The sequence below is a fragment of the Dermacentor silvarum genome, chromosome 8 (assembly GCF_013339745.2).
Source record: "Dermacentor silvarum isolate Dsil-2018 chromosome 8, BIME_Dsil_1.4, whole genome shotgun sequence".
Taxonomy (NCBI): domain Eukaryota; kingdom Metazoa; phylum Arthropoda; class Arachnida; order Ixodida; family Ixodidae; genus Dermacentor; species Dermacentor silvarum.
Window position 1 is genome coordinate 106,695,770 of NC_051161.1, and position 72,089 is coordinate 106,767,858.

Sequence of the window (72,089 nt, forward strand, 5' to 3'; positions counted from 1 at the left end):
TTTTACAGGAGCAATTTAAGCCGTCTTATAAAAATGTGAAGGCCCTAGGAACTATTTTTATTATTTTATTGTTCGCTGTTGCCCCAGGGCGCGCGCGTTCTACAATTTAGAAAATCTCGGTTTTCAACATTCCCCTCAATGTTGCCTAGAACCAAAGTACAGCGAAACACCATCAGAATTGGAGGGCGCTTAAGTTTCGCCTTTAAAACAGTGGAACGCGATAGCATTCAAACATCCCTGGCTGCTTATCGGGCTTTTTTCTCGTATATTCAAATTACAATCTGACGCTATCACGCCTGTGCGGTAAAGTCATACTTTACGATTTTTCTGACGGATTTTACTTTGAGAAATTGCATTTTTGTTCACTAACGCCTTGCGCCACGCGGAGGGCCTGTGTGGTCGGGGTGCTTCGGGATGATGTGGTTCGGCATGATTACACCGATGCTTAACGCAGACACTGCATGTTCTGCGACACGGGACGCTTAATGTTATCGCGTTAAAACAAACTGGTTAAATAGATCGCTACGGGCGAGCGAACATGGAGAAACTGAGCAACGTAGTCCATGACAGCAAGTAAAAAAGTCAGAAGCTGAGTTCTTACCTACAGCGCAGCGCAATCTCCCTTTATATCCCTTCCGGGGTTCTGTCTTCACAACACTGATCATAGAATAAAGAATCAACTTTATTCACTGAACCGACCCAGGAACAAACAATGTCAATGCGTCTTTATGCTTTAAGGACGCATTAGCATTATTTGTGTACTGGCGCGTGGCGCGCCGTGCATTGTTTGTGTATCTGAATGAAAAAAAAAAAAAAAAAAAGCTACTGCGCGGCGTAGCGCACGCACATAAGAAAAACGCGCCGAGCACAGGCAGGAGGAGGAGGAACAAACTTTTATTTAAACCAGCAGTTTAGCTGGCTGGGCCTAGGCCTCCCACGTGGGGACATCGAGGTCTTGCCTCTTCGCCGCCTCGCAGGCTTGCTGGGTAGCCCAGAGCACAGGCAAAAAAAATAAATAAATAAGAAACCTCTGCGCGCAACATTGGGGGCCGTAACTCAAGGGCGCCTTGGAGCCAGCGCCGAAAAGAGCGGCTGCGTTACTTCGACCAATGGGAGCCATGCGGAGATTCGCACGGCGGTCTGGAAATCGAGACACAGAGTCTGGTTCAACCAGGAACGCAGGGGCAAGATCGGACCATAAATGGGCACAAGCTTCTCGTGCGCGCTCCTGCAAGCACCCTGCGCCGACCTGTCGCGTCGGCAGACGGGGAGAAGGGGCGAGCGTCCGAAGAAAAAGTAGGCGCCGTTAGTACACACACGCACGCACACACATAGCTCGCGTGACTTCCAACGGTCATGTCTCGCCGACTCGTCGGCGCCTCCCTGAAGCCGAGCAGCCTTACGCCTCAGGCCCTTTGGCGCTATTTGGAAACGTTTTCGCACGCCTGATTTTTGATGTTTGCGCTTGGCACTCGCGCTAACGGTTGTCACACTAGCGCACCGTAACATTAGCTACGGTGGAAATGAATGGACATACCGAGCAGTTTCTGTGAACATAAAAAAAAAAACCCTGTATAGGGATTTTGGTTCAATATTCCATACCTGCCAACTCTCCCGAATTCCCCTGAGCCTCTCGAATTGTTCTCGCATCTCCCGATTGTACGGACGCGGCCTCAAAAAGCCGCCACACCACCGCGTTCTTTTCTCTCTCTTTTCTTTTTTACGCACTGTAATATAACCATGCGAGAAATTTAAGCGGCACGGTAGCAGTTAGTAACCAGCATGCACCTTGAATCGTGGTAGCGGCGGCCGGCACCACCACGATCGCGAGCAACCGAAGGGCGCTGCCTTATTGGATTTTCCGGATTGACTCGTCTGAGGCTGGGTTGCGCGTTTCTAGCAATCCAGTCGTTATATTGTCAGCCTATGTTGCAAAGAACACCGTTTTGCCAAGGTCTCGATTGCTATCTTCGTGACATTTTCTGGTGGAGGTGCTGGGTAAATGATACGATCGCCTGAGACGCAGCGTACTCCTGACTCGTCGCCAGTGCGTAGTCCGACAGAGCTCACCCCGGTACACGTCCGTACCAGCCGTCGTCTTCAGGGGCTCCAGCCACAGCACGGTCTGCTACCTGATCCTACCAGGACAATGCACCAACCGTCTACTGCTGCGCTTGCCGCGCCGACACAGGTCCTTTTGCATCAGCCGCAAACACCCAATGTGTTCCACGGAGGTGCTCTTGAAGACGTCGAAGACTGGCTCGACCATTTCGAAAGGGTAGCCGAATTCAACGATTGGTCCCAAGAGCGCAAGCTGCGTTATGTGTACTTCGCTCACGGGGATTCCGCAAAGACGTGGTTCGAAAACCACGAGACGACACTGACATCGTGGGACGAATTTCGTCGGCAGTTAGTTGCCGCCTACACCAGCGCCGACAGAAAGGAGAGAGCGGAGTTGGCGATGCAGGCAAGGATTCAAGCCCCTAATGAGAGCGTCACGACATACATTGAAGATATGGCTCGGCTCTTCAGACGTGCAGACGCTTCAATGCCCGAAGACAAAAAAGTTCGACACCTAATGCGAGGCGTAAAGCAGGAAATCTTTGCCGGCCTTATCCGCAACCCACCGACTACGCTTGCGGCCTTTCTCGCTGAAGCCACTGCAATTCACTGCCACCATTCACTGTGTTGGCTTGCCAATCTCAGGGATCCATCAGGCCGCCTCGCTCGTTGGAGTCTCCGCCTACAGGAGTATGACATAACTGTCGTCTACCGATCTGGACGAAAGCACAGCGACGCTGACTGCCTGTCACGTGCTCCGATTCCACTGACTTCATCAGATTTGGAGCAAGATTTGCCGTTTCTTGGTGTCGTTGACACGGTGCGGATGGCTGACCTACAACGTGCGGACACAGACCTGCTTGCTCTTATCCAGTATCTTCAAGGAGCTGACGTTGTTATCCCACGACCGCTATCACGAGGACTGACATCGTACTGCCTGCGGAACAATGTCCTTTATAAGAAAAACTTTGAAAACAGTCAGGAAACGTTCCTTCTCGTCGTCCCTACGGCATTGCGCCAAGAAGTCTTGCAGGCATGTCACGACGACCCCTGTGCTGGACACTTAGGCTTCACCAGAACACTAGCACGCATACGCCAGCGATACTACTGGCCACGGCTATTTTCGTCTGTTCAGCACTATGTGAAAACCTGTCGTGACTGCCAGCGGCGTAAAGTACCACCCGTCAAGCCCGCCGGTCTCCTCCAACCTCTGGACCCACCTCCAGCGCCGTTCCAACAAGTGGGCATGGATCTCCTAGGTCCATTCCCTACGTCATCTTCGGAAAACAAATGGATAATTGTCGCCACCGACTACCTAACCCGTTACGCCGAGACCAAAGCTGTACCCCGGGCAACTGCTGCTGAAGTCGCCAAGTTTTTCGTCCTCAACATTGTACTGCGCCATGGTGCACCCGCTGTCCTCATTACTGATCGCGGTGCAGCATTTACAGCTGATTTAATACAAGAGGTGGTCACGTTGACGCACAGCAACCATCGGAAAACCACGGCTTATCACCCCCAAACTAACGGATTGACAGAGCGCCTTAACAGAACACTGGCCGACATGCTCTCGATGTATGTTGATGTAGAGCACAAGACATGGGACGAAATTTTGCCATACGTGACATTTGCCTATAATACAGCTGTGCAGGAGACCACCCAGCTCACCCCATTTGAACTTGTCTATGGACGTCGCGTCACGACACCTTTAGACGCCATGCTTCCAGTAGACGACGGCACCACGGCAAGCGAGGGCGCTGATGACTTTATCCAGAAAGCAGAAGAAGCTCGCCAGCTTGCTCGGAACCGCATCCGTAGCCAGCAGAGTACCGACGCCCGTCGTTACAACCAGAGCCGACGGAATGTCCAGTACAACCCCGGTGACCACGTGTGGGTGTGGACACCTGTCCGTCACCGTGGGCTCTCGGAGAAATTGTTGCGACGATACTTCGGACCATACGAGGTTGTGCGCCGGCTTAGCGATGTGAATTACGAGATCCTGCCCCAAAGTGTTGATCCTCGCTTGAGCCGACGACGTCCCCGCCCCGAAGTTGTACACGTAGTACGGATGAAGCCGTACTACACCCGCGAGTGAAGTGCACCTTTCAAACCCTTCGCCGTCCTACGCAGTGTTGTGTGGTTATCCTCAGTTTTCTGTGACCACATTTGCCATTAGAGCTGTCTTGCCCCTTATGAACTTTATTCTACCCAGCCGACCGGGACGGTCGCTTTTGGAAAGGGAGAAATGACGCGAGATAGGCTGGCACCTGCGGCCGCCGGCCGCTGCAACGAAAACGACGAAGTGTGCTCTGAAGCGCGCGCTCTCCGAGTGTCAGCCTATGTTGCAAAGAACACCGTTTTGCCAAGGTCTCGATTGCTATCTTCGTGACAATATGACCGCGAGTGCGTTAGGCTTCAGTTGGCTTTGTCAGGTTGTCGAGTGAAGTGCGAATGCCGAACTAATTATTGTTTCCCCGAGTTTACCGTATTTTCCGGTCTATAACTCGCACTTTTTGTGTAAGACGCACCCCCCTCAAAACGGCAGTCTTTCCGAAAAAAAAATGCATATAAGACGCACATGTTCATTCGATAAGCGATAAAAAATTCACAGCATATCCACGAGGTGAATGATGATGAGTGGGCGAAGCTCCGGAGGGAATCATCGGATCTCCCGCTTAAGGGGACGCTAGCACAAACGCGTTAGAAACGTGCAGTACTCTCTAGTAAGGGGGAGCGGCCACAGCGTCTTACGCAGCCATTTACACATGCCGGAACGTGCACCGCGTTTGCCGACGCCATCACATGACTGCCGAGAGAGTATACCCCCCGTATTCATAAACGCTCCTCGACTTGAACTTGACTTGCCACCGCTTTGGGCAGCGCGTTCGAAACGCGTTGAAGGTAAGGCGGAGAGGCCACAGCGTCTTACACCAGCTTCTTACACGGGCCGTAACGCGCTAGCACAAACGCGTTAGAAACGCGCTAGAAACGCGGCCTTTCGTTAATGTTGGGTATTTATTGCCATCGTGGTGCGTGTGTCCATGTCCGCTTCGGGGCGTAGTGGGCTAACGCCGCGCGCTCGGAAGCGAGGGGTCCCTGGTTCGATTCCGCGCTACGGACACAACTTCGGAATTTTTTTCCTCATTTTTCTCAGACTGGTTACACACTACTACTACAACGACGACGACGGGGACGAACGGGTGCCGCTATAAGGAGCTTCGCCCCTAAAAAAAAAAAAATACCGTGACTTTTCACTCCGTGACTATTTCAACTCGAGGCGCATTTCTGCCGTCGTGGTTGTCGCGGTGTTGCGTATAAAGTCCAAGGGCGATAACATCGTCCCCGCGCGCCGTATGTTGTATGTGCGAGTGAAAGCGTCCGGCGGTGAGCCGAATCGCGCACAAGGGAAGAAAACTGGAAGGCAGCGCGGGAGCAGCTTGCGCAGCGGCGCGCGCCGTATCTTGATAGCGATGTGCAGATGCGACGAATTCGCGGTCGGCGGCCGCTTGCGTTGCTGATCCGTCCATCTCGCACGGCGCTCGGGAACCCGATCACGAGAAGAACGTACCCGGCACCTCGATAGCGGGCACAGAACCCGTAGCAATCAAGTCAACCAGCGCGCTTCGCGTGGCCGATTTTGACGGCAGTTTTTCCGGAAAAAAGAAAAACGTACATAAGTCGCACCGTTCTATAAGACGCACTGACAGAAAATTAAGAAAAAGAAAAAGTGCGTCTTATACACCGGGAAGTACGGTAGTTGGAACGATCGATGACACTTTCAGAAGCCAAGATTAAGTACTTGCAAGTATTTCTGAGATCATACATGACTGAGTTTCTGTGCCTTGTCGCTTCGCGGAGTCGTGACAATTATGGACTCTGTACCACGAGCGCCGTATCGCTTGGTGGCAACATTTTTTTGCCCCCACCCCCCTCCTCGCGCGGCGGGCTCCCGAATTTTCGTGTTGCTAGGTTGGCAGGTATGATAATCTGATCGCATCATCGCGCATCCTGTCATTGTATTTTTCCTGATTTCTGTTTTTTTTACTCATACCAAGCTTATTGCTACTAATAATTTCATGCATTAATTCTGCGAGTGATTTAGTGCTTTCCATGCACAAATCACTCGATTGTGCTCCTTTGTGTATGTGCATGATCTCCCTGCAACGATCTCGAGATCGGCAGTATTCATAAAAAAATATAATAAAAAATAAACACTCTACGTGACTTCCATTCGCCTGCATGAGCGCATTTAATTCGCGCTATTTTCGCTGCAGGAAAGAAAATATTTTTCTACCCTTGGCTTGCCTAACAACGAGAAGGATTCTGCGGAAGAGCCATTCGCACAATAAACGCCGAGAACACGACAAAACTGTAGTACGCGCAAGTTTAAAAGTGTAGTACGCGCAAGTGTGACATGGCTGGAGGAAGCGACCTGGCTTCAAAACACTTCCGACTTCCAGCAGACAGGATGCACAACGCGACGAAAAAAAAAAAAGCACAGATATTCTGCTGAAATGCACTAAAATGACTTGCTTCACGTGAAGCAGGTCAACAGCGCTCTCTCATTGTTTCTAAAGTACTACACAATATAAAATATAATCAACGCCAAAATCATCAGAGACCTGAAAGGTTCTTGGAAACCACTGAGTGAACGTATGCAACCTTAGCCACGGTGAAAACCCAATCGCAAACCGCAGATGTCTCAACTCGCGTAACTATATGGAAACGGCTCCACGCCTCCCGAGCAAGCGCCGAAACTGGGAGGGCGAGTGTCACGTGACGAGAGGAAGCGGGGCCGTGATGAGTTTAGGATGAGATATGTTTCTGTGCTTAGTTTCTTTTTTTTTTTTTCAGCCCCGAAGAAACTAGTGAATTGGAACATTTTGTAGATTTTATTTCACTTTGCTACCAAAGCAGTTTTGGGGGGAAGTATCACAAACATTGTGAACAGCCCAGAATACCTGTAATCCTAGAATTTACACCAGTGGACACGTTAAATTGAGCGTAATAAAATTCGCTGGCTATTGGCTTTTGTGTTTGTGCTATCTTTTGAGAGTATTCTTGAGGTTCTGCCAAGCGCCATTATACATTTGAAAAGTAGCACTGCTAGGCTAGAGGACAGGGCCGGGTTCGATCCCCGGCCGCGGCGGTCGCATTCCGATGGGGGCCGAATGCCAGAACCCTGGGGGCTCAAAGTTAATCCTGAGTCCGCCACTCCGGCGTGCCTCTTAATCATATTGTAGTTTTGGCAAGTAAAACCAAGAAAAGTAATATTATATTTGAGAAGTTCGCTGAATCATGTGTAATTCACGCACCATAAATGCCGAAATCTTAAAATTGTATTAAAGGCCATTTTTTAAAGATCACTCTGGTTAATAAAGCTATAAGGACGTGATCTTCAATTCTCTTTAAGGAATATTCCATTATTTTGATTACCTGAGCGTTCTGATTTATTGAACAGTGCAAAAAATGTCGCAGTTTCGCCCGAAAGGCGAAGCATCGATTGCGATAGCAAATTAGTAGAGAGCTATACGAAGCAAGGATAGTAGTTTATTGGGCCGTATAAGCTTTTAAACATTCGCCTACTAACTAAATAGACAAGCACTTTGTCACGTGCGCACAAGTCAACATTAACACATCTCGCTCGATGACCGCGGAAATTCGCTGTCAGAACGCTGGAGTGAGGAGGTGCGGCTATAGCCGGGAGCGAATTGACCTTCGTGCAGCCTCTCGCTTCAAAGCGAACTAAACGTCGAACACGCAGCTCATACGAAGTTACCGGCTCTTGTTGAACTGTGTGCACGTCGCAAATCGCTTGGAAGAGGAAGCCCGCACGGGCGCGCACATTTCCCACGTCGCAAATCGTCTACGAGATACGACGCCCACGTGGCCGTCGCCGGAGGAAGGACGGCCCGGTCCCATGAAAGGATCGTCAAAATCGCGACAGAAAAGTGTGGCCCTTACACGCGTCTATACGTTAGTTATAGTGGCCATATAAATTGTAGTAAACATTCACCTAAAATTAAAATATTAAGCAAAGTGGACATAGTAAGCACGGAGCATGTAAACCTGTAAATACCTCACTGGATGACCTCGAGCACTCGCTTTCACAACGCAAGCATTATGAAGAACTCCGGCAACGGAGGCGAACGGTGCGTAGAGCCGCGCGATTCACCGCAACTCGGAAAATTAGATTCATCATCATTATCTGCTTATTTTTATGTGCACTACTGACGGCTTCTGTGAGTGATCTGCGATGACCTCTGTCTCTTAACTCTGCAACACTAGGGGCGCAGAAAAACAGCCCGGCAAGGAAGACAGCCCGCATGAAGTTAGCAGCCATCCCTGGTCGCCCTTTATCATTGCACCCACCAATGATTACCAACAATTAGATATGGCACGCGGGCCCCATAAGCGTCAGCCACGCACAGTCATTCACAGCTACGGCAGGGCTAGAGGAGAAGACGCGTTCTCTCCTTCCCATTCACGTTTGATTACGTGACCTACAACTAACCCGAATATTGAGCGCGTGGGAAATAATGCTCATCAAGCCGCCATCTTGTTCGGCTCACTGTTATGTGCTTTTTCCCGCACCCACAGGGATATGGGTCTCTCATGTAAATGGCTTTTGGATTTAATGCGGAACATCACGGCCACGACAACCGCGACAATTTGCCGAAAGTGTCGATATAATGGCTTTTGCCATCAAGCTAGAAATAGAAAATTTTTAGCAGAGGGTATATGTATATACATATATATTAGTGTAGACCGCTTATAACGTAAGTCGCCGGAGTTGCGAACTATAAGCGGTACCGCATTATAACCAAAGCAACCATTTTCAAGGCCCGCACATATGCAAAACATGTGCACCGAGCCGCCACACGTATGCGACAGTTGAAGGATGCGGCTAGAACGTTTGCATTCACTTTACAGACGAATCTCGTTAATTCGAACCAAATCACGCGGCGGCGCCTCCGACCGGCATTGCTCCGGCACCGCCATAGAGTAAAAGCTTAGGAGAGACCCCTCAATGTCGCGCGTGAACATAACAGAAAAAAAAAAAAAAAAAAAACGCGGCGGAAATTTCACCCTCTTTCAAATGGCAAGGTCGCCGATTCTGCGTTGCGCCGGAACATGCGTGTATGTGCCGACGTCTCAGCCACGCTACCGTGGCCACGCGTAGAAAATGGCAGTGAACACTTCTTTGTCCTTTATGCTTCCTCTACTTTCTAGTCACGTGTTGACCTTGCAGGCTGCGGCTACGGCGCGGAGGGCCGGCTAACGAAACTGCCCACACCGGCAAACGCCGGCTTCCCGATAACGGAAGAAAACGAAACTTCGGGGAGCTGGCGCCGGGCCGGCTGGAGCGGCGGCGCCTGCACGGCGGCGGGTGCGCACGGTGACAGTCGAAAGTGAAGGGAGCTACGAGGGAGGGGGAGGGGAGCCATCGAAGCGGCGCAGTTGCCGAGGCGAAATCCGCTTCCCTGCCGCCCTCCTACCTCATATTTCACGGTCTCCGCGTGCGCCCTTCGCCGTGCTGTGCTTCAATGCATAAAGCGACGTTTAAGAATTTAACTGGAACGCCAAAGCATTTCGCCGCAAAGTTCGGGAATTCATATCTCGAAACTGGTGTCATCCCGAGAATTCGTTCCAAGTGGATCCGCCTTGCGAACTCCACGGCTACAATTTGTAAATTGCAATATGGGCCATCAGGTAATTAGTTAAACACTTAATTAGTGAATTTTGTTAATTATTCGATTATGCATTTCAGTTTCTTGTGCAAGTTATGTCCGCCTCTTCGAGTAGACCAGCTCATGAACTAGAATTGTGCTATCTGCCACAGGCAACCTTTAAGAATTTTTGAAAGTGTTCGCTGAAACACCCTGTATATGTTTCTCCTGGTTATAACAATAATAAAAAAGAAGACTAGTGATTAGAGCACCGGGCTGCTGTGCACGAAGGCAGTGGTTCGATTCCGCCATCGGTCACGCATGCTTTTCTCTTTAGTAAAGCGAGGCGCAACATGAACCAGCCTACCTACCGCACAGTGCCAAGAATGAGGCAAAGAATGCGTCGCAAAAAATTACAGCGTGTAGCAGACGCTCGCCGCCTCGCGCGTGCTGAGGGAGCGGAAGCACCTGAACTTCACGCTCGCGATGTTCTCTAAACTGCGCGTGCGCCAAAAAAAAAAAAAAAAAACTGCACATACGGATTTCTGTTCCTTGAAGTTTCGCCTGTGTTTAGGTACTACTGAGGAGTTGTCGATCCTTGAATATCTGACTTTGCCTAGGTACTACGGCGGAGAAGTTCCTTTGCTCGTTTTGTATGCGTTTGTCCCTAGGCTAGCCGGCATGTGCGTTGAGGACGCTACAAGCCTCGCTGCCGAAAAGCCGTGTCGCTCAAGTTTTCGACGACGAAAGTAGCCACGCTCACAGCGAAAAAAATTAGCAGTGGCTTAGCTCGGCTTGCCAGGATATACGTAGCGTTCGGCCGCATCGTTCAGAACGGGTAGACCTATTTGGGCGGGTGACAATACCCATTCGTAACACTAAAGAGTGGAATCTTCCGCTTAACGAGAAAGCTCTTGCACGTTGTGCAAACCCGCGCCACTGTTTCACCCCACTCAGGCGGCGCCGCTAAACTCAACGTTTCACGCATGGCACTACTTACCGGCGTCAAGTCTTTCATGTGCCACAGTCTTTCACACACGTAGTACACATATCCAAACGGATTGTTTACGAAGTCCGTATCGAAGGTCCGAGTCGCACTGGCGCTTTCGCTAAGTTTCACCGTATAGTCGGTCAATCGGCGAGCCTTGACGTCATCGACGGCGTCTTGTTGCTGCTGCTGAGATGGTTGGGCACGTCGCTCAGGCTCCTGGCGACTCCGCTTTGCTAGACGTTCCTCCCTTTGCTCCGGTGTCTCTGCAGCGCGTTTAGCCTTCTTCTGTTCGTTCTTCCTACGCTCAATTGCTAAGTGCCAGGCAACTACTCCGGGATCCGATGAGTTAAGCTTCTCCGCTCTTCTGCGCCGCTGAGCAGCAATTTCGCTCTCCATGCCTATACCACACTGGCAAACGCCCGGCGCGCCAGCTGTGCGCCGTGTGACGTCACTGCTCCTCGCGCATGCGCAGCACGGCTCTCCAGGAGCCACGCAAAACTGCTCAACCTCGACCATTGTAGCTCGCACTGCAAAAAGGGAACAAGACGGTGGGATGAAGGTGCCCGTGTGTTGAGGTGACAACAATGACGCCGACACGGTAAGTTTTTTTTGGTTGCAGTGAAAGTGCGACGATGCGAGCGTCCGCTCTTGCGCAAGCGGATACTGCTCTCGTTTGTGCCCCGGTGCCGCGGCGGAAGCCGCGGTGCCGGGCGCCGACGCGAAGCGGTGGTCGTTGGGGTGTTGCGCAGCGGAGCATAGCAACACGCCAAATAAAAAAAGCCGGCAGATCCCACGCCCTATGGGAATCGATGATATGCGAAGCACTGTGCCTGCCAAGTTAACGAAACGACCATGAGAGCACCAAGACGTAGGCGGCTCTTTGATTGCCTACATGACACACATGTCATGAGATTCATATGTCATGAATCCTCAGGTACACCTACGAGACCTTTAGCTACACCTACGAGATCTTAAGGCCAATGCCTTAGTCATGCTCATGACTATGACTTCGAACCTTTAGCCTTTTTCTTGACTTAGTATGTCCACATCCGAATGCATTCGATTGGTTTTTTTAGTGTTAATCTTTTTCACGGAGTCAATAAGTTTTGCTGAGTCATGCTCATGACTATGGCTTCTACCAGCATCCTTTAGTGTTTCCTTCACTTAGTACCCACGTCAGAACCCATTTCAGTGGCTTTTGAGCATTATTCTTTTTTCGCTGAGTCATTGTCATTTTCGCTGATTCATGCTCATGACTATGACTTCTACCAGCATCCTTTAGTGTATCCTTCATTTATTGCTCACGTTCGAACCCATTTCAGGGGTTTTTGAGTATTAATCTTTTTCACTGACTCATTGTCATTTTTTCTGTGTCATGCCCGCGATTATGACTTCTACCATCATCCTTTAGTGTTTCCTTCACTTGGTGGCCAAGTCCGAACCTATTCCAGTGGTTTTTGAGCGTTAATATTTTTTCGCCGAGTTATTGACGTTTTTGCTGAGTCATGCTCATGACTATGACTTCTACCACCATCCTTTAGTGTTTCTTTCACGTAGTACCCACGTCCGAACCCATTCCAGTGGTTTTAACACGAAAGTGTTTTATGCCGGGGTCCACCAAGACTTCACTGACGTATTTCCGTCACGGAAATACGTCATAGAACATAATACAAAGAAAGAAACCAGAAGAAAAATTTCCACAAACATGCAAAATTTGGGAATCGAACCCACGACCTCTCGGTCCGCGACGATAGATCGCCGAGCGTTTAACCCATTGCGCCACAAACGCCTTTGCAGAGAGCTACACAGACGCGCCTTATATATCTAACACTCCTCCGTGTACCCGCGCTCTTGTTCGGGGCGGTGCCGCCGCCTACGAGCAGAAAAGAGAAGTACTGCATTATGACACTAACGCGCACCGACAGTGAACGCTTCGGTGGTCTCACCACTACGACGCCTCGATGCCAGCATTCGAAGGGACGCTGGCATCAAGAAGCACTACCAACGCCACCTAGGTGGCGTTGGTAGTGGCGTTCACCGTACTCAGCACAGCGCAGCGTGGCCTCCGCAATTAGCTCTGAAAATGTTTCTGAAGTTGATCGCGGAGGCTGCAATTACGACGCGCTGTACGCGCTGATTTGACTCGGTGACGATTCAGTTACGTGCTTTGTCTTGCGCGTTGTATTAGTGTGTCAGTTACGTGCTTCGTCTTTCGCGTTGTGCTAGCGTGTGCAGCGTAGTGCAGCTTCCATATGCACGACGGTTGCTCATGGTCATCGACGTTGGTAGTCGTGATGGAGGAGACGTGCCACCAGGCGTCAGCGTGGGTGCATCAACGCCTACGGGCGCTTTAGCCACAAAACACCAATAGACATTATATATCAATGTGCAATAAACATTACACTACTTCTGTGAAGACACGTTTCACTTTCGTGTTCTATACCGATTCCTATATAAGAGGGATCAACCACATTTTTTTTTAGTATTAATCTTTTTCGCTGGGTCATTGTCATGACCTACATGAAACGCATGTCATGACATTTATGTCATGACCTGTCACTTATGTTCGTCATACACTCCTGTCATACTATGCTAATTTTGGTAACTACCAAGTTAACGAAACGACCATGAGAGCACTAATACGTAGGCGGCTGTTTCATGACCTACATGACGCGCATGCCATGTCATGACATAATTTATGTTCGTCATATACTCTTGTCATAGTATGCCAATTATGGTACATACCAAATTAACGATACGACCATGAGAGCACAAAGTCGTAGGCGGCTAGATAGATAGATAGATAGATAGATACTGTCAAAGTAGTAAATGTTCGCCAAGAAATGCTTCGCATTTGAATACACTGTTCCAGTCAGGTAGACTGCTCCTCCCTGATAGTGAGATTATATTTGAATCATCAAAACAGTGATGCATTTATTTAGGAATACCACCGATCCCTTAACAGTAGCCACAGTTGTGCCTAGTCACCACAAGCCCAGCGTGGTCTCCGTTCCAACGCCGCCGGCAAGAAGCCAGCGTCGCGTAAACAAACCTCAAGTCTCGGAAGCCAACGTTAGGGACAAACGCGTACAAAACGAGCAAAGGAAGTTCTCCGCCGTAGTACCTAGGCAAAGTCAGATATTCAAGCAGCAAAAGCCCCCAAATTTTCTCTCGTAACACGACTTCGCGCGCTGTGAGCTTCGCTACGGATGAACAGAGCAAAACAGGCAACTCGACAACTCCTCAGTAGTACCTAGACACAGGCGAACCTTGGAGAAGTCCGTATCTGCAGTTTTACTATTTTTTTTTCGCGCATGCGCAGTTTAGAGAGAATGGCGTGCGTGAAGTTCAGGTAGCGGAAGTAGAGTGTACTAGACAATGGTCGAGTGGGCCGAACGGCGCTCTGCCGCTTAGGCGCCGCATGTGGAAAAATAGTGCGAGGGCGCTGCGAGCGAACTGGCTTTAAAGCCCCTTTAACTGGATTGGGGTGGAGACGAGCTCCGCGGCATATTACCGTACTTTCGCTGCGGGCGCCGAGGCCGATTGCGCATAGTACGCTCTTAAAATAGGGCTTTATTTCAACTGCAACTTTATGTTTACACCATTTTGCCAAACATATATATTTGAGGCATAGATTATACAACGCGACGTCTTCAATTTTGCTGTGGTTGTCAAGCGCGTCGTCTGCTAGCGAGCGCGTGTTCTCTACGCGGACGCTGGCGGACGCCCAGTTTTTCTCGCAGAACCTCTGTGCAGTACAATTTTTAATGGTTTAGTTGCTTCGGTGCGCCCATGACTCTTGACGGCCGGTGCCAAATGTAGTTTTAGCCAGGTGAACTGCTGTTTTTACCACTGCCCTCTAAGAGTAATTCGTATCTCCGCACCATGAAGGCTACGTAAGAAAATTTTATGATTTATATCGTGTCATTTTACACGCGCTTCTTGTTGGTAGATATTGATCAGGGACAACGATCGAAGAAAACAATATTAGAGTGAAATAAAGCAGGTTTAATAACTGCGTCGCGCGAAGAATGACCAATGTATTTCTAGGTAATTAAATCAAAGAGTACATAGACATATATATATATATATATATATATATATATATATGTGTGTGTGTGTGTGTGTGTGTGTAAGGGAATAAATAACAAATATTCTAAATGCAATAATTGAAAAAGTGAGAACTCCCGATCGGAATAAGCGCACGTGTTTGCAGAACAAGCACACCTATTAGTGAATACTGGAAATAAAACTCTCATTCGCGGAAATAATAGTCACAGCAGGCAAAATTTCATATATATATATATATATATATATATACGTGTGTGTGTGTGTTTGTGCGAGTGTGCAAGTGTTAGTGATATAGTGTACGACGCCGAATAGTCATTTCCGTTGGAATGTAACGCATAACAGCACTATTGCAATCTCAAAGGTGAGTGACTGCATGCAAGTGCAGGACGGTTAGTCCGCATGATTTTGCTGCCGGAGAGTCGTGGCTGTTGCGCAGAGGCGCAGTTTCTGAGAGAATTAACGGACGGGTGTTAATAAGTCCTGCTTAACAAGTTCCTCGCTCTCATTCAATATAAACGCCCCGTTTTGGGGCAGCCTGTAAATCTGCTAACTTGATTCAGACAAGAATTTTTGACAGTCTCACCATGTTTGCAACCCATTAAAACTGTGTGCCCCATGTGGTACCACACTTCTTCAACGAACGCAACAGATCTGTACATATGTCTACGTCTATGTGAGACATGCCGTTCCTTTAATTGTTTCATTATGGTAGTTATGTTAGTGCACCGGATAACTGAACGCAGCCGTTTATAATATACAAGCTGCTGAGTTGAGCTGTTATACATTTGGGAACGGCATTACATTTACGCATGAAATATAGGATAAGCGTAATACGTTTTTGTCGGAAATCAGACTGGAGAATAATTTATATTGTTTGCACCCCCAGAAATAAGCCGAAGAACGCAGCCACCTGCTTTTTCCCTTTTCTTTTTTTTACTACAAGCAAATTCTTGTGTTTTACGTGGCAAAACCACGATATGATTATGAGGCACCCGGTGTAGTTTTTGCCAGCTGGGGTTCTTTAACGCGCACCTAAATAGAAGTACACGAGTCTTTTTCCATTTTGTTCCCATCGAATTCCGCGACCTGGGTTGAACCCGCGAGCTCCCGAATTAGCAGCGCAACGCGATATCCACGATATAGGCACTAATAAGGCTACCGCGCAGGCTTTCTTTCTTTTTTTTATTTTTAAAGTATCGAGTGAAAAAAAATTATACGTACGGCTTGCGGCCAAAGATTAGAATATAGAATGGCTAACTAAAACAGTTTTCGGCGCTCGAGGTCCGACAGCAATAAATGAGCCCGTACCAATGATTCCGCATTCTGTTACGCGAGAAAGGCGGAAACTTGAATGGAATGTTGCACTGCAGTTTACTCTTTTTTTAATCTATACCAATGCTTCCAGTAAATTTAAGTACAAGGCGCCGCATGGGGCAGATATGCTTTATTTGTTTGAAGCGGCAAGCAGGAAGGTTACATATGTTGCTTCGTCTGCGTTTCGCAAGAACTTCTGATAGAAAACTATATGCGCAACAATACACACGAGAGATACATGTTGCTTCAAGAACGAGAAAAATATTTTTTCTCCAAAGGGAACCGTACAATAACATAGTAGAATGAAAGCCGACACTGCGGCCGCAATGCACGCGCAATCACCGAGCGACATTAGAAATTAATAAAAAATAAATAAAGAAGAGAAAGGAAAGGAATTTATCCTTAAGGCATAAATACATGTGATATGTAACTATGAACCCCATTTCATCGGTCTGAACGCCAATACCAGCGCGCGAAATAGTACGAATGACCCCGCCGAGCTGTATCGCCAGCAGTTTCCAACGGCGCGACCTTGATGCGGCCCAATCCACTTCGATCGCAGCGCCGCCACAGTATTTTTCCACATCGGGCGCCTCACTGCAAAGCATGCGCCGCCCCAGCCGCTCGTCCCACTCGACCGTATTCTAGTACACTCTACTCCCTACTCTACTTGGTGCCTAAAACCCCTCAATAAAGAAAAGTAGCGCCATGTGTTGAAGATCGCCGCTTTCCTCCTCTCCTGCCCGTTCTCTCGGCGCTTGGCCCTCCGACTGGCCGAATTCTGTCACGTGCTCTAGCGCTTTTTTTCTTGCTTGTTTTTTGCTTCCGCCGCCATCGCGGTGCCAGACCATTGCGAGCAGTGTATGGAGGCATCACGTATCGCGTCTCCTTTGCGCTTTTAAGGCGTAGTGTTCGCGATGCCGTGTTTGTCGGCATTCCGGTGCAGAACACGCCAAACAGACGGCAAGCGACTCTTCCGGATTCCATCTGGGAAGTGAGACGCGGCGCAGAGGAAGGTCTGGCTTCAAAGAATCAGCCGGGCTGATTTCAACCCAACAATGGTCCCGGCTGTGTGAGGTAAGCGAGCGATTCTTCAATGATGCCTAATCTCACATGCTGCCACTTGCTGTGTGAGGCTTCGTTAGTTTTTCTCCCTCCTAAGTGCCGCATTGTTCGCGCTGCATGTTCGCGCTACATTCACAACTTTCGTGGCCGGATTTCATCATGCAAACGCACGTGGTTTTTGTTGACTGGGTTATACAATCCATGGCGTTGTGTTTGTGTGGCCTGTGTGGCAATATGATCCGCAAAAGCAGCCTCGCATACACCTGTAGGATGACCGCGGCAGCGCTACTCAAACCCGCAAAAAAATGTGGTTGATCCCTCTTATATAGGAATCGGTATAGAACACGAAAGTGAAACGTGTCTTCACAGAAGTAGTGTAATGTTTATTGCACATTGATATATAATGTCTATTGGTGTTTTGTGGCTAAAGCGCCCTTAGGCGTTGATGCACCCACGCTGACGCCTGGTGGCACGTCTCCTCCATCACGACTACCAACGTCGATGACCATGAGCAACCGTCGTGCATATGGAAGCTGCACTACGCTGCACACGCTAGCACAACGCGAAAGACGAAGCACGTAACTGACACACTAATACAACGCGCAAGACAAAGCACGTAACTGAATCGTCACCGAGTCAAATCAGCGCGTACAGCGCGTCGTAATTGCAGCCTCCGCGATCAACTTCAGAAACATTTTCAGAGCTAATTGCGGAGGCCACGCTGCGCTGTGCTGAGTACGGTGAACGCCACTACCAACGCCACCTAGGTGGCGTTGGTAGTGCTTCTTGATGCCAGCGTCCCTTCGAATGCTGGCATCGAGGCGTCAAAATTTTTTTAAATGTGTGGAGTAGTGTAAGGCTTCCTGCAAGCGAGTGAAGCCACTAGCCTCATTATCGAGGCTAGTGGCTTCATCAACTAGCTACCGATCAACGAATGATCGGTAGCTCACTAGTCAGTGAAACCTGTAAGACAACTGCATATATACAGCTGGTGGATCATTCACTCCGGCAGCGTAGTCATTGTTAGCGGCCCGCTGTGCACGTTAGCCGCTGGCCAATGAGGGACTGGAGCTACTGACACGCAGAGATGACGGCGCTAGGTCAACCAACGCCGAGGTCGCGCGTGGCATGGCTCAGTTAAAACCGGACTTAGAGGTTTTAGGCTCACTGCATCACAGCTAATAGTACAGCCATCTAAGCGCAACGGCATTTATGCGCCCTCTCGTTGTTTCGGCAGCCAGTCATAATATAACGCGACAAATTCCGATCAAAATACGAGTTCAAGAGCGCGAGCGACACGTAGCCACAGCGTTTCATTCGGAGAGCGTCTGCTAGTTCAGCACCGCCTATAGGGGGAACCACGGTCGACAGAAGAGAGAGTGAACGCCGGCGCAGGAGGAGGAGAGAGGAGATGGCGCTACTTTTCTTATTGAGGGGTTTTATTGGTGCCGCCACAGTAGCGCCGCATCGCGGCTGCTCACAGCATAGAGTTTCTAAATAAAAAACATATAGTAATATGAAACTCTATGGCTCACAGCAACCTCATCACGAGGAGGCGCTGCGCGGAGGCCACCGCTTTGGCCACACTACCAAAATCATTCTATAGGCGTCTTTCGCTGGAGTTTTAGGTATGGGGGCGGCGAAAACGTAATCTGGGTAGTACCAGCTTGGATAGTATTGAGCGCTGGCTGTGGCGAAGTACGTTTCTAGCCCGCGTTTACGTCGATTCGCGCTTTTTTCTGCCCTGTTTTGAGTGCGAAAAGGCTCGTCACTTCTCACAGACCATGGCGACCAGGCTGCAAGCTGGCCGCAGCCTATAGTTTTACGAAAACGGACTCTCCGTGTGCCGTGGGACGTAATGCTGGAAGCAGAAGACATCGGTGACGCCGATCCGGAGAGACCTAGCTCAGCCTCGAAAAAGCGTCACCGTCATTACTGCTGTGTCGTGGGCTGCCATGAACAAGAAGGCCTCAATCCCAACATCGGATTTTACCGTTTTCCTTCATGGCCTCATGCTGCGCAGCGTCGGGTGCGCTGGATAACTGCAGTTCGTCGCGCTGGGTAAGCGAAATGGAAGACCGACGTAGCAGCAGGCATGGCTGGTGATTCACGATTCGAGACCCGGCCACAGCGACAATTAACAATTCGACCGGTGCGAAGTGGTGAAGTGACCAGGTGTGTGCAAATGACCTCAGATGGTCGGGCTGATTCGGTGACAATTCACTACCCCACTACGAGCAGCACAGCTTAGAGAGTTGAATGTGCTCATCCTTGACCTCAAGCCAGCACGTTGAGGCAGCACAGCGAGGTAGTATTGATTACAGCACATCGATGTTCGAGCGCTGTCATTGAAAAGCTACATCAAGCGAGCAGTTCACGAGCGCGCGCTGCAGCGCGATTCGCACGTACGTACGTTACTGCGAGCTTATATGCATTTCATCAGTTATTTATCAATTGCTAGACAGATGGCGCTACCACAGCGCAGGCATAACTACTTGTCTAGCGGCATGCAGTCAACAAAGATTGCAGGAGACCCGCCGTTTCGCGGCGCGTACCGTCGTACTCTCGAGCAGTTCCGTACACATGTCTGCTTATCGCTGCTGTGAATTCATTCATAGAAAGCATTTCCTCGCGTTTGTGCGCCTGAATCTAGCAGCTTGCAAACCTTACCTGAAGTTCAACTTCGCACGTACGTGACTCGCTTCACTTGCCATTGACACCGCGCGAAAACTTCCCCGCTTATTTCTTGAACGGCGTACACGTATTCGGCGTTGCATAATTTCTTGCCTTTACGCAGCATGCCACCCATGGAAAAATCTTCGGCGCCCGATATTCGCTGCAAGCTATGGTACAACACAACCGAAAACGGCGGGTCCATATTGTAAACGTGCTTCCCGAAGCAGACGACCGAGCTTGGTACTACCCAGTTTCGGATTGAGGGCGCTTTTTAGCACCATTTTTGCAGCGCCCCCTGGGCAACGCAAGAGCGCCGTACTCGCGAACAACTTTCTGTGGCAATGAAGGGAAAGCTATGGGCGCGTGGATGCTGCACATGTGTTATCGCGCCAAGTAGTCCGGCAGCGTTTGACAGTGCTTTTGGTTGCTCGGAACGGACGCTGAATCGACGCAGCTTTCACGTGCGACGGTTTCGCGTTTGCCCAGACGCGGAAGGGAAAAGCCACAATATAAGTAAACTTTTACGCTCAGTAGTATGTTCTGTCTTATTTAACTGCTGCTAATAAGCTGTTTATGTTTTCTCTTCCCCAGCCTAAACCGACGTGGTTTAAAACGAGGGACTCTTTTCAGAAGCGCTCTCGCTGGTGCGCGCTTTGCCTCCGTACCTTTCCCTTCATTGCCACAGAAAGTCGTCCGCGAGTATAGTACGCTCTACCACGGCCGCTCTACTTTTGCTTGCTTGTTCGTCGGCCTCCGCGTTCTCTCGTGCGTTAGTTACGTGCAACCTGCGAGATAGAAAGCCTTCGGCGAAGTTCCGCATCTACGCTTTTGCTCCGAGCGCAGCAACGTGTCCCGTCATATGGAAGACTCCGAGGTTGAAGCTCCCTGTGGCGTTACTGAACGGCACTTCTTTTCATCGTGGCCCTACGACGACCGGCTCTGTCTGCGCCGACTGTACGATCGGTACGTGGCCACTTGGGTGTTTCTAATGCAACAGAACGAAGCGACTCACGGCAAGAAGGACGATTGCAGCCAGTGGTCGCTTTGGGGCTGGCTAGCTCACAAGCTGCGATCCTTGCGCAATCGGACCGTGCCGGCGAAGAAAATTGAGGAGTTCTTCAGAGAAGTGATCGGTGGTGGCGTGAGACCGGGCGAAGTGTCCCGCAAGCTGGACTCTCTGCTGTTCCCGAAGGGATTGCTTTCGTCCACGTTGGACGAAACCGACGACACGGCCGAAAGACGCGACAACGAGAGTCATCCCGACGTTGAACGGGACGTGACGGAAGTCGACGTAGACGCGCCTCACCCGCAGACGTCCGGGAGGAATGCGTCGGATGCTCAGGAACGCGAGAAACGGGTCCCGGACGCAAGCTGCGTCGATGGAACGACAGAGAACCCTCCGGCTGAACTGCCTCCTGCGTCGAAACGCTGCCGACACAATTCGGATGGCGTGGCTGATGCATTGCCCTCGCAGACGCGCACCGTTACCGACGCGCTTGCCTCGGCAGATCCGGTGGATGTGGTGCCCGTGTGTTCAGAGAATGACGCAGCCGAAGTATTTGAAACGGTTTTCATGGATGTCCCCTTCTTGGGTAATGACAGTACTAGCGACGGCGTCGTGTTAGCTCGGTGTGACGTGGAAACCCAATGTACACCAGAGAGCGTCGAAAAGGAAGTTCAGTGCAACGTCATTTCAGATATTTTGAGCAACTACATTGACGTGGAAAACGAGTTACATGTAGAAGTGATTCGACTGTACGGGCAACTGCTCGACATGCAGGAGCCCGCGGATTAACGCGCTATATTCAAAATGGCAAAACTCAATCTAGTCTTTCTTCAATGGCATGCAATCTCTTTAGGTGTTCTGTGCTTTTAAACTGTAAATAAAGTTAACCATCCGACTTGCCTGTCCTTGTGCTTTGTTGAATCATTTTTCCAATGCAGGGCCAAGTATTCACACACACAAACACAGAAACATTTTTTCATTTATTTATTTAACGATACCTTATGGGCCTATAGAGGCATTGTGTAAGGGGGGAGAGTACACTCAAAGATTATAACATATATAATAATTAGAATACATAGGTGAATACATATACTAAAAGATACCGGGTAAGAAATGCGCTAATATAAACCTTTTCACAAACCGGCGTTTGAGTAGCGCCATTGCCCGACACGGGCGACGTCTAGCGTCAGAACATGTTATGCCGCCATTTTGGACTGTGAGCCTTGCGAGAGCAGGCCAGCCGCACTTCGGTTACGACTTCGGTTATGTGATCTTCGCCGAGCATTATTTCGATTGTTTTCGTCCGCTTCGCTTGTCTTGTGCCACTTGACTGCTTACGTGTTTCATGTGCTCGCGTGAGCGCTCAGAGTGAAGTGCAATGGCAACAGCAAGCCTAGCGTTTCGTCGGCGTTTCGTCGTCGGTAGCGGCGGAAGCCGCGTCGAGACCTGGCGTGCTAATCAGCGGTATTTTTCATTCTTATTGCTAGGCACATGTGACTGTCGTCGATTGAATCTGATCACCATTACGTTTCGCAGTTGGCGGTTACCTCATTTAGCGAAAGCAGGCGCGTACGCAGCTGTCGGGCAATGCTTAGAACCAGGCACCGGCGGCCCGCCGACGAGTGTCACTGGTTGGTAGATTTGCGGTGGTTTCTCCATACGATTCCGACGCTACTCAATAGCTCTGTAATGCAAAATTTATTGAATCTGGTGCAGCGCAGGGAGCTTATAACCAAATGCCAAAGCAGAAGCGTGGCGCTCGAGCAGCGCGGTACCTGCAGCGTACGGACGCGAGACAGTGATCACAGATGCGAGCACAATTGATACAACCCAGGTGATAGATTTCGAAATTACCTTTATATGCAGGGCCGTGCAGGGCGCGGGTGATCGCAGAGACAATGTTTTGGTGGACACAGGGGCTGCATACATCTTCCATAGGACACGATTTTTCCAGATCGTTGAGAAGTGTATTTACGACTAGTTCTCCTGCAGAATACTTCAATTTGTCTCATACCGGTGTCACACGGCCACTTTTGATAGCGCTCGAGCTCGAAACACCGTCAAATATAGCGACCGCATTAACGCTACACTGGCTAGAATTGACGTCGTTTAAGGCGCACAGAGTTGCCAGCTCCCGGTAGTACCGTAATTTTGCTCTGTTACCCGCGAGCTTTGTGCCGGCCCAGTTCTCCGACGGTACGAAGCGAAACCGATACGCGTCGCTTAACATTCGGGCCGCTTTCTTGCGCGATGGCTGCTGTGTGTACGTGTTGAAGCTTTTGATGGATCTGAAACTGAGACGCGTCGCAAAATCCTCGGGGCGCTCTCTTGCGCTGCACGCGCTGGCTGCGACGAGACAACGCGAAACCGAAACGCGTCGCATAAGGTATAAACCGCATGCTTGCGATCTTGCGCGCGACAGCGACAAGCGACGCGATGGAGATGGCTGTCGCGGTCGCTCGTCGCCTACAAGTCGAACCGCATGCGAGCGACGACATTGAGCGACGTTCCCCCGGTGTCGCTGGTATGAGGGCAGCAAATACTCGAAGAAACTGGCGTTACGCTTGCTTTATTAATTTAAGTTGATGTGTGTTAGTGTAAAGAGCAGCATAAATATTTCTAAAGGTCTTGCACTACGTTATTATCCTTGCACGTATCAAAATCTGGTCGTTTGCTCGTTCCGTGCGACAATCGGTAGTGCTTGACTGATGTGTATCCAGTTCCGGCTTCGCGCTATTGGCTAGTCACTCATAGCACTTCCGGGCGACGAGCGACGAATTCTAGATTTCTAGAACCGAGCGATTGAGCGAAAAGACCGAGCGATCTGTTCGCGCGAAGGCCCGTTTCGTCGCTCGAAGCCGTCGCTCGACGCCGTCGCGCACAAAATCGCGTGAATGCGGTTTGGGCTTAACACTCGGGCCGCTTTCTTGGGCGATGGGTGCTGCGTGTACGTGTTCAAGCTAAAAGGGCTTGGTGTGTCACCTTGCCTCTGAAGAGCAATTCTGTGTGGAAGAAAAACGGGGACGTCTGTTTCCCGTTGCCTTATAAAGGGGTTGGTGAGCGCCGAACGTCGGCCCCGGCCTGTGCGCGCTTTCGGTGGTAGTTTCTCGAGCGCTACTTTGTCTCCGGCTGCAACGTCTGCGACCACCTGTGGTTAGATAACAACCTGGCAAACATGACCGCACGTTTCAGCTTCGCTGGTGAACCATCTGTACCAAGCGCTTGGGCGGTGATTTTTTTTAATGTTGAAGCAATCCTGATGATGATGATGATGATGATGTCCTCAGCACATGCCTCGTACCCACTTCGGGGCATTTGCCAAGAATTGAGCACCTGAACTTCTAGATATGTATTCTGAAACTACAGTTAATGTGCAATCTAGTAATCAGAACAACAGACAGATTAATTTTCCTGAACTGCCTAATTTATAATAATAATGCCATGAATTAAAACTGAAATATCTCTCAGAGAATTGTAAAAGTGGGGATTTAAAATTTTATTCGTTTTGTTGATTGAATGAAACCACAAACGGCATCAAATACGTCCCTGTGGCTAAAGCCCAATACCGAGGCACCGAAAGTGGGTACTGATTCTGATGTTAAATTTAACCCTAATTTAGCAAGCGGTATTTCAAGAAGTCTTTTTCTTTGTAATTTATACCGACGACATATTCAAAAATAGTGTTCTACGGTTTCTATTTCTAGGCAGAATTGACACAGCGGCGATATCGCCAGACCAGCCCTGTGTAAATATAGATTTAATGGTGGGACACGGCAACGTAATTTTGTAAGGATGAGTTAATTCCGATTGTCTTGAAGGACACCAATGAATTTTCCACGGAAATTTTAGGTGCTGAAATTCAGTCCATGATGTTATTGTTTCCATGATATCTCTACGAATTGTAATTTCCGATATCTGATCGCTGTTATTTGTGCCGCACAAGGGCTTGGAGGTGGGGCTTAGTGTCGTCTGCTAAAGTGCGCGAGCGTGCTGTGCTTTAGCAGAGAACAGGCGGCACATACACGTCTCGCTCGCGCGCTTTAGCAGACGACACGAAGCCCCGCCTCCAAGCCTATGTGCGCCGGCGCCGCTTAGCTTCGATGCGCGGCCGCGCCGTGTGCGCTGGCGCTCTGCGGAGCGTGGCCACGCGGCGCCGTGTTCGTACTAAGAGTGGACGACCCTGTACGTGCGGTCTATCGCTTCAACGGAAACTGAGCGGCGAATGCACGGAGCATAAAGGTCAGAGCGCTGTGGAGATAAGCGACGGTGCGAGCGAGCGACGAGCGCGGTTGCTGGCAGAGTAGAAGTGCGCCCCCCCCCCCCCCCCCCCATCTCCCTCCTGCGCTGGCTTCCCGCTTCCTTGCTTGCGCGTGCGAGATTGAGTGCGTTCGGTCTCCGTGATAGCGCGCGTCCCCGCACGCTTCCGCTCGGGCATACGGCGCGCGGCGAATATTTTATCTTTAGGGAACCTGACGGCGACGACGACGGCGACGCCGACGGCAGAAATCCGGTTGAAGTGTGCATATAATTGCTATCGCAATAAAAGTTGTGGCCTGTCACGTGCATAAAAATCAAGCGGTGCGCTTAGACCATGGCACATGTCCACAACAAGGGGACTGACCAAAAAAAATGTGGTTGATCCCTCTTATATAGGAATCGGTATAGAACACGAAAGTGAAACGTGTCTTCACAGAAGTAGTGTAATGTTTATTGCACATTGATATATAATGTCTATTGGTGTTTTGTGGCTAAAGCGCCCTTAGGCGTTGATGCACCCACGCTGACGCCTGGTGGCACGTCTCCTCCATCACGACTACCAACGTCGATGACCATGAGCAACCGTCGTGCATATGGAAGCTGCACTACGCTGCACACGCTAGCACAACGCGAAAGACGAAGCACGTAACTGACACACTAATACAACGCGCAAGACAAAGCACGTAACTGAATCGTCACCGAGTCAAATCAGCGCGTACAGCGCGTCGTAATTGCAGCCTCCGCGATCAACTTCAGAAACATTTTCATAGCTAATTGCGGAGGCCACGCTCCGCTGTGCTGAGTACGGTGAACGCCACTACCAACGCCACCTAGCAACGCCACCTAGGTGGCGTTGGTAGTGCTTCTTGATGCCAGCGTCCCTTCGAATGCTGGCATCGAGGCGTCGTAGTGGTGAGACCACCGAAGCGTTCCCTGTCGGTGCGCGTTAGTGTCATAATGCAGTACTTCTCTTTTCTGCTCGTAGGTGGCGGCACCGCCCCGAACAAGAGCGCGGGTACACGGAGGAGTGTTAGATATATAAGGCGCGTCTGTGTGCTTCGCAAATGCGTTGTGGCGCAATGGGTTTAAACGCTCGGCGATCTATCGTCGCGGACGAGAGGTTCGGGGGTCGATTCAAAATTTTGCAGTTTGGGAACTTTTTCTTCTGGTTTCTTTCTTTGTATATGTTCTTGGACGTATTCCGTGACGGAGTCAGGCCGTCTCGGCTCGCAAGACGTCAGTGAAGTATTGGGGACCCGGCCTACAACACTTTCGTGTTAAAAAAGTTGTCGCAGTTTCACCTGAAAGGCGAAGCATCAATTGCGATAGCATATTTGTAGAGAGCTATACGGAGTAATGATAGCAGCTTTATCAGCTGTATAAACTTGGACATGCAGCAGCACCGGCAACACGCAGAACTGTTGTCGACGCCGTCGGCGTTTTGCCCGCGTTCGCTCAAAATGCATGCGGCGTTGGTGACTGTTGCCGGAGCCTCTGATATAAATAGGCAGTAGTAGTAGTGATTTTATTGAAGAAGAAAGTAACGCTTATTTCTGCTGCCCAATAGGGAGCACGGCGCAGCGTCAGGGGAAGGGGAAAAAGGAGATAAAGATGTTGAAAGGAAGGGAAGAGAAGAAGAAGCAGCAAGAGTCTCATCCGATCATGGAGGAGGCTGGTGATGGAGGCGATGGCCTGCTAGGGACGAGCGCTTAGCGATGGGCGGAGATTCCGTTCAGTTCCACAAACTCCAAAAGGCTGTGGAGAGCTCGGAGGTGGGGAGGCGACGGGAACAGGAGGTCGCTGGTTGTCGCAGCAGGTAGACCCTGTTGTCTGTAGGCAGTGATGACCCTTGAGCGGTCCTGTGCCAGCGCTGGGCAAGCACAGAGAAGGTGCTCGAGGGTCTCGGGGTCGCCACAACGTTCGCAGGCCGGTGATGTGGAGCGTCCCTTGGCGTGCAGCCGCGCCGCCGTCCAGACACAGCCCGTGCGCAGTCGAAGCAACGTTGCGCGTTCCCTCCTGGTAAGGCCACACTCTGGAAGTGGCCTGGGACCGTTGCCATTTGCCACTCTGGCATCCGGGTGGACGATTGTGAGCAGTTTTTTCAGGCGCTGCCTTGAAAAATCTGAGGAAGCGACTGCTCGTGTGAGCGGCACTTCAGGATGGTGGGCGGTTTTGGCGAGGGTATCCGCTGCCTCATTACCGGCTATTCCAACATGGGAAGGCAGCCAATGAAATGAGATGGTGACCCCCGCGGCAGCCAATGCCGAGAACTTCGAGCTGAGCAGGGCCCCCGTAAGCCCTGATCGGCGGTGGTTGATTAGGCTCTGGAGCGCTGGCTTCGAGTCGCAGAGCACTGCCACCGGTTGCCCAGGAGGGTCCTCAGCCAGGACATCGGCGGCTAGGTGGAGCCCCGCTAGTTCTGCCGCGGTGGAGCTCGCGGCAAAGGGGATCCGACATTGTCTGTGGACCGCCCTAGCCGGGATGGTGCAGGCTGCAGCGGCCGATCCGTTCGCCAGGACTGATCCATCTGTGTAGACCAGCAGACTTCCTTCCAGATCCTCGTGGAGTTTGCAGGCAGCAGCCTGTTGCAGTGCTGCAGCTGGTGTCTGTCGTTTATGCGCTCCACTGAGCGAGAGGTGGACGTCCGCTGGTCGATGGTGTGGTGGAGGCAGCACGATTGTCACAGGAGGGTCCGTGATCATCTGCTCGTACAGCTGGCACAGACCTCCCATCCGTGAGGACGGCTGGCTGTGGAGTCTAGCCAGCAGGTCTCCGCCATCCGGAGCACGATGAAGGCGGTCAATGTGCCCCAGGGCGCGTTCAAGCATCCTCAGCGAGAGTGGCCATTCACCAGCCTCTGCCAGCGTTGCAGCGACCGGTGAATACTTTGGGAGCCCTAGGATACTCCTAATAGCACCTCTGTGCAGACCCTCCAGCTGCTCTCTCCTGGCCCGAGTGAGGTTGACCAATGGAAGGGCATACAAGAGCACGGACGTTGCTGCGGCCTGGTTCAGCCGCAGCGCCCACTTTGTGTTGCAGCCACGGCCATGTTGCTGCAGCTTGCTGACAGCTCCCTGCACGCGGCGCACCTTGGTAGTGGCGGCTTTGGCTGCAGGGATCCACGTGAGCCGGTGGTCAATGGCGAGCCCCAGGTAAGTGACCATTTGCTGCCAAGGTAGGGCACGGCCAGCAATCTTCAGCTGCTTTGTGTAGCGTCGAGCTGAGGCCAGTGGATGAATCAGCATGGCCTCGGTCTTGGCTGTGGAGACGGTGAGGCCTATGCTACCAAGGAATGCGGTCACCGCATCTAGTGCCCGTTGTAGCGAGCACCGAATGGATGGCATGAACTTCCTCGGCCCCCGGGTCCAGAGTGCCACGTCGTCGGCATAAATGGAGCAGCGAACAGGGAACCGTGGGTCCGCCGGGAGAGATGCGGGTAGGCCCGCGAGAGCCATGTTGAACAGGAAAGGGCTGAGCACCGATCCCTGTGGGACGCCAGTCGTGATATCCCTGGGCTCGCTGAGTTCCTGTCCAACGCGCACCCGGAAGGTTCTGCCGGTCAGGAATGCGGAAATGAAGCGTCTGAGGCAGCCGCTCAGGCCGAGGCGGTCTAGGCAGGCCTCGATGACCACGTGTGGAAGTCCGTCAAAGGCACTCTTGACGTCCAGAAGCACCAACATTGCCACGTCCCCCGTGGCTTTGGCATCCTCCAGGGTGGCCACCACATCGGAGATAGAGTCTGCCGTGCAGCGTTGACACCTGAAGCCTGACTGCTGCTCCGGGAAGTACTGGAGTTGGGCAGCAATCCACTCTAGGCGTGCCAGTGCCACCCTTTCCATCGCCTTGCAGGCGGCTGAAGTGAGGGACACCGGCCTATATGAGGATAGGGCTATGGCAGGCTTCCGGGATTTCAAGATTGGTGTCACCACTGCAACCAGCCAGCTCTCCGGGAGGACACCAGTGTCCCAGATGGTGTTGAAACACTCGAGGAGCCGCTCCTTCTCGGCATCAGCCAAGTTGCGCAGCATTTGGAATGTGATTCTGTCAGCTCCCGGAGCACTGCGTCGCCTGGTCTGATCGAGTGCCGCCTTCAACTCGTACACGCGGATTGGTTCGCTGCACAGTGCCTGTATTTGTGCAGCCACCCAGTCCGCATGATGGCAGGAGGATGGGATTGACAGGGCGGCTGCCTCTGGAGGTGGTGCCTGCAGGGCTGGGGGTCTGGCCGCGAACTGGTCCGCGAGAAGCTCGGCCAGGTTACCCGCGCTGATGCCCATGTGGACCGCTACGGACAGTACCTGGCGATGTGCACGGGGCGCCAACAGGAGTGACGTCAGGAGGCGCCAGGCTTGTGGTCCGTTGGGAGAGCGGTTGATGGAACAGCAAACGCCCTGCCAGCTCTGATTTCGGCGTCGCCGAGCATGACGCCTGCAGACGGCGTCTACACGGCGGAACGCTGTCCAGTGTTCCGGTCGAGAGGTGCGCAGTGCTATGCGCTCTGCGCGGCGCCTCGCGGCTCGCAGTTTTAGGTGCTGGATGTCCGGGACTGGCTGGCCCACCTGAGCCGTGGAACGGATGGTGGCCGCTTTTGCACTGTCTGCTACCAGCTGGAGAAAGGTCCCGGAGTCAGCATCTTTCTGGCAGTGCTTGCGAAAGGCCCTCCAGTCGACAGTGAGGCACTCCCTACTCCTAGCGGTCTTGCCTCTGAACGGGTTGAGCAGGAGAGGAAAATGGTCCGACCCCCAACTGTCCGGAAGTGGTGCCCACGTGTAGTTACAGCCCTCCGTTGCCAGGCTGACATCGATGGCGGATAGGACCACCTGCGCCGCTCGCCGGATGAATGTGGGTGCTCCGGTGTTGAGAATTGACAGGCCTAGTTGGTTCACGACGTCCCACAGTCCTTGGCCTCGTGGGCAGCAACGGCGGCTTCCCCAGGCGGTGTGGTGGGCATTGACATCCCCGCAGAGGAGGAAGTCTTTCCCGAGGCGTTGGGCCAATGTCAGGAGGCTGGCTGGGTTCCATGGCCGGCTTGGCCGGACATAGATGCTGGCCACGGTAGTGTCGGAGTCACCCAGTCGTACCCGAACAGCACAGCATTCAATAGCACCGCTCAGCAGGTCTGCCACGTGGACTTCCGCCTGTGACAATTCTCGCCGCACGTAGATCGCACAGCGTGGTGATCCCTGCTGGTGGCCCTCATCAAGGCAAGGGGCAGACTGGCAGGACTCTCGATTGCAAGAAGTGAGGCTGCTGTAGCCCACGTATCCAGGAAGGCGCAGGTTGGCTGCAGCAGCGTAGACCTCCTGCAGAGCAAGCACATCGTACTCGTTCCGCAATAGGTGCATGGAGAGGTCTGCCTGCCGCCGCCGCAACGAGTTTGCGTTCCACTGGAGCACGCTCGGGCGGCGGCGGCAATGTCCTGCTGCAGGCGGGAGGGGACTAGCCATGTTGACTACTGGGTGAGGGCGCGCCACCTGCCTTGAGGCAGATAGAACGCAGCTGTTGGTTCTCTGGAGGCAGCAGGTCGGCGATCGCCCTGAGGAGGAGTCGCAGGTTCTTGTTCTCCTCATCGCTGGTTGACTCAGGAGCCTCCTTCGGGGACGGCCCTAGCTTGATGCTGCCCCGCTTCTTTGCGCCTGCCTGTTGTACATGTTGCTGCAAGCGGGGTTGGGGGTGGTTGATAGAGGTAGTGGCCTCCTTGTCAGGAGCACCGAGTGCTGCAGCGTAGGTTTTGCCTCCTGTCGGTGTAACACGTGGCGGTCCAGAAGCAGCTGCTACTGAGCTGGTGGGGGTAGCCCGTAGGACCGCCTGGGCCTCGCGATGCGACAGGTGTGTGGGAGCTGACGCCTTTATCGTGGCCAGGCGCCGTTCTCTCTGCCACAGCTGGCAGTTAGGCGAGTCAGCTGGATGTGGTCCCCCACAATGCAGGCATCTGACCCTACTCGAACAGCACGATTCCGTCTGGTGTGGGCCACCGCACCGCAGGCACCGTACCGGTCTCTGGCAGGTTGCTGTGGCGTGCCCGTAGCACCCGCAACGTAGGCACTGCAGAGGGCGAGGCCGGGAGGGTCGCACCTCGAAGGGCATGCTGAAGAGGTAGATCCTTGCGGGGGGGTAAGGGGCAGCAAAACGCAGCACCAGGGTGGTGCCCTGTCGCTTAGCCGCGACCACCCGTACCTTCGACGATACGGCAGCCAGCAGGTCCTCATCGGCGTAGTTGCCATGTACGCCTTGCACCACGCCACTGCTCTGGGTGCGGTCGGTTGGAAGGCGCGCGGTCACGGGCATCCCGGCGATCTCTGACGTGGCCAGCAGGTGCTCCGTCCATTCCGGTGATGCCGCGTCCGCAGCCACAATGTTCTTCTTCGTGTTCACGCGAACCTCCTTTACTCCAGGCAGCGCGGAGAGCGCCTGTGCGATGGCGAGGCGGGAGGTACGGGGAAAGGCGGCGCCGTTGTGTGCCGGACGAAACAGCACTGTGCGGGATGTCAGTGGCGAGGTGGGCACAGAAGTTCTGGGAACCCCGGCAGTAACAACGGGATCCACGTCAGGAGGTGCAATAGGCGCAGGTGAACTACAGGGAGCCGTAGGTCGTGCGGCAGGAGCGACAGCAGGCTCGGTCCCGGGAGAAGGGATGTTCCCGGCTAGGCCCGGTGGTAACGCAGAACGCTGGCGGCGTTTCTGCGCCTTTGACAGAACCTGCTGAAACTCGCCTTCGGTGGTAATGCCACTAGCCAGGGTGAGGTGGCGATCGTCTTCACCTGTGACATGTGGCGGCAATTTAGTCGTCGATGCATTGTGTGGCGCAGTCCCGACTGCTTGCACCTTGCGCGAGGCACCCTCATCATCACTACCGAGCTCGCTGGGACGCGAACGCTTACGTGTAATAGTGGTGTCCATATCTTCGAGGTTTGCGTCTATCGGCAGTGGGACGTACTGCGGTTCGACGAGAGACGCACCCGGCAACCCAGTAACAGCGACGAAATCCCCTTCAAGCAGTACATCCGAAGAGCTCGTGGGGGTTGTCGAAGGCGCAACGGCTGTATCGAGTGTGCCGGCCGATAGTGTATGCCGAGCCACCGCAGTGGCCAGGGAGGCAGCAGCGGCGGTAGCGGAGCAGGAGGATCCCGAAGTAGGCGTGTTCCCGGCGATCTCGTGCAGGTGCTCGGCCGGGTCATCCGTCAAAAGAGGCGGCGTCGCGAACATCCTCGTTCCGGAGGTGGTCGTTGAGGAGGCAGTAGATGTCGGCCGTCCGCTGATGGCCCGGCACAGGCGTTGTGCCTGCTCGTGTTGCAACCGCACTGCCTCAGCGCTGGTGATGAGCTGCCACAGAGATCGTGGGCAGGCGACGCTCACCGCGCGTTTGCGCGACGAGCCGCGTACGAGGGAACGCCGCGGGTGGTCGGTCGGCTGCGCCGGTGAAGCTGGGGGCGCCCCTGCCATCCCAGCCGCGAAAACGGCTGCGTCCGACAAGCGCACAAATAGCAAGAACCAAGTCCAGCTCGTGGATAGCAAAAGGCGAAGAGGAAATCTGCGGAGACGACGTCGTTGACCGGGCGAGCAGGCAGCGAGGACGACGGTCAGGCGAACGGGCTCGGCGAAGTCCACTCACAGTTGCAAGAACGCACCAGTACGTAGTAGAAAGGGGGGAGCGTTGCATGAGACGCCACAGCGTCTCCCGCAGACGCGAAAGCTCCGAAAGACACGTCCGATCTCCTCGAACGCTCGAGCGAAACTCTCGATATAAATAGGCACTTGGTGCCGCAGCTAAACGTCGCCTCCCTTCCCTCCCCCTCCCCCCTCCCCCTCGGCCTTTCGCGCGTCGGAAGAAGGCACGTTTGCTCTACATATATGGTGATTGTAAAGGAGGAAAGAGACGCCTACTTTTGCAGCCCTTAAGGGAGCACAGCGCAGAACGCGCGTTTGTTCTCTGTCGTGCGTTCACTCCCCGTGAAAGCGCGCGTCCCTCGCGCCCTCTCACTCACACATACAGTGTTCGGCGCGCGGCGACGATTTCCTCTCCATTGACGTCATACGGAACCTCACCGCGACGGCAGAAATCTGCTTTTGAGTGTCCATATAATTGCTATCGCAATAAAAACTGGCGGTACACTGAAAATAATATAATAAAAGGTAGTAAAAGCCGTGCAGAAAAGAAACAGAAGCGATATCATGCAGGATTGCTTATGACGGAAAACTCAACTGGAATTCACATATAGAAAACGTGGCATCTAAGGCTCAGCGTGCTTTAGGTTTACTACGCAGACAGAGCAACCGAAAATGTGGGCTACGTAGGCAAGCCCTCATAATGATATACAAAATGTACATGCGTCCAATATTTGAATTCGGCTGTGTATTGTTCTCGGGAAGCCCTGCTTATAAAACTAAGCCTCTGGTTCTATTGGAGCGTGAAGCCCTGCGCCTGTGCCTGGGACTCCCTAGGTTTGTAGCAAACAATGTTCTTTATCAGGAAGCGCGCCTACCAACATTGCCCTGCAGACTCCGCGTCTTAACGATACAAACATTTCTCAAATTTTACAGTTCTCCAGTTAGACGATCTGAATATGTATTTATAAACAATGCAAACTTGTTCTTTCTTGCTCATTGACCACGTTTTCACACCCCACAGATTATTTTTGTACAAAAGCAATTAGACAGTTTGAATGTAAAAATTCGAGACGTTATTCCATCATATGATTCAAGTCAGAATTTAAAGATTGAATTAGATGAAATTTTCCCACAGTTCCCTAAGTTTCATTCAGTCCGGTTATTAAATAATATGTTGCAAGATTACCTTGCACACGTACACACAATTAACATAATAGCCACTGACGCTTCCGTGAACGACGAAAAGGCGGGCGTAGGAATTATCTCGCTTTCGCTTGCGCGGTCATTCTCCTTCAGACTACCAGATTTTACTCCCGTATTTGAAGCTGAGCTCTTAGCAATGATTCTAGCTTTGCGGAAACTCCCTTTAAATGAATCCAGCGCGGTAATTATAACAGATTGGCTTTCTGTCTGTACTGCGCTTACAGCTTCAACAAATTCACCGGCTCTAAAGACGTTTCTAACATTAGTCCCCCCCCCCCCCCCAGCTGAATCTTATAAAGTTATGATGGGTGCCAGGATACTGCGGATTACATTTAAATGAAATGGCCGGTTCATTAGCGCGAGCATCCCTGAATGGACCGATGCTATCGGTCCTTCCAGTGGCGGCACAAATAACAGCGATCAGATATCGGAAATTACAATTCGTAGAGATATCATGCAAACAATAACATCATGGACTGAATTTCAGCACCTAAAATTTCCGTGGAAAATTCATTGGTGTCCTTCAAGACAATCGGAATTAACTCATCCTTACAAAATTACGTTGCCGTGTCCCACCATTAAATCTATATTTACACAGGGCTGGTCTGGCGATATCGCCGCTGTGTCAATTCTGCCTAGAAATAGAAACCGTAGAACACAATTTTTGAATATGTCGTCGGTATAAATTACAAAGAAAAAGACGTCTTGAAATACCGCTTGCTAAATTAGGGTTAAATTTAACATCAGAATCAGTACCCACTTTCGGTGCCTCGGTATTGGGCTTTAGCCACAGGGACGTATTTGATGCCGTTTGTGGTTTCATTCAATCAACAAAACGAATAAAATTTTAAATCCCCACTTTTACAATTCTCTGAGAGATATTTGAGTTTTAATTCATGGCATTATTATTATAAATTAGGCAGTTCAGGAAAATTAATCTGTCTGTTGTTCTGATTACTAGATTGCACATTAATTAAAAGTACGAACACGGCGCCGCGTGGCGACGCTCCGCAGAGCGCCAGCGCACACGGCGCGGCCGCGCATCGAAGCTAAGCGGCGCAGGCGCACAAGGGCTTGGAGGTGGGGCTTAGTGTCGTCTGCTAAAGTGCGCGAGCGCGCTGTGCTTTAGCAGACAACAGGCGGCACATACACGTCTCGCTCGCGCGCTTTAGCAGACGACACGAAGCCCCGCCTCCAAGCCCATGTGCGCTGGCGCTCCGCGGAGCGCGGCCACGCGGCGCCGTGTTCGTACTAAGAGTGGACGACCCTGTACCTTCGCCCGCTGCTTGCTGCCAGCGTTTTGACAGTCGTTGTCTGCAGTCATTCAGTGTGATCTATTCATGTTTGTGCGCGCTCACACCACGCTTGTTCATTCAGTTAGTAATAGTCGGGCCACATTTTCCAACGCACGCTACACATGCAATGCTGCCCGGATCGGCAGTGCAGCGCTACAGGTGTGTCCCTTCGCACGCGCTGCCCACGGGAAGCGCTTCTCATCAACACCACCGTTTTACAGGCGCCTTCTCGTGGTCATCGAGTCTCTCTTCATGTCGGTCTACTTACGGCAGAGCACACCTGCTTACTTAATCAGCTCATGTTTACTACAATTCATATTGCTACCAAAGCCGCTCACGTTACTTCGTATGGCATTGCTGTGTTGCTATCGCATTCATTGCTTCGCCCTTAGGGCGAAACTGTGACATTTTTTTCTTTTATCCGGCTGCCGTCTGAGAATCATCCTCATCATCGAACCCACGCGCCTCGCGGCAAGCTCTTCTGCTCCGAGCTAGCTCGTGCTAGAGGAAAGGGAAGCGCAACAGAACGCAAACCAACCAACCAACCGACCGAAGACCTCACGACAATGAAATCCTGGGTCGCCAAGAACACTACGACCACGAGAGGCTTCCACAGCACGGCGAGCGGCACAACGTATACGGCAGAGGACACCTCGAGTGCCAGCTTCGCCCGAGTCGCCGTCACCACCGTGCCTGCGCGAGATATGTCCTTGGCACAGCTCACGTACAGCGTCGAGTCCAATCAGACGATCGCTGGGCCCGACAAGACTTCGTCGTGCGAGAGGAGTAAGGGGCAGCGTTCGGCGCTGACCAAGCGTCGTGCTTGCAAGTCCGAGGGACAGCGAAGGGCAGCAGCGTCTCTGCTAGCGTCTTCTCGACAGCCTGCTGCTCCGACTGCACCGGAGACCGATCAGCGTGGACTCGCGGCCAGCCACAGGCCTCGGACGACGTCGCAGCAGGTCCCCGGACTCGTGAACGTGGGACGAAGAGGACCAACCGTAAGCAGAGGAATCGAACCCTACTCGTAGTGAGGCCTAACGGCGGGTTTGTGCTAACGATGTATATACGCCCTATGCCTGCCATGTATTTTAAACCACATTGTCGTCAGTTTTTCAAGTAACCACAGGTGTTAGGATAAGCGTAATGTTATCGTTGTGTTGAGAAGTATTTCTTTTTTTTAAGTTAATATCATCATGCTCTTCATTGTCAATGTTTTACTGGTTGTAGCCTGCCTACAATGTATGCATTATTTAACAACAAATGTTATTTAGAAGAATAGGGCTTAAGTCAACGGCAATAAGTCTACAGAAGTTGATTTTTCCGTCTACGCACTAAATAACTGAGAAAAAATATCAGCATTTGTGGCTGAAATAACGAGACTTTATTGCTTTCTCGGCGTAAAAGCCGCTTTATTACGCCAGTACAGTTGGAGAGAAACAAATTTATTAGACTCAGTTAATATGCACCAGCCAGGTACTCAACACAATCACTTTTTCTTTTCTTGGGTTGGGGCCATGCCTTGCGGGACTCTTTTGTGGCTGCTCTCCGTTCGGCCTTGGCGGCGTAGCACCGCCAGAGGGCAGCGCGCGAGGGAAGTGCGGCTGCAGTGTACGCCAGATACATGACGCGGTTTCAGCTATTGGCATACTTGGCCAATCATCGTAGATCATTTCTGCCCGAATTTTCGGCTTTGTTTGGACGAAGGTTGACAATCCAGCTAAACTTGTAAAAGTGGGGCTCAGCTTTTTCGGAGCATGTTTAGCAGCCCAAGTCTACATACTGCTGAGGGCTAATATGCTAATTACCGGCGGGGCAGGCCGGTATACGTAAGTATTGAAAAAAGTCACTTCTCTGGCAGAAAGATCTGGTGCCCACACAAATCAATGACTGGTTTTTGTTCAGAAAAGACCGCACATTTCATATAGCGTGAAAAAAAAAACGATTGTTTCTAAAAATGTTGTCTACCCTGTTCTTATACCTTAACGCTAAAATTTGTCCGTTGCGTAATTCGTCTGGGGATGCAGCATGTAAAGTCTGTTTTATTGCGATAGCAATTCCATGGACTCTAAAAGAGGATTTCTGCCATCGCCGTGAGGTTCCGCATGACGTCAACGGCGATGAAATCGTTGCCGCGCGCCGGACGCTGTATGTGCGAGTGAAAGGGCACGAGGGACGCGCGCTTTCACGGGGAGGAACGCACGGCGGAGAACAAACGCGCGTTCTGCGCTGTGCTCCCTGAAGGGCTGCAGAATTAAGCGTCTCTTTCCTCCTTTACAATCACCATATATAAAGAGTAAACGCGACTTCTTCCGCTGCGTGAAAGGCCGTGGGGGACGGGAGGGATGGAGGGAGGGAGGGGAGGCGACGTTTAGCTGCGGCACCAAATACGTATACAGGGTGTACCAGCTATCACGCAGCAAGATGAAAAAAAAAAGAGGAACGGCGTTACGCGAAGCCAACCTAGTGCATTAGTTCCAGTACAATGAAGTAGCTGTCAGTAATTTTTTCGTTACTGAGATTTAATAAATAATTGTAATTAATTATCTAACTCGAGAAGTACTGTTCTAATTATCAAAGTGTCAATAAAAAAAGTTGTACTCCCGATACAGCTGTCTGTTGCTCAATACGTGCTACATAGATATGTTTTCCGAGTGTGAAAGAAGCCCGCGAATACACGCAGAATTGCCGCACGACTGGCTGCTCGAGGCACTTCGCGTGTATTCACAGGCTTCTTTCATGCTCGTAAAAACGTTTTATGTAGCACGTATTGAGCAACGGAAAGCTGTATCGGGAGTTTTTCATGTTGCTCTACAACTTTCTTATTGACACTTTGATAATTAGGACAGTACTTCTCAAGTTAGATAATTAATTACAATGAATGAAATCTCAGTAACCAAAAAAAAAAAATACTGGCGGCTACTCCACTGTACTGGAAACAATACGCACTAGGTTGGCTTCGCGTAACGCAGTTCCTATTTCTTAAAAATCGTGCTGCGTGATAGCTGGGACACCCTGTATAAAAAAGTTGTCGCAGTTTCACCCGAAAGGCGAAGCATCAATTGCGATAGCAACTTAGTAGAGAGCTATACGGAGTAAGGATAGTAGTTTTATCCGCTGTTCAAACTTGGACATGCAGCAGCACCGGCAACACACAGCACTGTTGTCGACGCCGTCGGCGTTTTGCCCGCGTTCGCACAAAATGCGTGCGAACGCATTTTGTGGGAACGCGGGCAAAACGCCTACGCGGGCAAACCCCCCCCCCCCCCCCCCCTCCTACGGTCTTTCGTGCGTCAGAAGAAGGCGCGTTTGCTCTACATATATGGTGATTGTAAAGGAGGAAAGAGACGCCTACTTGTGCAGCCCTTAAGGGAGCACGGCACAGAACGCGCGTTTGTTCTCCGCCGTGCGTTCACTCCCCGTGAAAGCGCGCGTCCCTCGCGCCCTTTCACTTGCACATACAGCGTTCGGTGGCGCGCGGCGATGATTTCATCTCCATTGACGTCATACGGAACCTCACGGCGACGGCGACGGCGACGGCAACGGCGACGGCGACGCCGACGGCAGAAATCTGCTTTGGGGTGTCCATATAATTGCTATCGCAATAAAAAAAACGTTGCGAGCCGAGATAATTGGTAAAGGCTTCCGACGCTGCTCGACGAGTTTCCCGTTCTGATCTCGTCGAAAACCTCCGAGCCGCCCCCAGAGGCCCTGGCAACAGTCACCAACGCCGCGCGCGTTGGGTGCGAACGCGGGCAAAACGGCGACGGCGTCGACAACAGTTCTGCGCGTTGCTGGTGCTGCTGCATGTCCAAGTTTATACAGCTGATAAAACTACTATCCTTACTGCGTATAGCTCTCTACTAAGTTGCTATCGCAATTGATGCTTCACCTTTCGGGTGAAACTGCGACATTTTTTTACTTGACGACTCCGGCACTAGTGCCTAAAGAAGCTGCAAGTGCGGCGAAAATGATTTGCCGAAAATCGCCATTCTGCCTTTAAAGCTAGCTTTGAAAATTAAGTTTGAAGGAAATATGTTGCGTTATAGGTGCAACGATTTGTGAGGATCTTTAATGTGCGCATATGCTTATTGCTTTCGTGCATTTAAAGAGAAAGCAATTGTTGTAAATCTAGAAAGATAAAACTTGACAAAATGGTCGCAGTTTCGCTCAAAAGGCGAAGCATCCATTGCGATAGCAAATGATTAGGCAGCTATACGAAGTAAGGATAGTTGTTTTATCGGCCGTAAAAACTTGTAAACAACCGCTTACTAACTAAATAACAAGCATGGTGTCACGCGTGCACTGGAAAACACGAACACATCTCACTTGATGACCGCGGACACTCGCTGTCAGAACACTGGCGTGAGGAAGCGCGGCGGGAGCAGCGAGCGAACTGTCCTTCGTGCTGCCTCTCGCTTCAACGCCAACGAAGGGGGGAGAACACAGCGCGCTCGATGCAATCGGCCCTCGACCAACCTAGACTCTGTCCCCATCGCAGATAACTTTCAAGATAGGGCCCGCACGGTGGCGCTCAGCCGCGACATACGCAGCCGCCACCAAAGCAGACCACCTCCCTCCCTCCCTCCTGGTGGCTTGCGGGCGATGGAAGGCAGCGCGCTTCCTACCCACTTTCTTTCCTTGCGCGCGCGAGATCGAGCCACCGTCCTTGGCTCACCCTCGTAAGCTTTCACTGCACACTCAGCATACGGCGCGCAGCCACGATATTATCGCATTTAGACATTATATGAACATCACGGCGACAACGATGGCCGAATTGCACCTGGACTGTCTCTATACAGGGCGTTCTTTTTTAAGCTTCACGGAATTTTTAAAAATCGCCTTTGGCAGGTAGCATAATTCTTGTCATTAAGCCGGGTTATTCAATGAGGCGGACATTAGTGGCACGAGAAATCGAACACATATTCAACTAAGTAACAAAAATTGACGAATAAACTTCTTACTTAATTACTTTACGACACATATTGCAATTTACGAATTGTAGCCCGTGAGCTTGTCAGGCTTTCCACTTGCAATGAATATCTAGAATGACACCAGTTTGGAGACATGCACCATCAAACTCGCCAAAAAAATTCACTGTTGTTCCACTTATACTTTTTGACCAAAATGCTGTTTTTTACATTGAAGCACAAAAGTAACTGGAACGAACCTGTATTTCGTCCCACACTGTTGGGAAATAATATCTCGAAACTGGTCTCATCCTGTAAATTCATTTCGAGTGGATGCGTCTTGCAAGCTCACCCCCCTTCTTCAACCACAACTCTACGCACGGCCCGCTTCGCGCTGTCATGCTGGTCCTGCGCGCGGAATTACTATTAATAAAATAGTATTTTAAAGGTGACATAATTTATATACTGAGATCGTTACAGAAACTACTTACTGAAAAATTGGTGCTTTCCTCAAACAGTCAAGGCCTTCAGAAAGTGCCCCCTCCCGTCCCGGAAAAAATTCCTTTCTACGGGTCTGTTCGACACCTGCAACCCGCAAAAGCAAAGCCTTTGCGATTCGTTTCGTTTACACCGAGGAAGCGGTCGCTGGTGGGTGTGAACGCCTCTTATCCCAATACTATTCTGTTTCGCGCTTCGCCAGTGGTCTGAGCGGCACTCCGTCCACGCTGTTAGAGGGGTCAGCCAGCCGCGAAGGGCGTATGATAAGAAAGGTATAGAATCAAGCGAAAGGAATCGTTACAACATAGCGGCCCAGATCATGAGAATCGATTGATTTCATTGGATACAGCTTTTTTGGCAGATGCACCTGGGCATGAGAAGTGGGAACGTTCGGTATCCTGTTTTTTCACGTACGCAGCATACCACGGAGACAACCCAGTGGACTACCGGGTCTTCGTCGGCGTTCCCCTTTATCGGCCTCCCCGTCAGTCCCGTGGCGGCACTGCCGACACTCGGCATTCGGGTACACCGGGCACAGCGACCTGAGCAGCAGCGTCGACAGTTCCGCCACTACCAGCAGCAGCACGAGCAGTGGTACAACTACCAGCAGCGCAAACAGCAGTGACAGCGCCCCTGTGCGGTACGTTTGGGGCCCTCTTATTTGTGGGCTGCTCAAGGCTCGATCGATGGGCACAGTCATTTTTTTTTAAAAGATGGGTGCAGTAATTTCCCACGGGTTATTCGGCCCAGAAATGGTTCGACCATTGGCATAGTAAATGAACAGACGGATCGCGTTCGAATCGCAGGATAACGCCACTTATCGCTTTAGGTTTTATTCTGACTGTTTTCGTGACACTGCGTTGTGAAGTGTTTCTTTTGACGTTTAGCAATGCTGGTGAAAACTTTGAGAAGGAACTGTTTCAGAATTTGCCTCGTCATGTAACCAAACAACTGACGTTAGTTTATTTACTATCTTTTTGCACATCTGGATAATACCACAATAATAGATATTTTCTTTCGTGGTATACTAGTCCAGCACCTGTTAGCAATTCTGCTAGCATGCAGTTAAAGCGAGTTTTCAGAGTTGAAATCTAACTTACTATAGGCATATGAATTCCTTGTCATGAAAAATTAGGGTCACCATCTTCAACATCAAGTCAGAAAGGCGCCAAAATTCAAGTCCTAAATTAGAAACCTTGTTTAGAGTCGCTGTGTCTTATAGTTTACACATGGTGGGAGGTTCTTGTAGAGAACACAGGATATGTTTTCATCCGATCTCCTCTAATCCCACGGACGCTTTCATGGACAATAGATATCCTAATTTTAAATGTGACCGGGACAGGCGAAAAGGCTCTTTTAAATTTCCGTCAACGAGTAAAAGTTTATTGTCACCTATTTTGCGTTGGCAAAAGATCGCAACCCACGAAGCCGTCCTGCGATGTAGAACGCCGCATATTCCGTGTCTTGCAAGCAACTGCTCATCATCAAAATAAGGAGCCGCTTGCTGTAAGATGCTCAACCTCTGATATACCTTTATGTCGGGAGACGCAGACACACGCGCACTCGCATGCACTCGCAGGCCTCCTCGTGTAGCGCGCGTCAGCAGCAAGGCGGCCGTGGCCCCGAAGACCAACAGCTGCGCCGTCGAGTGCACGCGACGGGACGTGGCCACGGCGACAGACATCCCTCCGCGCGAGTACGAGAACCTCTTGGGTGACTGGATGGGAGGCCGCGTCCCTCTGATGGTCGGCGCCGCGCTGTTGACCGCATTGCTGGTCGCCTCTGCGGTGGCCACCACGGTCGGCATCATGAACCGCCACTCGACCGCGGCGCCTGTCGACGAACAACGCCTACGCGACGCCGTCGCTGGTAAGCTGCTGCAGCATGCGACGAGCAACGGAAACTTTAGTCCTCACCGTAAGAACAGGCGTACAAGCGGCTTGCTTTGGGCGTTGATACTCTTCGTAGTACTACTTGATAGAAGATGTGTCATTAACGGCTGCGCGCACGGAGTTAAACGAGCGGTGCTGTAAACCCATGTTAAAACACGGTGGCATCGCAGTCATGCATAAAGTGTTCCCGCAAATTTGATCCCAAAGAGGTTTGATTTTATCATTCAAGAAATATAGCCGTTTCACCAAAAGCAAGCTCGGCGGTCACAATTATTTAAGGTAACGAAGGTATGTTTCACCTAAATGTGTAAACCTGCTTATTATAGAGGCTACTGTCTATATAAAGTACAGGTGTATTTTAAATCTTTGTCAGTCACGTCGTTCTTCTATCCACTTTCAGTTTCAGCCTCTGTTTCAGTTCAGCCTTTCACGGTGCGTTGGTGCTGGTAAAACAGCAGCAGAAACTGCAAGGCGAATAAGGGAAGAACGGTGTCAAGTACCGTCTGGCATTTGCTGACCGGCCTGATAATTTTAACGCCCGTATGACTATGATGCGCCCATATAAATTCAACCACACTGCTGCCGCGATATTGTCATTTTATCATGTAAATCGCCATTTCCACGTCTGGCAAATGTTTAATCCGCTCCATATACTTTTACAGTTTGTGGCGTTTACTTGAAACAACCGAAGGATATCGGCCTTTCGCGTGCTACACTCATAAGCTAGATTCCTTTACTTTTTTTTCTGTACGGGTAATCTGAACGAAATGCTGATTACGACAGCTCTTTGTTTTGTATAATGTTATGTCGGGTTGTCGACAATTTCCTCTCCTGAACGTTCCTCTATCTTGCTAATTTCCCGCCGAACTAGGTATATTTGGCTAAAAAATTGCACGTCAGTAGAGATAGATTTCATTTGCAGGAAAGGGGGGCAGATAGGTCGACCTGAGCGTGTGTGCGCTGTCGTCTGCTACTCAACACTGAGGTCTAGTGCAAGCAGCGTCTTTAAAGGGGCCGCCGTCTAATGTAGATATGCAAGTAAACTCCTGAAGTCTTAAATGGACCGCAAACAAGATGATATTGTCACGCCTTGGTTGAGGCGAAAGGAAGAGGAGGAGGACGACGAATCTTTTGGTGCGGAGCGCAGAACAAAACCGGTGCTGGACTGTTTTTTCTCGACTCTCATTCATCATCTGTTCCTGTAGTATGTCTAATTGCTTAGACTCTGCACTTTGCAGTTCCGCCACTCAACACCATATCATCCCTAGACGAATGGCCTTGTCGAACATACCAACCGCACCCTGACCAACATGCTGGCTATGTATGGACCATCCAATCACAGGAACTGGCATGACATCTTACCGTTTATTACCTATGCCTACAATACAGCTGAAGCACGAATACTACGGACTTCACACCTTTCTACCTGCTCTACGCTCGGGCACCGCGCAGCTGTCTCGATACCATTTTCCCCTTTACACTCCATAGGTTGCCGAAACTTTGTGCCGTGCTGAAGAAGCCCGACAAATTGCTCGTCTGCGTACACTGGCATCACAAGATCTCTCCAAGGAGCTGTATGACCGCCGCCACGACTCAATTTCATTAGAAAAAGGTGACTTGGTGTGGCTGTGGACCCCTCTGCGCAGACGCGGGTTATGCCAGAAGCTCCTGGCTCAGTATACCGGACCCTTCACAGTCATTGACCGCATTAGCGATTTAACGTATGTGGTCGCCCGTGTAAGGTCACCAGGACGCCGCTCTAGCGCTACTCAACTTGGGCATGTTACGCGCCTCAAGCGATATTACTCTATCACTCAGCCCTAACTCCCATGGTGGGCTTCGTCTGCGAAACGGGGAATGTCACGCCTTGGTCGAGGCGAAAGGAAGAGGAGGGGGACGACGAATCTTTCGGTGAGGAGCGCAGAACAAAATCGGTGCTGAACTGTTTTTCCTCGACTCTCATTCATCATCTGTAAATAAACACCCCTCATCCGTAACAATATGTTAAGCACTATTAGGAAAAATTATGCTTATAAGATTATAAGAAAGCGAGACAAAGCTCTATAAGCAAAAAAAAAAGCAGAAATTAAGAGCTATCACGAAAGACTTGTGGCGACGCCGACTCGATGTTCCCGCACCAGCTTGCTAAGACGTCTCATTTCTCGATGGCGTCTGCTCAGGCCTAGGTAACTGTTTATCGATAAAGATAGTCTACTTTGTGTTCTATAGCACCCAAGGAGCGAACTTGCCAAGCTTAGAGAATTTTTACTTGGCCACAACGCCGCAGATGCCAGAAAATATACTGATATTTGGGACGTCACGCTGACGTCCTGTGATGGAGCTGCGGCGCGCACTGCAAAACATCAAAGCTTGGAACAAGAATGTAGCAGAGACGTGATGGCGGCTGTACGAGCCGTGCCGTCGTCCCTACTCAGAAGGGCGAAGGCGGCGAGCCGAGTGACGGGGCTGCGACGACCAGCGTGGCTGGCATTTGGAACGACACTGCGCGTGCCGAGCTTGCGCTTCGAGCACGCGCTGCGCTTCTTTTATTTTCTCCTTCGACAGCCGGCGCCAAGGCACCAGCTGAGAGCGCCGAACGAAGCGCCCCGCGCTGCGGCGTCGGTGGGCGCTACAGGGCCCCCCGCCCAGACGGAACGTCGAAATGGCGATCCGCGTTTCGAAAGTGTCCGTGGACAGTCCAAATCGTTAACGTGAAGGGCATCGAGTTGCCGCGCAGAGCTCAGGCGGACGGCACTGGGAGCTCCGCAACGGACGAGGCACTCGCTGAACGGACGCTGTTGGGAGGGGCGCGTCCAGCCGGCGATAGAATCTGCACATGCGTCTTGAAGAAGAAGGAACTGGTAGGCCTTTGAGGCGAATGGCGCGTCGACGGTACCAGTGGGAGCGTTGCCGGTGGCGTATGACGGACCGCACCGCTGCATGGCGTGTAGGGTGCGCGCACGAGCGATGCAGTCGAAGCCCTGGACGGTCCACGACGCTTGCATTGCATGTGGACGTGGCACAACCTGTTGGAGGCGACAACGATCCCATGCGTCCGGCGATGGGGTGCATCGCGAGGAAGCCACGGACTGGCCGGAAAAAGTGGGGTCAGGGCCTGCATGAGCGTCCGGTGGTTCTTTGAGGACGCCTGACGTGGGATGCAGCGGGGGTCGCAGAAGGTCGTCGTGACCCACGTCCGCGGTGGCGTTAGCCGGCAGAGTCGTAGGCAGTGGGATCGCTGCGGTGCCGAGCTCGCGCGCCGCCTCGGAGACCGGCTCAGCGGACCGCGTGGACGGGTCGGCTGTCGTTGTTGGAGGAGCATTGACGTTGGAGACAGACCCGATGACGTGGGGCACGGTAGCCGGCGTTGGGTCGGCGATGTCTCCACTGTCGCCTGCCATCGTTGGGGGCGAGAAAGGCGATGACGTGGCCGGTGTCATGGTCGTGGCGATACCCTTGGCGACAACATTGTGCGCGTACTCACACGAAAGAGACCCCTGGAGAGAGCCGGAGGCCGGGGACTGTGCGGTAGCGCATCGGGTGGTCGCCGAGACGGTATCGGAGCAAGTCGAGGGAGGAAGGCTTGCCTGATGGTGGCTAACGGGCGCAGGAGCAGACGCGTCTGGTGCTGGCGGTGAGGGCGCCGGCAGAGATGACTCGCGCACCGCGCGGTCTACCTCTGGAAGAGGGTGGTAGACAGCACCGAAGAAGTCGAGCACGCGCTGCCGCAGTTCGTCGTACGGGTGCGGGCCAGGCGATGGAACGCCGAGGTGGAGCTGGAGAGCAAGCGGCAGGACGTCGAGGAGTACCGCGTGCTTGAACTCCTGGATCCAGATGTGGTTCAGCTCCAGAGCCGCCTCGAACTGAGCGAACCATGCGCCGACGTAGCTGGACGAGAACGGCGGCAGTGGTGGGTCGAACTGCGGCTCCGGCCAGTGAGCCATGGCAGCGTGTCGCTCGGTGGAACGCGCGTTCTCCCGGGTCACCAATGTAGGAGGGACGTGACGGCGGCTGTACGAGCCGTGCCGTCGTCCCTGATCAGAAGGGCGAAGGCGGGGAGCCGAGCGACGGGGCTGCGACGACCAGCGTGGCTGGCTTTTGGAACGACACTGCGCGTGCCGAGCTTGCGCTTCGAGCACGCGTTTCGCTTCTTTTATTGTCTCCTTCGACAGCCGGCGCCAAGGCACCAGCTGAGAGCGCCGAACGAAGCACCCCGCGCTGCGGCGTCGGTGGGCGCTACAAGAATATACCTTTAAAAGCGAATTGAACAAGGATAGAGTTTTGGGGGAATACATTACCAGTCTAAAGAGTGCTTCGCTTTACTGTACATTCAAGTACCCCGTCGAAATTGCCCGTTCCATAATGTCTAATGAGTTTCCTGCTCTGTATTTCTTCCAACAGCAGGCGTTCCTCCTTTGGTAACTATTGCGAACAACTTGGCCTCGTGTGTCACGTGACTCAATCCCAATAGGCACCTTCTCTCTCTGCAGAATTAGCAGCCACCAGACCGCTGCTGCCTGGAGTGCCGATCCCGGAGAACCCACTGCGAGACGATCCCGGCGCCCCGGCTGACGAGGCGCTCACGGAGGCCGCCTGGAAGAGGCCGTCCACTGCCAGCGAACCGGTCGACGGGGACTCTACCGCTGAGCAGCCGGCTGCCGGATACGGCAACGCAAGCGGCGGCTTCGTGACTGCCGAGAATCCGCTGGAGCAGCCATTCCGGAGATCCGTAAGTGTAAACATGACGCGCGATGAATGAGGGGGCGTGTTTTTGGCGCTTTGGATTACCAACCAGCCCGGTACCGACACCTTGATTTAGTTCAGTTTTCTTCTCGTGGTGCTTGAATGATAAATTGTTTTCGTCTTTAGGACGTTTACGTGTTGTCCACAGAGTTAAATTGGATTGTTTTTGACGAAGCGCAATGACTTGGCGGGAAGGCTCAGGTGCTCGCGGGTGGGATTGGGCATGTGGTGGGGAATTTCAATAATCTGTAGTTCTGCTGGCTTGGCGACGTGATACTCGATGCACCTGCAAACGTAGCCGGATCATCGACTCCTTTGATGGGTAATGCTCATAAACTGGCGTTTATATTTCTAAGGTTAATCCCTGTGATGTAACATCAGAAGCCTTTTTTGTATCAGGCAAGCCTGGTGCTAGTGAGCCCCATGCTTGCCAGTGTAATAACACAATGTTAGCTCCATCCATTGACCAGATATGTAGTTTAACTGTCTAATAGCGCAAGTGCACAAACCATGTGTGAAGTCTGTTAACTTATAGACTGATACGGAGATATAGATAGACTGTATGTACTTAATATATAAATGTCTATATGTTTTCTAACCACAAGTCCCCCAAAGTGCGCTCTTAATAATACACATAAATGTGGTTATAACGAACTAGAGTGCATCGAATTATACTTCATATGGTTTCAGAATATCTCAACAACCTTCGGTTTGCAGATGACATTGTCCTATTCAGCAACAATGTGGACGAATTACAACAAATGATTGAGGACCTTAACTGAGAAAGTGTAAGAGTGGGGTTGAAGATTAACATGCAGAAGACAAACATAATGTTCAATAGCCTGGCAAGGGAACAAGAATTCAGGATCGGTACTCAGCGTCTAGAGTCTGTAAGGGAGTACCTTTATCTAGGTCAGTTACTCACAGGGGACCCTGATCACGATAAAGAAATTTCCAAAAGAACAAAATTGGGTTGCAGTGCATACGGAAGGCATTGCCAAATCCTAACGGAGAGCTTACCACTGTCGTTGAAAAGAAAAGCATACAATTATTGCATTCTACCGGTGCTAACATATGGGGCAGAAACTTGGAGGTAAAGAAAGAAGCTCGAGAATAAGTTAAGGACCGCGCAAAGAGCGATGGAACGAAAAATTTTAGGCCTACCGTTAAGAGACCGGAAGAGCGGTGTGGATGAGAGAGCAAACGGGGATAGCCGATATTCTAGTTAACATTAGAAGGCAAAAATGGAGCAGGACAGGCCATGTAATGCGTAGGATGGATAACCGGTGGACCATTAGCGTTACGGAATGGATACCAAGAGAAGGGAAGCGCAGTCGAAGACGGCAGAAAACTAGGTGGGGTGATGAAGTTAGGAAATTTGCAGGCGCAAGTTGGAATCAGCTAGCGCAAGACAGGGGTAATTGGAGATCGCAGGGAGAGGCCTTCGTCCTGCAGTGGACATAAATATAGGCTGATGATGATGATGGTATCAAACACGCTAAATTATTTTAACGACAATAATGCAAAAAAGCCTTAAAACGAACAGGAGAATCGGATGTACATATTTAACCCATAGCCGGCGCCACAAAACCGCCCGCAGCGGCCTATATTGTTCCGCGCATGTTTTTTGAGCGTTGTGTATTTTTGTTCATGTCTGCTGAGCACAAGGTCGCGGGATCGAATCCCGGCCAGGGCGGCCGCATTTCGATGGGGGCGAAATGCGAAAACACCCATGTACTTAGATTTAGGTGCACGTTAAAGAACCCCAGGTGGATCCAAATTTCCGGAGTCCCCCACTACGGCGTGCCTCATAATCAGATCGTGGTTATGGCACGTAAAACCTCATAATTTAATTTTTGTTCATGTGCTTGAGCATGGCAGTATGCTCGAACCTAGTGGGGTATGCAGCATAGCCCGATAGGCAGCTATAGAGATCCCACCGGGCGGCTGCGTTTGCCACCATGTCTTGCTGAGAGAGTCGGGTCGCCATGGTAGGCTTCAACACAGTCACGCAGCTTTGCTCTATCTTGTATAACGAATTGATCATAAAGCTCGTTTACCTTGGTACGGTATATCGAATTACTGGATGTATCAAAACGAATAAAGCCGACAATAGAGTGAGAAAAACACATCGATAATTATTTGTCTTTTTTTATGGAAGTGGACGAAAGGCAAATTTGCCGCAGATGGGAGCGGAACCCGACCCTTGCACATCAGGCGTGCAGTGCTTTACCAGTTCAGCTGCCGCAGTTTCCATTCCTCCGACCACATTTTTTTATTAGTTACACATTTTAATTACACATAACAAATGATTTCCGATAAGCTACATTGTCTATTTTCTTCGTGTGGCTGTAACTAACAAGCAGTCGCGCCCCTCCATTCCCCATATTCTTCTCGATCAATCATATAATGAACTGTTTCTAGCGAGCGGACCAGTACGTTATGACCGGATTTGACTGCATACAGGAGGCGAATGTATACACATTGCTGCAGACGAGGCCCGAATGCGGCGTCGTCTTCTACACGTACTGCCGGGAGCCGCGTAGCGAGTTCGTCTACCGAGCCTCCATCAACGCCTGCCTGGCCACCGGTGACGACCACCCAGCGCAGCTCTGCAACCGCGGCCCCAACCGGTTCGCTTCGTGGCGCGAATGCGAGAGGAGCTGCGTGCTAACCCAGCCGCCACGCGAGGCCTGCCTCGACAAGACGCTTCTACTCGGGTGCCGGAGGTACAGAACCTTTTTCTCTGCTTACAAAGGCCCAGGCAGGCTCAACCATGACGCCACCTGAAATGGCGCGTTAAACTTATCTTATAGCGAGAATAAATAATTCCGCAGAGTTCTGTCAGTAAAGGGCGCTACGCTCGGCACTACTATCGTGGAAATAAGAGACACGGACACTATGCATTAACTATGAATTCAAAGTCTGTGCTCAACTTTAACGAATAAAACATTTCACGTTAACTACGGCAGCCACCGTCCGCAGGCAAAGTACCGCAACCACGTGTACTCATATAACGCACACCACGGGTCAATTTCATGTTGTTCCGTGCAGAGTTTCTCATAATCAGATGGTGGTTTTCGCACGTAAAACTCCATAGCTTAATTTTTTTTTCAGAGTACGGACGGCGCAAGTATCAGCTGACCGAGAGATCAAGGAGGAATATGCAGATAATTCTACAATTTTTACTTGCGAGTTTAGCATCGGTAACGCGTACTGGAATACTCTGATGTCATACTACGTGGTCAGTCTTAGGCGCAGTAATTCGTTTCTTGCTAACCCTTAAGGGGAATCATTGGCTGGGGACCAACTGAAATGCCGCTTAATGAAATACGTGTAAAACTCAGCAATCATTTTGAGAGAGCCCCTTGACCGATTGGAATACAATTTATTGCATTTGAGACCGAAGGTTAATTTCTACTGACTTAGGAAGCGGAATTTTAATTTAGGGCCTCAAGATTTCAATGAAAATTATTGAAAACTTGTAAGTCCTAAAAAATAGAGCACGAATAATATGAATCGGTAGCTCTGCACCAAGTTTAGAAATCACAGTCCTGTAAACAGCATTTGCTAGAGCATATAAAAAGATCAAATTCGTTATGAACTCGCAGCTTATGTAAAACTGTTACGACGTTTACAAGGGTTTTGTAAAAGCCGTACTGACGAGTTAGTGTTGTATCTGGGAGCGGTGATAAATAGGTCGATTTTGTCTGCTTTGAATGTATTATTAGGTGCAGGTTACAGAATTGATATTGTTTTTTAACGTTGAGAGACAATTCTAATCATCATTTTTTCATTTATGAAAGTTTGCGATTTTCAACAATTTTTAACGAAATATCGACGGCCTTATTGAAAGATCTGGGGCCGAATTCACAAAGTTGTTCTTTCCTAAGTACTCACTCCTCAATGGGAATTGGCCAACAGCTTCCGCGAATAGTATGTCCAGCAGCAGGATTGGCTTAAAATTTCTCTTACGAACAATTTTAGCGTAAGAAGGCTTTGTGAATTAGGACCCTGCTTCTTAAAGTCACTACATGTTAATGCTTTCTTTTAAATGTAAGAAACCTCATTAAATTTAGTGCAATGGTTGTCCAGAAGAAATATTTCTCCGTTTCAATGTATGTGAGAAGGTTTTGTGAATGGAGGCTCTGATTATTAAAGACACTGCAGTTTAATGCTTTCTTTTAATTGTAAGAAACCTCATTAAATGTGGTGTAATCGTGGCCGAGAAGAAAGATTTCACCGTTTCCATGTATTTGGGGAGGAGCCCCCTAGCTGAAGCTGCCTCTTACCTGTCAGGTGTAGCGGCAGACGCAACGCGCTCCAAGCAAAAAGCATCAGATACCCACAATAGTGCTTATAGTTGGCACATTCTGTTATGTTGAACTCAACTGATTTTCAAGGTGAGAACATCTAAGAGTCAGGAATCTACTCTGCCACAGGGCAACACTTTAACAGGCAACTTCCTTAACAATAAATTTTCACAGGGGAGATGGAACTGATTTTGTAAGGCACCTAGCCCACGAGTTAAATTTTAATGGCTTCGAATGATGCTTACTCATAATAATTTGTCTGGCTTGCGTTTAAATCCGCTTTCATTCACGGTATTAGTAACTTCGTCCCGAAATGAATGACAGCAAACTTATGCACTGCTCGATGGGCAGTTTTATCGTAGCGATACATAATAGGTGCCGCAACACAGTCAGAACTAATAAAAATATGTGGAGGACGTAAAAAATGGAATGTAATAAGGCACATATGGGAAATAGTGCAACAAGCAAAATAAATACCCTTGTCAATTTTCTTACTAGCAAACTCAGATTCACCCCTGCGCCGGATTCTTTCAATAGTTATGGCGTTCACCAAGGTCAAATGTAGAAGCCGTCGTGTTTAGACGAGCGTTTAATAATACCTCGTCCGCAAGACTAGTCCGGACCCATAAACTACAGCCTGTATCGAAGGCTGCATGGTTCTGGGTGACATTTAATGCCATGAACCAAACAAATGTGATCAGCCAGTGGCCGAAAAACAAAAGAATCTTCAGCCTCGTGTTCGGCCATGGTCTATCACATTAGAGAGTTTTAGAATAGGGGCCCCAAAAGTTTGGGGCCCCAAAGAGCTTTGCGGGTGTTAGCGTTGGGGCATGCAAGAGTGATGAGTTTTAGAATAGGGCTTTGCGTTTGCGAATAGCGTGTTGCGCTTGCAGCGCCACTACGGTGTCAAAGAAAAACTATTATAAATATTAAAATAAACTATACCATTTTATGATAGGAAGAGTAATTTTGACTTTCGTGGTTTTGCGTTTAATTGCAATTAAGATGTTATTCTGTTAGCAGCAAGCGATTTATTGCGCCTAATTTTGAGTAACCAACTTGACGTGCCTTCACCAGCCAAGCTAATCCACGTTAGGCCTACGAGCCATTGAATCGACAATCGATTTCAGAATCAGCTGCGTCTAATGAATCAATCTTCATTACACACGTTAGTTGAGAGAAAGCGATAACCGCAAACACTTCTCCTAGCTTAGGAACTTCACGCGTTACCACGAATCAAGCCGTCCTGTTCGGCCACGGTCTATTACATAAAGTTTCTATCTTCTTGCGAGCCATTTAACTTGTAAGAATCTTACAGGCCTCTTGTATGCAGCACTAAGATGCAACTATGTCCAGAGGAAAAACACAGCTAAAGCGCATATACAATTCCTTCAACCCGTGTATGCTGTAGATAAGAGCATCCTACCCCCAATTTTATCATATTATATATATACTATGAGTGTCGATGACCGCAACATTAAAAACGATTCAATCTTGTAGCTGTTGCTTAACATTGAATTTATTAAAGTGGTTTTGACGATATTCCGCAATGTTTCCTTAAAACATAGACAGAACCGTATAGCAAACACTTTGCTTTAATTCGCCAAAGACCGTTTTCATCGTCTAAGTTAACAATTATTTATGGGGTTTTACGTGCCAAAACCACGATCTAATTATGAGGCACGCCGTAGTCTGGGACTCCGGATTAATTTGGACCACGTGGGGTTCTTTAGCGTGCACCTAAATCTAAGTACACGGCTGTTCTCTACATTTCCCGCGACCTCGTGCTCAGCAGCCCAACACCATAACCACTGAGCAACCACGGTGGGTCATTCTCTAAGTTACCGTGAGACCAGGTAACAGTAAAAGACATAGCAATACATACATAAGAAGGTAAGATATTCAGCCGAATTTGATGTCTGCACCTCTCACTAGTACATGTTGCAAACTGCTTGAGGATATTGTTTCACAACACTGCTTTAGTTTCAATAAGCGTGGCCAAGCCGACATGATTAGTATATACTAGAGTTAGAAAATTTGATTTTGTAAAGCGCGCAAGTAGAAATCGCGTAACGGAACGGCTCAATCTAATGCTGAAATAAGCTGAAATAATGCTGAAGGCTTGTTAAATGGTTCGCAAGTGATACCAGAAAGAAGTTTCTGCGTATTGATCGAACCAGGGTTGTAACGTTGAGACGTTGCTCTCATATATAAGTGGGCATCTCGCCAAGTTGTAACAGGCGTCGTTAAATTCACGTGAAGGATCTGGTTGCATACATCATATGGTGGCTGCAAGAAATGAGCGTGCAGCGAAAAGCACAGCGTTCACTTCGATGTTTCTACTCTAGGGCCGCTATAACATAAAATGATTCCAAACTGTTTTGATTCCAAACTACTGACTTCAAATTTACGTAACCACCGACGCATGCACCGCGCGGTGGCCCGCAGCGTTGTCTAAACAACCCAATCAAACACTCTCCTCGTTTATAGGAGGTCACCTTTGTTCGCTTTCAAAACCAATAAAATTGTCTACACTCAGCGGTTTTTCTTATCTAATTGGCTGACAAGAGGCGAGGAGCACGCTCTAGTGGAGAGGGTTTCGATGGCGCCGAGCCAGCACAGTGAAAATAGATAACCCGCATGAAGGGGTTGGTGCCAGCTTCTCCGATTGGTCCGCCTCGCCTTAGCTTGCGGTGGCTGGTCCTAAATCGCGGTGGCGTGCAACGGAAGGATAAGAATGCCGTTAAAACGGATCCTCAGCGAGGAAGAGTTGGCAGAGCGATCTCGTATGCATGCCGAAAGGGACTTGATAACGTTTTACTGCCATGCAAAAAGGTTTATCATGCGCAAATAAATACATGCTCACCGGCAGGTGCGAGTAGCGAGGGCCTCGGCGATCGGTGGGCAGCCATCTTCTATTCCTTTCGAAACGGGGCAGTCTGTGGCTATTCAGAAAAATTTTCAGTTTTGTTCGGCGTATTAATGCATTTTTTTTCGCGTACACGTCACTTTGACGTGGTGAGTTTTCGCGGTTTTGTGACGTCTGGTGACAGACTGGCGAAGTGGGCGTAGCCAGAAAACATTGGACCAATAGCAGAGGGCTAATGGTGGAAACGCGTCAAATCAGGACTAATTATCTTTCTTTTGTGCGGTTTAAACATGCATAATTAGTGTGTACACGTTGTGGAGCTATCGCGGTTTTCGTGCCGTTGCGTGACAGACAGGTGAAGTTGCGTGTGGCACGAAAATGTTTTGACCAATCGTGGAGGCTAATTGCCAAAAAAGTTTGGCAATAGCGCCCTAGCAGTATAAGCACTCCGAAATACTCGAGATGTACTTGTCAGAGGGCCGGTACCGGATTCTGTGGGCCATCTATAGAAAGTTTCTTATAGCTTGCTGATTAATTTTGCTTTTTTTAATGAAACACACAGTACGCCCCGAGACATTAGGCAGGTGGTGTAAGGCACGGTGTGGTGTAAGGACTACATGCGGAAAGTTCAGCAGAGCATTGCAGGCCGCGTGGTTCAGACATCCGTATAGGAGGACACAAATATGCGGCTGCGAAGCTGAACCTATTTCACACGCTAACTGTAAACATTGTTCGAAGGCGCGGGTGTGACACCGGCATTACTGTTTATATTTCTTCATTCCTTACGGAACCTCGACTTCCATAACCACGCGCACAGGTGACCCCTTCATCAGATAAAAGGGTGGGGTGGCAGAGCTGCCTAGATTGGAGGCAAGAGAGATAAAGGACAAATCTATCTCCTGATCTACGTCTCTATAAGCTCTTCCACAACGTCAACCTTCTCCGACTAGCCCATTCTTCTATGCTAATGCGGTTCACCGCGTCGCTAACCCTTTTGTCGAATTGCCCTCCCCTTCCACAGGCAGGACGTCCGCAGGAGCTGGTGGTGGTTCGATGGCCGGGTGTGCCTTGCCTGGAACTTCCCCTGGGGTGGGTGCCCGGCAAACGGCAGTGCCGTGTTCCCCACGGCCGGCCAATGCACGGCCCACTGCACCAACCCTCGCTACCCACCCTGTACCGCGCCACGGAGCGCGCCCTGCGGCAGCGCGCAGTTGAAGTTCCCTTTCTTCGCGGCAGAGGTGCCTTCGTCGGCGGTGCAGGTCGAGAGGCGCTGCTTCAGGCTGACGCGGCGCGTGCTGGAATCGCACCGGTGCCTGACCGGCGCCAACCGATTCCTCACGAAGACTGCTTGCGAACTGACGTGCAAGAAGGCGCCGACGCGGCCCTGATGGCGCGACCTGAGGGCTGGCGACAAAGTAGATATAATTGCCGTCGCGAGACCTCAGGGCTGGCGACAAGTATATGTAGCAATGGAATGACAGAAATTTATTCACCCGTTCGTGAGCTTTTTGAGAGTTCGCTTTGACGGGCTTGTGGAAATACATCCACTATGTTGTAATTAAAATAATAAAAACAATTACTTTTGCGAGAATTGCAGGGAGAATGTCTGCTTTGAAGCGGGTAACCGGTGGCACACACCCAGTTAGGAAAGAAAACGGTAGCAGTTGTATAAAAAAATTAACCCACTTCTGCGCTTGTGACATCTGATGAAACAGCGGAGCTCTGCAAGCGTGAGTGTATAGCGTAGTGGGTATGACGCTCGCCTTCGGACCATGAGTACTCGGGTTGAAAGCCCGCCCTCTCTTTCTCTCTTTCTATTTCTGTCTCTCTTTCTCTCTGCCTGTGTTTCTCTTTCTTTCTTTTTCTCTCTCTATGTCTCTCTCTCTCTTGCTCTCATTTGCTTTCTCTCGCCTATAGCAAGTTGTGTTACAATCGTCGGTACAACGCAATCACATGGTTCCTATAAATGCACGTTCTGCAAGCGTGGGCGTACAGCTCACTGACCTGTACTATGTTTTGCACCCTAATGTAGAGATCAGTGGTACAGCCTAATGGTTATGACGCTCGCCTTCGGACTGTGGGTACCCGTGCTCGAATCCCGCCTCGCTAAGAAAGGTTGTTTTTATTTATTTCTTTATTTGACTCGCTCTCTGTCTCTCTCTGCACCTCTTCTTCTGATTTCAGACTTTCTCCACTTTGCTTGCGAACACCGTCGCTCCGTAGGGATCAACCTCGACCTTAAACACAACTCCGCTGTTAAAAAAATATTCCGTTCATATCCCATTAAGAGGTGTGCGTGTGTGCGTCTCACTTGCAAGATTTAAAAATTTTAAGAATTAAACAACGTTGGCATATTATGAACGGCTGATATAAAGATACAACCTCAAGCTGCATGGAAAGTGCTAAATAGGGTTGTCGGTCGGGAAAGTAAAGCGGAAGCGCCCTCAAAGTTCATGGGTACCTTCCCAAACCCGTATATCCTACACAAATGGCATCCTGAGGTGCACTCTTCGAAATGCAAAAACTGTGAAGGCATAGCGACCCTAAATCACATGCTCTGGGCTTGCCCAGCGCTAAACGGTCTACATGGGAACCAAGAGTCATGGGAATCCTCCCTTCATAGCCAGGAAGAATATGCCCAAAAGCAATCCATCTGTCAAGCCCAGGCCGCCGCCGGAAGCCAACTGATTCCGGCCGACGTCTAGGGGGGAGGTAGGCGGTGAAAGGGGGAGCTGCGTCTCACCCCGATCACCCATACTCTCTGACGGGTGCAAATAAAGTGCTTTCTCTCTCTCTCATGCACAATAACCTGAAATAGTTGGTGAGGCGCTTGTTGATCATTTTAACCAAGTGTTTCTAAAACACGCTCTTCCAGATAGTAATCTACAGGTTATCAGACAGTCAATCAAATGCCCTGCTGAGAGCCTTGCTCTGCATGATATGAGTGAAGCTGAAGTTTGTCGAACATTTATAGTTCTAAAGAACAGCAAGGTTTGGATATAGATAACTTACCTATAAAATATGTTATCGAATGCATTACGCCTGCGCTCACTCACATATTTGATCTCTCTATCCAATCAGGTGAAATTCCAGACGCACTGAACATATCCAAGGTAACAGTAATTTACAAAGGTGGCAATAAAATGAAGCAAAAAAATTATAGGCCAGTATCTGTGGTACTAATTTTTTCGGAAGGCTTAGAGAAGATATTTTTATCTCGACTAACTTCTTTGACAAAATAAATCTTCTTTCCGACGTGCTGTTTGGTTTTAGAAAGGACGCTCTACTGAAAACTTTATTAACTCTTAAAGAAAGTGGGCTGCAATTAAGACGTTGAAAATAAACATATAACTCTCGGTCTTTTCGTAGATTACAGTAAAACATGCCATTCGCTTAACCATAACATACTTATGCTAAACTCGCAGAGTACCGGGTTCGTGGTAAGCAGCTCGAACTATTCCGTTCGTACTTAGACAACAGGACTCAGTGTGTGTGCATTGGCACTGACCATTCATCTACACTCCATATAAAATGTGGCGTGCCCCAAGGCAGTACTTTTACTTTAGGCCCTCTTTTGTTTAACGTATATATAAACGATAATGTCGGTATTGACTCAAGCTCAAAATTTATTATATATGCCGATGATAGGCGTATGTAACTATATTTAGGAACTGATGAAGCTAATATAGCGTCAAGATGTAATCACGTCCATGAGAAGCTCGTATTTTGGTCACTTTCTAACTGCCTCAAAATTAACCGAGCTAAAACAAAGGTACATTTCTTCGGCGCCAAAAATAAAGTAAATAATTTGGACCAGGATTTAAACTGCGGCGGGCACAGTATTGAAATCGTCAATGACTATAAAATTCTCGGGGTAACATTCAGCTCAAATCTCACATGGGATTCGCATCTTGACAACTTGTGCAAAAGTCTTCCAATAACCACAGGAGCTCTATCGCGTGTCCGTGCAATTCTCCCAGTGGAAACAATATATATATATTGTGAGCATTATAGTAGCCCTTCATCTTCTTCATCTGTATATACTCATCATCATGGCCAGCGTCATTCGCTTCAGCGCGTGGCCGGCATAATAAACCGTCGAGATTGAACAGCTGTCTCGCAAGTGGTGGAGAGTGCTCTCGATCCCTTGGTCCTCTACGACTTCGAGTTTCCCTGGAGCTTTGTTCCGGTCGCCGCTTGCCCCGCCTTTCCGCCACCATGCCCCAAGAAGATCCACCAGGAGCCCCCAGCGTCACCGTCTCTGGCCCACCGGCCGTTCCTTCATGGACCGTCAGCGCGCGGCAGCGCGATCCCACCATGTTCGCTGGCCTTCCTAGTGAGGACGTTGACGACTGGTTAGACAATTATGACCGCGTGAGTGAGTCTAACCGGTGGGATGATTCTCACAAGCTTCGGTGCGTCGCATTCTACCTCACTGACGTTGCCAGGACTTGGTTTCTTAACCATGAGCGCTCCTTCTCGGACTGGGCGGCTTTCAGACACCAGCTTCGCCAAATTTTCGGCGCCCCCAACGTCCGCTCTGAGGTAGCCAAAAAAAAGCTTGATGCACGCATGCAACTTCCCGGGGAAACATACACCTCTTATATCGAGGACGTCCTCGCCCTTTGTCGCCGGGTTGACGCAGCCATGACTGAATCAGATCGTGTTCGTCATATCCTCAAGGGCATTGCCCACGTCGCGTTCAACGCACTGGCCATCAAGAATCCAAATACCGTTAACGATGTTATCGCGACTTGCCAGCATCTGGACGCCCTGCAGGCCATCCGTTTACAACCTGTCGCCTGTGACACGCCTCCTTCCTCCGATACGGACCTGCGTGTCCTGATTAGGACTCTCATACGCGAGGAGCTCCAAGTGTACGGCCTGCGCAGTCCTCCCGTTCTTCAGCCGGAACCTTCGGTTCCTGGCCTGCGCGACATCATCAAAGAGGAGCTGTCCTCCATGACCTGCACTGTGGGCTGTGTCCCTCCTTCGCCGGCGCCCTCGTATGCTCAGGTTGCGGCTATGCAACCAGCGTTCGTTCAGACAACGCCTCCTGCTCCTGTTACTCCCAACCACCTGGCGACTCTGGCACCTCGTGCACCTGCCACAGCATATTACCCTACCCGGCCTTCGCCCCGCCCCATTTGTTATTACTGCGGTATTCGCGGGCACATATCGCGCTTTTGTCGCAGACGACAACAGGACGAACGTCGTGGTTACGATGTTTACGAGCGAGACCCATTGCCTCTTCCAAGTGCCTACCAGCGCCGGCTTTCCCAACGCTCACTTACTCCGCCTCCAAATCCCGAAGAGCCTCGCAACTACCGTCCAGGGCGCCGCCGCTCGCCTTCCCCTCTCCGACGCTCGACATCACCTCTGCTACCGGCCTCCCGCACTCCTGACTACCGATCGGAAAACTAGATGGTGCAGTTTTTGGAGGGAAAGCTGCATGGCCCGCACAGACTACAATTCCTCCAGTGTCCCCGGCCAATACTTTATTAGTGTGTGTAGAAGGTGTACCCGTTCCTGCATTGGTTGATACGGGCGCAGCTGTTTCTGTTATTCACGCTGACTTGTGCTCTCGTCTACGCAAGGTTACTACACCTTACAATGGAGCTATTCTCCATGGCGCAAATAATGTTGTGATTCGGCCATCGGCGCAATGCACAGTTCGAGTTTCGATTGACGGGATTCGCCACCATATTCAGTTCGCAGTGTTGACTTCCTGTGCTCACATGCTTATACTAGGGTGGGACTTTCTCTCTTCCGCGTCCGCTTTTATTTCGTGCCGTCAACGCCTCGTTAACTTGACCGAGACCGACAATTCCGACGACGTGCCCGACCCGCGCCTTCGCTTACGAACTGCTGACGATTGTATGGTGCCTCCTGGCCGCGAACAACTTCTTGTGGTTAACTCTGACATCGCCGATGGTGACGTTTTAGTTGTACCATCAGCTCGTTGCCTATCCAAAGGGATTGCTCTGGCACCTAGCCTTGCTCGCTTTACCAACGGTACGGCCAGTTTGGCTGTACTCAACACAACCACTGAGCCAGTACTTCTTCCTAAAGGCGCTGTTGTCATTTGCGTCTTGGACACTCAGCCTGTCTGTGTGCTTACCTCGACTACTGCTGTTTCACGGGCACCTACAGCTATAGAGCCATGGAGCCCCTGCTTCTGTTCTCGCTAGTGCAATCAGCACTGATCTAACGCCACAGCAGACGGAAGAGTTATTGGCGTTGTTATCCAAGCATATATATATATATATATATATATATATATATATATATATATATATAATCTGCACTGTTTGCTTCCCATATTAATTACTCCAGTCTCGTATGGTTGACTACCACATGAAGGAATATTACGAGGATTTGTTTATTACAAAAGAAAGTTGTTCGCCATATCGCAAATATTGAATATTTAGATTCTACAGAATATTATTTTCGGTTGTACTGCATCATGAAAATAGAACATATGGTCACGTGCCTTGTGAGAGAACGGGCGACGCGACGTTTATTGAGGGTAGCGGCTCCGGAAAAACACGGCGCTGGGAGCTGGCTATCGAGCGGGCGGAGAAGCACGCGCACTTCTTTCTTGTCCGTGCCTGCCTCTTAGCACAGACCCACTACTGCTGGTGGCATCCCCCCCCTTCCTAGGAAAGAGCATCGGCTCGATGCTCAAGAAGCGGTGTAAGAAAAGGAGGGGAAAAAAGCTTAGGTTAAGGCAGGTGCTCGCGCAAAGGACACAATCAGAGCTACAGGAAAAACAAAAGCACAGCAGCGGGGAAGCACGACGGGTACAGTCTCAAGAAACAGAGAGGTTGCAAGCTGTAGCATAAGCAGAAAGATGAATAAAAAATAATAATCACGAACGCGCAAGATATGGTTTCATGCGCACAACGTGAACTATGTCAGGGCGAGGTTGCTGCCTACGCCGTGTTTGCGCCGCACTGTCTGGAACGACTTCGTAGTTCACGCCACTAATGCGGCGCAGCACTTTGTATGGGTCAAAATAGCGGCTAATCAACTTTTCACAAAGGCCACGACGGCGAACAAGGGTCCACACCCACACTTGGTCTCCGGTACTGTACTTGCCGGTGACGGATGTTATAGCGCCGTGCATCTGCGTGTTGCTGCTGACCGATGTGCAGCCGCGCGGGCTGGCGGGCTTCCTCAGCGCGCTCAGCAAATTCTTCGGCGTCAGTCGTTAGGTGCCCGGTGTCGTGACACGGAAGCATAGCGTCCAGCGTCGTCTGTACTTCGCTGCCGTAAACGAGGCGTAATGGTGTGAACTGCGTCGTCTCTTGTACAGCGGTATTATACTCGAAGGTCACGTAAGGCAAGAGGCGATCCCATGTTTTGTGCTGGACGTCGATGTGCATAGAGATCATGTATGTGATGGTATTGTTTAATCGCTCCGTAAGTCCATTGGACTGCGAATGGTAAGCAGTCGTCTTTCGATGCCTGGTGTTGCTTAATTGAAAAATTTCGTCCATGAGCTGTGCCGTGAACGCTGTTCCTCTGTCTGTGATAACACTGGATGGGGCACCATGACGCAATACAATGTGACACATGAAGAACTGCGCTACCTCAGAAGCCTTGGCTCGTGGGAGCGCCTCCGTCTCGGCATAGCCGGTTAAATAGTCAGTGGCGACGATCAGCCACTTGTTGCCGTTGGTTGACAGAGGAAAAGGCCCAAGGATGTCCAAGCCGACTTGGTCGAATGGCTTATGAGGTGGTGCGATGGGTTGCAATAGCCCGGCGGGCTTCAGGGGTGGTGACTTTCGTCGCTGACATTCAAGGCAGCCTTTAACATGCTGTTTGACGCTTGCCGCAAGCCCGAGACAGTAATACATCTCGCGCACTCTAGCAAGCCTTTGTGAGGAGCCGAGGTGGCCAGATGTAGGCTCTTCGTGGCAAGCGAAAAGAATATCGTCCCGCAAGTCTTTGGGAACTTCTAGAACCTAGTCTCGGTCATTCGGGCGGGCGTTTTTATTGTAGAGCACATTGTCTCGTAGACAGAAGGACGTCAAGACGCGACGTATATGGCATGGTATGGATGTTTGACGGCCCTCGAAGTGGTAGATGAGAGGTTGAATTTCAGCGTCGTCACGCTGCCATTTGACCAAGTCCGACGTAGTAAGCGCGCCCAGGAAGCCGTCGTCGTCCTCTGACGTTCGACTGACAGATTCGGCGGGAGCACGCGACAACGTGCCGGCGTCTTCGTGCTTGCGGCCAGACTTATAAACTATAGTGACGTCAAATTCCTGTAGCCGCAAGCTCCGCCGTGCCAGTCGGCCTGAAGGATCGCGTATGTTCGCCAACCAACATAGAGCATGCTGGTCTGTCACCACTTTGAAGGGACGGCCGTAGAGGTAAGGGCGAAACTTCGTGATCGCCCAGACGACCGCGAGACACTCTTTTTCTGTAGTAGAGTAGTTCGCCTCGGCACGGGACAGCGAGCGGCTAGCATAAGCTATTACTCTTTCAAGGCCGTCTTGACGTTGGACGAGTACTGCGCCAAGACCGATGTTACTGGCGTCAGTATGCACCTCGGTGTCAGCCTCTTCGTCAAAATGAGCCAGGACGGGTGCTGACTGCATGCGTTGTCGTAGTTCAGCGAAGGCCGCCTGTTGCTCATGCGTCCAGGCAAATGACGTGTCATCCCTGGTAAGGCGAGTCAGGGGTTCCGCAATCTTCGAGAATTTGTCGATGAAGCGGCGATAATACGCACACAAGCCTAGGAAGCGTCGGACGGCCTTATTGTCGGCAGGAGGAGAAAAGCTGCTACAGCGGCAAGATTGTCGGGATGGGGTCGAACTCCTTTGGCGCTGACGACGTGTCCGAAAAACTTGAGCTCTTCACAACCGAAGTGACATTTTTTTTTGGTTTAAGCGTGAGATCAGCCGACCGGAGCGCTTCCAGCACATGCCGCAGGCGATGAATATGTTGCTAAAATGTTTCAGAAAAGACAACTACGTCGTCAAGATACACAAGGCAAATCTGCCACTTCAATCCAGCGAGGACAGTATTCATCACTCGCTGGAAAGTTGCTGGGGCTGAACGCAAACCGAAAGGGAGCATTCGAAATTCGTAAAGGACGTCGGGAGTCACAAAGGCAGTTTTCTCGCGCTTTCGTTCGTCGACCTCGATCTGCCAGTATCCACTTTTCAAATCAAGTGACGAAAAGTACTGGGCACGCCGCAGTATATATAACGAGTCGTCGATACGTGGCAGTGGGTACACTGTCCTTTTTAGTTACGTTGTTGAGCTTACGGTAGTCGACGCAAAAGCGTAGCGTTCCGTCATTCTTTTTAACAAGAACGACCGGGGATGACCATGAGCTGTTGGAAGGTTCGATCATGCCGTCTTCAAGCATCTCTTGTACTTGCGTACGAATCACTTCGCGTTCCTCTGCCGACACGTGGTAGGGCTGCTGGCGAATCGGGCGTGCGTCGTCGCATGTGATGATCCTGTGCCTTGTAACTGAAGTCTGGCGTACCTTAGACGAGCTTGCGAAGCATGCCCTTAATTCAAGCAAGAGCTCGTGCAGTGCAGCCTGTTTGTCTTCAGATAACTCTGAATTAATGTCGACGTTGCCCAGTGACTTGTCAGCCATCCTCACTGGTTCAGGGATAAAACATTCAGCAACGTGTTCTATTTATTCGGCAAACGCTATCGAAGTACCGCGGAACAGGTGTCGATGCTCGTTACTGAAGTTGGTGACAAGCAACTCAAAACGGCCATCACTAAGCTGTAGAACACTTCTAGCAGCACAAACACCTTGCATCAGTAGATGCGTTGTTACTTTCAGCGACCATTCACCTTCGCGCATTCCACCGCACATCACTTCGACTAGGACACTGGTTCGCGGAGGAAGCGTAACACTTTCGGTGGAAACACGAAGGGCGTCGTCTCGACGCTTGTGCTCGTACCCGTCAAGTGCTCGGTCTGCTGAGAAGGCGACTACACCTCCCCGTAGGTCAATAACAGCGCCGTATTCTTGCAGAAAATCAACCCCCAGAATGGCGTCACGAGAGCATGCGCGTAGGACAAGGCAGCTCGCCACGAATGTCGATCCTCGAATCCGAACTCTTGTCGTTCAGGTTACCAGTGGAGTAACGACGTGACCGCCAGCCGTACGAATCTGCGAGCCCATGCCAATGGGTAATTACTTTCTTCAGAAACGTAGCCAGCTTCCCGCTTAAGATAGAATAGTCCGCACCGGTATCTACTAAAGCGGTAACCGGGTAACCATCGATCACCACCGGTATGTCGAGCGAAAGCCGGTCATTGCGTTCATCTGCAGTTGACGTCGGATCGGTATCCTCGCTCGTTCGCGTCGATCGGAGGTCTTCAGCGTGTCGACTGCCAGCGGCCTCGCCTCTAAAGGTCGCTGGGGTTACTTTTCCCGGCTGGGACTTGGCGATCGTGTGCCGGAATATCGCTGGGGTGGTGGTGAAAATCGCCGTGGTGACGGCGAGCGTGACTTTCGCCCGGTAGACGGTGGCATGCGTTATTGAGCAAGATAATCTTCTATCTCCCGAGGTCGTTGGCCAAATCGGGGTGGCGATGAGTAGGTGGAAAAGCCCCGCAACCCGAGACGTCGGTATGGGCACTGGCGGTATAAATGATCTGCCTCACCACAGTGGTAGCACAGTGGCCGGCGGTCCGGTGTGCACCAAACATCCGACTTCCGAGGGGTCATGCGTCGATCGTCGGCGTAATATATACCGGTTGCTCCTGCGGAAACACAGCGGGAGGAGCGGCGGAGGGAAACGCTGGAGGCGCGCGTCGTTCTGCGATGTATTGTACCGGTTGGGCAAAAGAAAGCGTAACCGGATGAGCCGCGTTAACTAACAGCGGGGGCGGTGCAGGGAGCTTCAGGGCTTCCTCGTAGGTCGCACGGCGGTGTTCAGTCGGTGCAGGCGCCGTTTGAGCTAGAGGACAGGTGGACCGGAGCGCTTGGTGAACTTCATCTTTTACGACACTCTCAAATAGAGCTCAAATGTTTGAGCGTTGGAACCACAGCGTTTCGCTGTTTCTGCCGTTTCGGATCATCCTGGTCATCGGCGTCCCGACGTCCACGCTGAAGTCTCCTGGCAAGCTAAGTTCGCGGTGGTTTGGCTGAGTTTTGGGTGGATTTGACCTACTCATCTTAACCATCTCATATTTACAGGACTTACCTAGTGCTTGAAGCAGCGCTGATGCCTAAAAACTCTCCTGGGCAAGGGCCCAGCCCTTGGTCAGCCTCCCTTTCTCCGGATGATTTCCCTTTGGAATCTTTCTTCCGCAGCGGTGTTAGCAGCATCCCTGTCGCGCTGGTGCCCTCGAGTGGTGGACTCATCCGGCTGATCAACCCACAGGCTGTCCAGGCCGAGCTCCAAGCCATGACGCGTCACTTCCAAATGATAAGCGATGTCCGACAATTTGGAAGAGGTGGGATAGTTTGTAGGTCATCAGATCCGACATGTGTTGCAGACCTCCTAAAGAGTAAGATTTTTGCATCTGTGCCGGTGAGTGCGTTCATTCCTCCCCATCTAGCATGCACTAAAGGCATTGTCCGGGGCGTAGACTCTCGATTGAGCCCAACTGAGACTCTGGAGAAGTTGTCTGATGCTGGTGTCATAGCCGTATACCGATGCAACCGACTCGTAAACGGGGAAAAAGTTGCCACTGAATCGGTTATTGCTACGTTTGCTGGCATGTCCTGCCCATCTGAACTTAAAGTGTGGCCACTTATTTTTAAGAGTGGATCCTCTCCCTTCCCGTCCACTACAGTGTCGGAACTGTTGGCGTTTTGGCCATAGTGCAGGAGGCTGCAAATCAAATGCACGCTGTCGCGTCTGTGGTGAGGATCATTCCCCTAATGAGTGCACAGCTGAAGCCGAAACATGCTGCCTGTGTGGAGGAAACCATGCGGCTGACTATGCAAACTGCTAGGCAAAAGCTAATGAAATGCAGGTACTCGAGGTAATTGACAGGCGATGTTCGCGGCAAGAGGCTATTGCAGTCGTCAAGGACAGAGTTTTTGGATACGCTGGCGTCACTGCGAGGCAGTCGACTTTAAATGAAGACAACTTGTCTAAACTCATTGAGTCAGCAGTGGAAAAAGCGATGACAAAGGCTATGCAACATATTGTTCAAACTGTTACAGAATGCATTTCCCAAGTGTTTACCGCTCAGATGACACAGCTGTTGCAAACAGCCGCAACACCAATCACCAAATCGCTTGCTTGTGCTGCAGAACAGGTAGCCAGTTCAGTCCTAGCGCCGAATACCAGATCGGACCCAACGTTTGTTGGATCCGATCCTTGTTCTTCGCGTCAGACAGACTCACAGGATGACATGGAAACAACTCATGATACCAGGTCGCATAAGCGAAGTGGTTCTCCAGTAGCAGCGTCTTGTCCCTATTCCAAAAACAAAAAGGGTAATCCTATTTCTCATTCTGGCATCCAAGAAAGTACATTGCGACGGTAGTCGCTGAAGTAATTATATCAATTAGATCATCACCATAGCTTCTTTAAAAGTGCTATACAGTGGAACTGTCGTTCCTTGATTTCTGCTTCAATAGACTTAAATTGCTTAACAACACATCTTAACCCTGACGTAATAATTTTACAAGAAACCTGGCTTACTCCAGAGAAAAATTTTAATTTTAAAGACTTTCGACCTTTTCGATTAGATCGCCTTTCACTAGGAGGTGGTTTAATGATTTTGTTGTCATCTAAATTCTGTCATAAGGCTAAAATAGCTTTCAAGTTAATGTCTCCGGAATGTGAAATTTTGGCAGTACACCTTAGCATACCAGGCTACCGTACTTTTTCGATTATAAATGCTTATTTCCCTACGGGCGTACACAGTACATACCAATTGGATAGTGCGCTTGCTAGCTGCAAAAATCAAGTAATCCTTACTGGTGACTTAAACTCGCATCACGTATCATGGGGTTACAGAACAGATGCATGTGGGACGCGTCTATGGGACTGGACCATAGATAAAAATCTTTCATGCCTAAATATGAGACGACCCACATTTGTCCGTGGCCAAACTCGCTCAGTGTTAGATTTGACGTTTTCTAGCACAAGTATTGCCGTGACATCTTGGACTACGATTGATTTCTCTACAAACAGTGATCATCTCCCAGTATACTTCGAAATTGCATGCCCATTAACATCAGTTGAGCGACAAGACAGAATATTTGTTAATTGCAAAAAATTTAAAGACTGCTTACACTCTTCCATTGCGTCATTAACTAATACTAATGACGAAGAAATTGGCTTGAAAATTTGTTCAGCGTTACAGATGTCCCGACAAAAGTCTGAATTCGTAATTCAGGCAGCTAAACGTACATCATCTAGTCCCTGGTGGAACAATGAGTGCTCACGAGTTTATCGCAGAAGAAAAGCTGCTTGGAAAAAACTTCTACATAATCAGAGCCCACAAAATTGGAAAGATTATCAATTTATTTCGGCAACCTTCAAACGCACTGTCAAACACGCAAAAGATGAATACGATAAAAAACATTTTGTTTATCTATCTGAATCCAAAAACAAACGTGCTTTCTTTTATTTCCTTCGATCTAGAAACAGACTCCCACTGAGCGTTAATGTAGACTCAATTGTCTATACCGCACAGGAAATGCAGAAATCCTTAGACCTATTGGCTAAAGGATTGGAGAGCCGGTTCACAACGCGTCTTCAAAATTCTGTTCTTCCTCCTACATTCTCGGACTACAAAGAGATATCCTATTCGGAACTAGCACAGGTCATGTTACGGTTACCAACTACAGCGCCTGGCCCGGATGGAATAACAAATGCAATGTTAAAAATTTTCTTCCAAGAAGCCCCACGTGAGCTTCTGAAGTTCCTAAATTACTCTATTAACAGTGCATGGATTCCACATGAATGGAAGATCGCCAAAATTATTCCGTTACTTAAAAAGCAAGGGGCAGGGTATACTATCGACGACATCAGACCAATTGCGTTGACATCAAACATAGCAAAACTTATTGAAAGAGTGATTCACGGGCATATAATGAAGTTTATTGATGAAAATCAGTTGTTGAGTCCTTGTCAAATTGGATTTAGATCTGGCTATTCAATATGGCACGCGCATGTAGACCTTGAAAGTCGCATTAACATCGCCAGACAGAAAAAAACAATATGCGGCGTTAGTTACTTTAGATACATGTAAAGCCTATGACAGCATTGAACATGCATTTTTAACAAATCGGTTACAGGGCCATGGCTTTCCAGGATATATTGTAGCATGGGTGCATGAATTTTTGAAAGACAGGGAATTGTTTTGTTTTCGAAGCGGCTATTCATCTGGTAAACACAAGCAAACAAGATGTGTGCCTCAGGGATCGGTACTTTCACCAATATTATTTAATATTTTACTGAGCGGAATCCCCGTTCACCCAGGTGTCAGTACCGACGTTTATGCTGACGACATTGCCTTTTTTGGTATGGCTAGTGACCTATACTCCCTTTACGAAATTTTGCAGTGCTATCTAAAGAAACTGGAAGGCTGGCTGGATAGCTTACACTTAAACCTGAATGCTAATAAGTGTGCTATCCTTGTTTTTCCCGTTAAAGACCCAGTATACATATCGCTTAACTATCATCTCGAAGATATCCCACAAGTACAGTCACTGAAGTACCTTGGAGTTATCTATAACGGAAATCTTAACTGGCGGCCGCATATTGAATATCTTGCAACAAAAGGAGCTCGTACAATGGGCATTTTGCGCAAGTTAAGCAATCGAAGAACAGGTATGCGAAGAAAATCCATTTTGATGGTATATAAAATGTACGTTCGTCCAGTGTTAGAATTTGGCTGTGTTTTATTCTCAGGTGTTCCGTCATACAAGCTTCGACCGCTAGTTTTATTAGAGCGAGAGGCGCTACGTCTGTGCTTAGGCCTTCCAAAATACGTTGCAAATGCCGTATTATATCTGGAAGCGAGAATCCCACCTATTCTATGCCGATTTCACCTTCTGACCGTTCAGACTTTCTTACGACTATATGAATCACCATTAAGCCGTCCTCAAATAATTTTCATCTCCGATCCACAATTGTTTTTTCCCGTTCATTGGCTCAGGTTTCATACACCACAGATTATATTTGTGCAAAAATTACTTGAACCACTAAATGTGCAAATTCGCGATGTGCTTCCTAACAATACACATTCAAATTACCTGGATATCAGGTTCGACGATATTTTCCCAAACCACGCAAAACTACTACCTTACAGCATATTAAACGCCATGTTACAAGACCACCTAAGCTCCCTAGGAACAAATATTATCATTGCAACAGATGCATCACAGAGCGAGGAAAAGACTGGCATTGGGATATTTTGTCCTGCACTCGACTGGTCTTTTTCTTTAGGATTGCCCGATTTTGTGCCTATTTTTCTGGCCGAGTTTTTAGCAGTAATCCTAGCTTTACGTAAATTAGACCAAACGACAACAGCTGCTATCCTTACTGACTCCCTTTCTGTATGCTCTTCCCTTACCGCCACTAATGATTCACCTATGCTAAAACTATTTTACTTGCTAGTTCCTGCCCATGTGCAATGTGTTCATTTGATTTGGGTACCTGGTCATAAAGGGTTGTTTTTTAATGAAACTGCCGATTCACTGGCAAAGACCTCACTTTTCGGCCCTGTTCTTCCCATTCTACCAGTGACTGCACACATCACGGCGGCTAGATTTCGGATGCGATCAATTAGAAAAGCCTTATCAAACCCAGTTCTGACTGCTTCTCCAGATTATAAGCACCTGATATTTCCCTGGCGTAGCGAATCCTGTAACACAAAGATGCTTGAGGTCTCTCTCACCAAATTACGTTGCCGTATACCCTCCCTAAATTTCTACTTACACAGGTCGGGTTTGGTTCCCTCCCCCCTCTGCCCGTTTTGTAATGAGGAAGAGACGATACACCACTTTCTTCTATCTTGTCACCGCTTTACTGCGGCAAGAAAACGATTGTTGGAAATACCTTTTCGAAGGCTTGGCCTGGACGTAACAGAACCTAATATTCTTTCGTTCGGGGCGTCCACTTTGGGATTCAGCCACAGGGATGCTTGCTTCGCCGTCCAAACGTTCCTTACAGACTCCAAACGAATACCCTGCTAAATTCTATCCTTTTTTTGTACTTTCAAATTAATGATTACTCATTCGATATGACTTTCTTGATTTACTTTTACATATAACTCTACGCTGTTCAATACTAATTTCATAGATACTCGGAAATGTATCCTCCATATTAATTTGGAATAATCCACCCATTTCTTGGCCAATCCCCCTCTGTGGGTAGGAGCCACAGGCGTGATAGGCTACAACAACAACAACATAGAGCTCACCGCCGCTTGTGACGTGCCGAAAGCCTTCTGTATTTATTCGCGCACGACAGTGCGGATTAGTTCGCGGAGGTGGTCATCGTTGCTTCTGGTGGCCGTGAAAATATCAGTGGTGGATGTCACGTTCACTTGCAGCTCATATAAATTCGATCGTTGTTCAAGCACCTTCTCCAAACTTACAGCCTCAGATGAAAATTCGGAGACAGTCTTCGGAGGGTTCCGCACAAGACCAGCGAAGAGCTGCTCCTTCACTCCTCGTATCAGGTGACGCAACTTCTTGTCCTCGATCATTCCCGAGTCTGCTCGTCTGAAGAGGGGCGTCATATCTTGGACGAACGTGGTAACACTTTTGTTGGGAAGCTGAACGCGGACCTTTATTGCTCGTTCGGCTCGTTCGCGGCGATCAGCACTGGCGTAGGTGTCTAGTAACTGACGGCGTAACTCACGCCACGACGTCATTTGCTGCTAGGACTCCCGGTCAGGACAGCCTCAGCCACTTGTGACAGCATGGGATCCCTTGCCGTGGCACGTCTAACCACTGCATGTGAGAGTACATCAGGGTACGCTTGTTCTAACATGAAGACATTGGCAGGCGTAGAGTCGTGAACCTCAGTTGCAGGAAGAGGTAGCCGGCTGTGTCCATCAGCATGGCCTAGCGTACCGCGTGGCTTGCAGACGAGCTTGAATTGTTAACTTGATAGTGTAAGTGCCCACCTGAGGACTCTCGGTGATGCCTGGCTTGGCACACCTCGACTTGAACCAAAAAGTCCTAGCAATGGCTGGTGGTCTGTTACAGCAGTGAACGGCCTTCCCAACAAATGTACTGATGAAATTTGCGGACACCAAAAACCAACGCAAGGCCTTCCTTGTCAGTCTGACGGTAGTTCCGCTAAGCAGCAAGCATAGTACGTGAAGAAAAGCTACAGGTCTTTCGGTTCCATCTGCTTCGGTCTGTGCCAAGACTGCACCAACAACATACGGTGAGCCATCACAACTGAGCACAAGTGGTTTCTCAGAACAGCAGTGGACCAGAACAGGTGCATTTGACAAGAGCCTTTTACTTGTGATGAATGGTTGCTGTTGCTCTTTCCCCCAGCTCCACTTTTCCCCTTCAAGAAGCAGCTGATGCAAGAGACGCAGACTTGTTGATATGTTTGACAAAAACCGTCTGTAGAAATTAAGCAGGCCAAGATAGCTTTGAAGCTCCTGCACATTATGTGGCTCTGGCGCATTGATGATGGCCTCTACCTTCTTGGGGTCGGGCTTTAGACCT

At 50.1% G+C, this 72,089-nt stretch overlaps 1 protein-coding gene across 2 annotated transcripts; it reads left to right on the forward strand.

Annotated features, from left to right (window-relative positions):
• The first annotated feature begins 35,823 nt into the window (after positions 1–35,823).
• LOC119462334 (uncharacterized) lies at positions 35,824–55,928 on the forward strand. 2 transcript variants are annotated; one of them, XM_049655176.1, is made up of 6 exons: positions 35,824–36,215; positions 41,041–41,262; positions 42,202–42,491; positions 47,005–47,243; positions 49,751–49,986; positions 55,461–55,928. In XM_049655176.1, exons 3-6 carry the CDS (start codon positions 42,344–42,346, stop codon positions 55,825–55,827), a joined length of 990 nt encoding a protein of 329 aa, XP_049511133.1. In that variant the 5' UTR covers positions 35,824–36,215; positions 41,041–41,262; positions 42,202–42,343; the 3' UTR covers positions 55,828–55,928. The 2 variants fall into 2 exon arrangements, with proteins under 2 accessions (XP_049511133.1, XP_037579606.2); XM_037723678.2 differs by lacking the exon at positions 35,824–36,215 and having other exon boundaries at positions 40,934–41,262.
• The last annotated feature ends 16,161 nt before the right edge of the window (positions 55,929–72,089 follow it).

Bases quoted from the DNA above. Each gene is read 5' to 3' on its own strand.
- LOC119462334 (XM_049655176.1), top strand. From the start codon at position 42,344: ATGGGAGGCCGCGTCCCTCTGATGGTCGGCGCCGCGCTGTTGACCGCA. The intron at 47,244-49,750 runs GTAAGTGTAAAC...ACATTGCTGCAG, and splicing joins AGCAGCCATTCCGGAGATCC to ACGAGGCCCGAATGCGGCGT. The intron at 49,987-55,460 runs GTACAGAACCTT...CCCCTTCCACAG, and splicing joins CTTCTACTCGGGTGCCGGAG to GCAGGACGTCCGCAGGAGCT.